We start from the raw sequence: 72,089 nt of genomic DNA, 5'->3' as shown, positions 1-72,089 counted from the left end.
ATCCTTTGGCCGATAAATGCTTTCTCGACAAATAATGTCTGCCAGCCTCTGGCCTGCCTGCCTATTCCTTTTCTTAAATGTCTTTTAAACAAAAGCGTTGCTTATCACCAAGTCATGAATCTGATCGTACAGCATTAGTAGGTTAGAATTATTCTTTAATTATTTTATCAGATCAGTCCCTTTGCTCCTTGCTTTCAATTCCAGCAGTTCTTTTCCACCTTATAACCAGGTAAGTCTCTTAGGACATTTTCCAAGAACCCAGCAAAAAAGACACTAATTTCTTAATCAAAAAGAACAGCAACTAAACCCCTATGAGGCCCCTAGGATAGCTGGTCTCTTTCTAATTTTTCATAACAGCTTTATTGAGATATAATTCACATACCATACCATTTACCCACTTAAAGTGTACATTTCGATGGCTCTTAGTTTATTCACAGTATTGTGCGGCCATCACCATGATCCATTTTAGAACATTTTCATCACTACACTTTCAAAAAGAAACCCTACGCCCGTTAGCAGTCACCCCTCATTCTCCCATGCCCTGCAGCCCCAGACAACCCCTAATCCCCTTTCTACTTGCCTATTCTGGATATTTCATAGAAATGAATCATACATTATGTGGCCTTCTGTGTCTGGCTTCTTTTACTTAGCCTAATATTTTCAAGGTTCACCCATATTGCAGCAGGTATCAGAACTTCATTCCTTTCTATGGTCGAATGATATTCCACTGTGTGGATAGACCACATTGCATTTATCTGTTCATCAGCTGGTGGACATTTGGGGGGTTTCCACTTTGTGACTTATTGTGAGTAATGCTGCAATGAACATGGTATGGTGTACGAGTTGTTTAGACATCCAGTACATTCTCAATTCTCTTGGGTATGTATGTCTGGGAGTGGAATTGCTGGGTCATATGCCTCTTTATACTTTTCAATGGAATTATGTATCAATTATCTATTCTTGCATAGAAAAGTACCCTAAAGCTTCATGGCTTAAAATAATAATCACTTATTACCTCTCACAGTTTTTTGTGGGTCAGGAATTTGGGAGCACCATGAATAGGAGGTTCTGCCCCCAGGTCTCTCATGAGTTTGCAGTCAGATGCCGGTCAACGTGGCAGTCACCAAAGGCTTGGCTGGAACGAGAAGACTCATTTCTAAGATGGCTCACTCATACCTGGCAAGTTAGTGTTGGCTCTTGGCTGGGGGGCCTCAGCTCTCCCCATGGGCTTCCCACAGGGATCCTGAGTGTCCTCAAAGTAGTTGGCGTCTTCTAAAAAACACCAGCCAAGAGACCAAAGTGGAAGCTGCATTATCTTCTATGACTTAGGCTCAGAGGTCAGACACTATCACCTTCACCCTATTCTACTGTCCACCGGGCCAGCCCTAATTCACGTGGGAGGAGACTAACGGGGAAGATACAGGAGAGGCAAGGTCGGAGATCATCTCATCCTGGAGGCCGGCTACCACGGACAGGCTGACATCAAAGCTCTATTCTCTGTGGCTCCTGTAGAGACGGTTCAAATTTACAGACCCCAGGCAGGAGGTCAAAAAACACATGTCAGAGTTTGGAGGATCCTGACAGCACTGTGATTCTCTCCCTGACTTGGGGGACTTAACAACTAGCAGTGGAGCTTCCTGACTCTCCTGCTAGGGAATTTGAGAAGGAGGACTACGCAACAGAAATCTGTTCAAGAAGTCCAAGCCCGCCTCTTGTTCTTGGAAAAATTCTCCTGGTATTCACCTCTGGAGGAGCCAACCCTTTGTCTCTCTATTGACATCAGCAAAACCTTTCTGGAATGTCACCTGGGTTATTTAACCAGGTCATTAATCCACTTTCTCTCCTGGCAAATCAGCAAGTGCTTATTAAGCATCCATTGTGGACCCACGAGCTAATCCCAGAATCATCTGAGGAGACTAGTGTAGATGGGTAAGCCAGAAATACCCAGGCAGGACCAAAATAGATTATTGTCAAACGCACCTGTCTTGAGGCTTCAAAGGCAAGGAACTGAAAAGGACTTTTTTTTTTTTGAGTTAGCCTTTAGAGAAGTCACAGCCATGAGAATGCTTTCAGATTTGTTTTCATTTAGAAAACTCCCAAGGACACAAAAGACAAAGATTGAAAAATAATTCGAGATTAAAGAAGACTAAAGACACTTGGCAACAACATGTGATGCTGATCCTGGATTAGATCCTAGATGGGGGGAAAGTAGCTATAAAATACATTATTGAAAACTGGTGAAACTGAAATAGGAACTGCAGATTAGATAATAGTATTGGATTGACCTTAACCTTCCTGAATTTTAGAATTATGGTGTGGTTATGTAGTCAAACGTATTTGTTCTTAGAAAATACACACTGCAGTATTAGGGGTAAATGTGCCTACAACTCACTTTCAAGCAGTTCAGATATACACACACACACACACACACACATATATATACACACACACACATATACGGGGTGGGGCAAAAGTAGGTTTACAGTTGTGATACAAATATATACAATAATTAATCAATAATAATACAACAATAAACTCTGTGTTTTGTGTACTCAGAACTATAAGTCTACTTTTGCTCCACCCTGTATATACATATATATACACATACTTTGAAGGCAGTGTTTATTAAAATACATTTCATTTTCCAGATTGAGCTATCAGCTGTTGAAGTCTGTATACATTTTTGGAGGACACCCTGTACATAGAAAAAGAGAGAACAAATGCAGCAAAATGTGAAGAGTGAACTAGGTGAGGGTATTCTGGAATTTTTTTGTACTATGTTTGCAGCTTTTCTGTAAATTTGAAATTATTTCAAAGTAAAAGTTTTTTTAAAATAAAAGAGAACTCCTGAGGGTCTTCGCGAACAGACTGTGATGCCACTGCCCCTCACGGAATGTGAAATGGTAAATAGGAGGAATGGAGGTCAGATGGTGTTGATCACTCACATGACCAAGCTGACACTGCGTCTAAGGTGCTAGAGGTGACAACTGCCAGAGCTGACACCATCTCCTGGCAGCTGTTAGGAACCCCAACATTACTAAAACTTTGCACTATCCTTGTGACCCCCAGTCAGCCCCTAAAAGTGGCCGTCTCACCGTTCCACCCCCTGCCCTCTGGCGACCATCTCAGTGGCTCCTCCCTGAGATCCCAGCTGGACAGTGGCACCGCTTGCCCCTCGCTCCCTGAGACTGAGTGGATCCTTCTGCTGAGCTGAGCCCTGGGCCTGAAAACAGGAACCTGTCCTGTTCCCTCCAGATCAGAGACAGCCTGTCCAGAAAGCCGCGCTGCAAAAATCCCCCAAGTTTCTATGAACATCTCAGAGCCTCAGAATTAGAGAAATGCCTTTGAGCTGGCCTCAAGTAAGAAACCCCAGCCCATGGCACTGCTCAGTCCCAGGCGGCGAGGTGCACTTGCTGGTTCCTGTCGCACTAGATGGCTCAGAGGAGGCTGGGAGCTCTGCTGATTTCCCAGAGACAGACCCGGTCAGGGCCCTGAGGATGCCCAAGTTCAACACATTGGCCCTCCGGCCTTCAGAACTCACTCAGTATGAACTCTACAGCATAGTTTCAATGTCAGCCAAGCCTGGGTATCACCATCTGCCCGCCAGAGCCAACACACTGGCTTCCAATTAGCAGTGAGAGGAAGTGGAAAGGCCACCAGCCCCAGGGGCTTCAAAGAGGAGGAGGTCGGGGAGATCCCGAACAAGAGAATCAGTCACAGTCCTGAATGGGAACAGCAGGAGGCGGGACTTTCTAGTTCGCCTGAAAGTGGTTACTAGACTGTGATGGCCCCAGGCAAGCCCATGCCCCAGAGGCCTCCTGCTGAGGACAAAGACACTTCTCCTCCAGCTCCAAGGGCTCTCTGATGGGTGTGTGATTAAGATCAGCCTCCTGCTGTTGCCATTCACGGAGGACGTTCTCTGTGACTGCCGGAGACCAGACAAGTGACACGAGCCCTGCACATGCAAGTTCTCAGGAAAGCAAACACTTTCATCGCAATCACCGAGCGCCAGGCACGGTCCCAGGCACCCTACAGGTAACACCTGTAACGCCCCCAGTCATCCTGTGAACATGGTACTATTATCATCCCCATTTGGTAGATGTGGAAACTGAGGCACAGAGAGGTAGAGTAACATGGCCACTGACCTAGTAAATAATAAAGCCAGGATTTGAACCTCAGTGTCGGGCTTGAGTCTGTGCTTTTAACCACTTCCTTGTGCGAGGCCTCCCTATGCACCGCTTCTAAAAAACCCATAAATGAGGAAATAAACTCATTTCAAAACTCATATAGACAAGAAGAGATGGATAAGGGAGTATGCAAAGCGGGTTGGGCGATGGTAGGAAAAAAGAGCAAGCCTCACGGTGGCCGCATTGACTTGCAATCTGTGCTGTATCATTCATTCACTGATGCACTCATTCATTCATTCATCCTACCAAAGTTAGAAATCGGTGTTGGAGGGGGAGGAAATGAGAGGAGCGCAAGTTAGTTACTAAAATGAAACCTGAGCACACACATAATCAGAGAAGGGAGACTTTAGGCCAAGCGAATGGTGCTGACCTCAGGAGCATCCGAATCACCCCAGGATCTTGTGAAAATGCAAACCCTGCCTCAGTAGGTGCCTGTAGTGACCTAACGGTCTTCATTTCCAACAAGCCTGCTGGTGATGATGCCGGTCCCTGGGCTCCACTTCTTTGATCCCTGGCCCTTCCTCGCCCCAAGAGAGCCTCAGTCCATGCCAGAACCCTCTTCCTTCCTCTGCCCACGTGCTCCCCGAATGCCCTTCATGTCGCCTTAAGCACAGGTTCCATTGACCTCCTTCCCAAACCCAGGCGTGAATACCATCTACCAAATCCATGCAGTTCCCACAGAGTATGGTCCACTAGTCCCGAGGGAGACGGGTGAGGGGCGCTCCTGGGGTCAAGGACATCTCCCAGATCATGTCACATCTCCTACAACTCAGGGCCACAGCACGTTAGCATCCCTGAGGCTCCAGGAGTCCTGCCATGATAAAGCTTCGCTCAGGAGCTGAAGGGGTGGCTGGGATGACAGAGACTTAATGCCCCATAATCTCCATCAGCACCACCTCTAGCTTCTCAGATCTAAGTACAGTAAAGCCCTGGTGTTGGCTCCACATCGGTGGCTCACCACTGGAAACAGGCCAGGTTTGTCGCTATTGCAGGGGAGGGTGGTGCCAGTCAGTGGTGCCCCTCTTTTCTAACTCTTCAGGACCCTGATTCCCAGTCTCCTTTTTCTCTCCTCTTCTTAAACGATCTGTTGCCTTTACACCGAATTGTACGTCACTGAGAAGACTCTATGTCCCCTCTGCAGGCTCAGTCTCAGTTTGCTCTTCTACCCCCAGTCCAGATCCATTTTTTAGCTCTCTGTTCCCGGGAGGCTGACCCCTGAGGATCACACCACCAGGCCCCTTCATCCTCTGGCTTCCTGCTGGGTTTGGCCAGTGGGGGACCCTGCCAGGCGACCGGAGGGCAAGAGGAGGGAGCATGGAAATATTTCATCCCCGCTGCAGCCTCACCCCACGGGGCTGTGGCTGCATCTCTACAGCCTCTGTGCCCCTCAGGGAGGCTCCTCCACAGCTCAGCTCCCTTTGGCCCTTCCACCCTAGGGTGCTGCTACCAGCTGCCTGCTGTCCAGGCAAGTCCCAGGGTGCCTCGCCATCCTGCTGGCTCCTTCCATCCTGCCCACTCCACGGTAGATAGTCCTGTCCCTAATTGCCTTATTTTATTTTTCAGTTAAATCCTTTTGAGTGTCCTTCTGTTTCCTGCAAGGACTCTGACTGATACAGAATGTTGCATTTTTATTAGCTACAAGGTCTGATTTGACTTAGTACAAGCTCTAATCATAGAATGTGGGGCTAGAAGGAGTCCAGAGAAAGGAGGCATTTTTGAAGGGGAAAGTGGGCCAGGGTTTCACAGCACCTTGACATCCAACTACATCGAAGCCCGGAGGTTAGCTTCAGCTTCTCAATAATTGTATTCTGAGCAGCAGCCACGGACTAAGAAGCTGCGTGTTCCAGACACAGTGCTCAGGATTGTGGGAACTAAGGACGACAGAGACCAGGCCCCACATCCCAGAACCTCACAGTCAGGGACACTCAGGGCAGGATGAAAGCCCTGGACTGGAATTGAATGTGACAGGCAGCCAAGCAGGGCAAAGCCACGGAGATAAGGGCCTAATCAGAGCTCAGACAGAGAACAGTGGCAGAACAGCAGACTGGGGCTTTGTTCCAAAGCTGGAGACCTGGGAGGACCTCACAGGGTGGAGGAGCAGGTCATACAGGACCTTGGGGCCCCTCAGCAGCCTCCGCCCAGAAGCGGGAGCAGGCCCCTCTCTGCAGCCTCCTTGGCCTCCCAGGCAGCTTTATCTGCTCCTCCCACGGACTCTTCCTAAATGTCCACTTTCCTCCGACAGCTCCCAGGGATGATCAAGTGCTTGCCCTGGGCAGACACCATGCTCATTCAATCTTCCCAACCACCCTTCTGGGTGGGTATTAATCATCCTATTTTACAGTTATGGAAACTGAGGCTCATTCCAAGTCACTGGCCGGCAACTAGAAATAGATGCTAGAGGAACCAGAGTTTGAATCCAGTCTGCCTGGCTCTGAAATGCACGCTCTCAACCACTGTCTTATCTGCCTTGATTTCTAACCCTTAGAGGAAGAGCAGTATCTGCAACCGGTCCCGGTGGTACTGAGCACTTTGCATGGTATGTCTAATCTAGTCTTCACAGCACCCCCGTGAGGCAGGCGCCGTGAAGAAACTGTTCCTAAAGAAGAAACTGTCCCTCCAAGAGGTTATGTCGCTCCCTCAAGGGCCCACTGCCAGGTCATGGCGGAACCAGGGTTTGAACCCAGTTGACCAACTCAGAGTTCATGCTCCCAGCCACCACATTCCTTGAGGACAGGGCCTAGGCTACTTTTTTTAATAGGCTTTGTTTTGTAGAATGTTTTTAGATTTATAGAAAAATGATGAAGAAATTATAGTGTTTTTAATTGCTCTGGTGAGGACAGATAATACAATGTTGGATAAAAGTGGAAAGATGACTATATCTTATTCCTGATCCTAGAGGAAAAGCTTTGTTAGCTTCTACCATAGAGTAGGATGTTGGCTATGGACTTGTCATATGTGGTCCTTATCATGTTGAGGTACACTCCTTCTACACCACTTCGTTGAGAGTTTTTATCATAAATGGATGTCGAATTTTGTAAAATGCTTTTTCTGCTTGTTTTGAGATGATCACCTGACTTATTCAGTTCATTATGTGATGCAGCACGTTGATTGATTTGCATATGTTGACCCATCCTTGCATCCCTGGAATAAATCCCATTTGATCACGATGTATGATCCTTTTAATGTATCGTTGAATTCGGTTTGCTAATATTTTGTTTGCTAATATCTATGTTCATCAGGGATACTGACCTGGAATTTTCTTTTCTCGTGGTGTCCTTGTCTGGTTTTGATATCAGGGTAATGCTGGCCTCATAAAATGTTTTTGGAAGTGTTCTCTCCTCTTCTATTTTTTGGAAGAGTTTGAGAAAGAGTGGTATTAATTCTTTGAGTGTTTGGAAGAATTCACCAGTGAAGCCATCTGGTCCTGGGCTTTTGTTTGTAGGGAGGTTTTTGATTACTGATTTAATCTCCTTACTAGTAATCAGTCTGTTCAGATTTTCTATTTCTTCATGAATGCGGAAAGACAATAACGTATGATCTCACTCATAAGTAGAATCTAAAAAGAAACAAACAAAGACCAAATTCATAGATATAGAGAAGAGATTGGTAGTTGCCAGAAGTGGAGGGTGGTGGGCAAAAGGAACAGTGACAACAACAACAAAAAGCACAGTGTTGCCATGTACCCCAAGCCCAGCTTCTCCTCTTAACATCGTATATTAGCGTAGGGTTTATGTTACAAGCAAGGCACCAGCGTTGACATGTCATCATTAACCACAGTCCATAGTCTATTCGGATTTCCTTGGTTTACCCAATGTCCTTTGTGTGTCCCAGGACCCCATCCAGGATAGGACATTACATGTAGTCATCAGGTCTCCTTAGGCTCCTCTGACTGTGACAGTTTCTCAGACTTTCCTTTTTGATGATCTTGACAGTTTTTGAAAATTGTGGTAAAATATGCTTAATGAAATTTACCATCTTAATCACTTTTAAGTTTACAGTCAGCCCGGCCGGGCGTGGCTCAGCGGTTGAGCGTCGACCTAGGATCCAGGCGATCGGGGTTCGATTCCCGGTCAGGGCACACGCCCGGGTTGCGGGCTCGATCAATGACTCTCTCATCATTGATGTTTCTATCTCCCTCCCTCCCTCTCCTTTCCTCTCTCTGAAATCAATAAAGATATATTAAAAAAAAGAAAAAAGTTTACAGTCAGTAGTGCTCTAAGCACACTGACATTATTGCGCAACAATCCTCCAGAACATTTTCATCTTGCAAAACTGAAACTCTACACTCATTAAAAAAACTCCTCTTTTCCCCCCTCTCCCAAGCCCCTGGTAACCACCGTTCTCCTTTCTGTTTGTAAGTGGAATCATGCAGTATTTGCCTTTCTGTGACTGGCTTATTTCAATTAGCATAATGTCCTCAAGTTTCACCCATGTATATCGTATGTATATTCCACATTTTGTTCATCCATTCATCCACTGATAGACACTGGGGTTCCTTCCACCTTTTGGCTATTGTGAACATAAGTGTACAAATATTCTCTTAGAGACCCTTCTTTTAATTCTTTTGGATATATGCCCAGGAATGGAATTGCTGGGTCATATGGTAATTAAGGAACCACCATACTGTTTTCCACAGCAGCTGTACCATTTTATATTTCCATCGACAGTGCGTAAGGGTTCCAATTTATCCACATCTTTCTCAACATCTGTTATTTTTTAAATAGGAACCATCCTAATGGGTACGCAGTTATGTCTTATTGTGGTTTTGATTTGCATTTCTCTGATGATTAGTGATGTTGCCTTTCCACGCACTTACTGGCCATTTGCATACTTTCTTTGGAGAAATCTCTATTCAAGTCTTTTGTTTATATTTTAATCACGTTTTTGTTGTTGTTGAGGCATAAGAATTCTTTATATATTCTATATATTAACCCCTTATCAGAGCTATGATTTGTACATATTCTCTCCCAGTCTGTAGGTGGCCTTTTCACTCTGTTGATTGTGTCCTTTGACACACAACCTTGACAGCCCTGGGGACTGGTCAGGTACTCTGCGGGACACCCTCTACTGAAACTTGTCTGATGTTTTTCTCATGATGAGACTGAGGTTATGGGTTGTGGGGAGAAGGATCAGAGTTCAAGTGCCATTTTCATCACATCATATCAAGGATACATACTATCACCATGATTTAGGACTGTTGATGTTGACCTCAGTCACCTGGCTGAGCAGTATCCGATTCCCCAATGTAGAGTTACTCTCCCCAGCACCCCTCGCTCACATTTTCCACACACAGTACTCCTCTTTGGAAGGAAATCATCATGTAAAACCTTTGTGGTTTCTCTGCACTAAACAGACCTTCATAAATAGTCCCTTTATTAGACACTCCTCAAATTAAGGGCTGGGACCCTGGCTACAACACAGACAGATAACAGGTTTGATTTTTTTGTTTTTAAAAACTTTGATTGTGGAACATTTTAAACACACACAAAGTAAATTGAATAATGTACCTCCCTCCCGCTTTCAACAGTCATGAACATTCTGTCATTCTTGTCTCATTTCTACCTGTACCCACGTCCCACCCCTACTCTGTGTCATTACTATTTTCTTACGGCACCCCCTTTCTTTAGGTTGATTTGTGCTGTTCTAAAACTTCACATAAATGCCATCGCACAGTTCGCACTCCTTTTTCTTTTCCTGGCGCCTTTGAGTCCAATGCCTTTGAGGTTCACCCACGCTGCTGCGGCCTATCAGTATTTCGCTGTGACTTTTTATTGCCGAGTGGTATGCCACTGAATGCACGTGTCACAACTTGCTCGCCCGGCCTGTTGGTGGGCACTTGGGTTGCTACCAGTGGGGACTACTGTGACGAAAGCTGCAGTGAACATCTTTGCACAAGTCCAGGCTTTTTTTTCTCATTTCTCTTGCGTAAATACTTTTTTGTACGTTTCTGGATCCACCGGTGCACAGGGTCAGCACTCAGAAACAAACATGATCAAATGAACCGAGTCACCGAACTAAGAGCTATGAGGGGGCGACAACCATGTCATATACTCAAGTTCCAGTGTGAACACGAACACCAGCAGCAAAGGCAAATAGAAAGAAAGGACAGCTAAGGTGGCGGCTTAGGGATTCCGTTAAGAATTCTGAAAACGAACAGGCTTTGAAGAAGAGCCAAAAATGGGGACAACCAGGAGACTTGCCCCTGCAAGGGACAGAGACTTCTCCCGCACCCGCTGGCTGGACAGGGAGTCCTGGAGGGTGTTCCTGCTGGAATCACAACCGAGGGCAATTAGGGGGAGCCAGGCCCAGCTAGAGCAAAGGTTACGATGCCCATAGATTGTCAGTGAGATTTTTCACGATGTTTTGTGTCCTGTTGAGGAGCATTAATCCCCTTTGTTTTTTCCTCTCTAAATGCGCTCCTGAATCGCCACACTGAGAGCCTTTGTCCTGGCCAGGGATAATCCAGAACAGGAGACAATCCAGCAATTTTTTCTCTTTGGCTCGGGAAGATGTTTGTGTGTAGTTGGGAAATCTGGATTTCTGCCACTAACTAGCCATGTGTGCCTTTGTCTGCAAAGTTTCCTCCAGCTCTGAAGTAGTATGACCCAGCAACTATACTGCTCTTTCCAATACATGGTTTTTTTCTTATTACAAAGGGATATGTGTTCACCTTAGAAAGTTAGAAAATACAAGCAAGGGAGCAGAAGAGAATGTAAAATCGCTCATAATTTCACCACCCAAAGCTGTTATTAGCATTCACTCATTCACTGAACACATATTTGTGGAGCACCTGCCATGTACCGAGCTGTTTGAAATATATCGTTTTAGACGATTTATGTTGTAATGAAATGTTTTAATGAAATTTTCCTGCTTTGTAACCTGGCTTTCGCTTAAGAGACAGTTGTGAGCATATTCCCATGTCAGTAAATATTTCCCTACGACGTTCCAGTTTTTCATGTTAATAAACACTCAGAGCTACATTCTGAGCAAATTTGTAACCGTTTCTTTAGGATAACTCCTAGAAGTAGAATCCCCAGGCTAATTAGTAATCACATTTATGAGGCTTTGGGCAGGCAAGGCCCAAATGGCCTATATCCCCAGCATTTCTCTGCATCCTTCCACTCATACATATGCATTAAAAAGGGGGTAGAAGTTAGAGAAAGACAAATAGCACATAATCTCACTTACAAATCTAAAGAACAAAATAAACCGACCAAAAAAATAGGCCAGAGGTACGGATGCATGGAACAGAAGAACAGACCTCAGTGGGACTGCCCCCAGGGGGTACAGGGGAGGGGACAGGAAGAGATTAAGCAAAGAACATATATGCATATATGCATAACCCCAGGACACAGCAAGGGGAAGACCTGGGTGGGGCGGGGTTGGGTGGAGGGGGCAAAAGGGGAGAAAATGGGAGACATCTGTAATACTGTCAACAATAAATTTAAAAAAGAAGAAAAAGCCCTGGCTGGTTTGGCTCAGTAGTTAAAGCATCGTCCTGTGCACTGAAGGGTCCCAGGTTCGATTCTGGCCAAGGGCAGGTACCTGGGTTGCAGGCTCGATCCCCAGCCCGGTCGGGGTGCGTGCGAGGGGCAACCAGTTGATGTATTTCTCTCATATTGCTGCTCCCGCCCCCGTCCCCTCCACTCTCTCTAATAATCAATGGGAAAATATCCTCAGGTGAAGATTAACAGAACCAGACAGAACTGAAAGTCCTCACTGAAACACCACGTGCCAGCCAAGGCACCGGCGGCGGCCGTCGGGGTGTCCCGGCTCACCCCAGGGCTCTGAGCGCCGCGTCCCTCCCTGGGGCCCGCGGCCAGCTGCCTTCCCCGGAGGCGGGCTGCGCTCTCCTCTGGACGCCGGACCTACCTGGTTCCAAAACGTGGTGCTCCCAGTGCCCCGGTTTCCTCCGCGTGGGCTTCTAATGCCACCTGAAACGTCAAGCCCTGGAGGACACGGGCAGTGTCTACCAGTCCATCTCAGTGAGTGTATTCAAGCACAGCAAAAATGGTAAGGAGAAAACAGAAGACGCAGTCCTCCCCGCGGGGAGCTTGCAGTCCGGTGGCGGGTGCGCACACCCACCAGGTCGCTAAAAGCGCCAGAGAAACACAATGTCAGGCTCCTCGTTGTAACCCTGGGTGTAACCTCGAGTGTGATGGGCTGGCTTTTCCTATGTGCCGTCACTGGGACTGCTGCTGAGACCGTCCGGGGCAGTCAGGACAGGTGGACCCTGCAAGGCCCACTCCCTTCTGGGTTGCTCTGAAAGGCCCGAGACCTGGAGTCATGGGAGACACAGACCGTTCTGAGGCTGCTGGCGGGACAGGCCAGGGGTTTTGCTGGAAACAGCAACTAAGCAACTAAGAGCAACTAAGCAACCAAGCAACTAAGAGCAAAATTTACAGCACAGAATTTCTTTGTCATCAGGGTCTCCGTGCACCTCCGTGGTACATTGGTGGCCACCATCAGTCTCTCAGTTCAGAAGAGGCAAAACAGATGGCATAGATTCCATCTCCCCCGTAGCCCTAATTGCTTTCACCCTAACTGATTCTCGCTAATGAGCCTGTTTATCTCGAGACCCAAACAACTTTCTCCGTTAGATTTTCTGGGATCATTAAGTCTTCTGACCATTAAGGAATGTGTTCAATCATTATTCTTGAACATCAATGCCCTCAGCACCCTCCCCCCCCATGGTCTGGAAAAGGCAGTGGACCCCCAGTGGAAACCAGTTTTCACCCAAGGAGGCGCTACAACCCGGGGAGCCTTGGGGCCCTTAAGGCCCCCTCAATGCGCTCACCTGGGCTCCCCAGCCAGGGACGATGGGGAAAGAATTGGAATTAGAATTGAATTTGGATCCCAGCTCTGCCACTTGCTAGCTATGTGACCTTCGGCAATTTACCGAACCTCTCTGAAGGTCAGTTTCCTCATCTTACAAGAAGAAAAAGAAAGAAAAAAGGGCGATAGAACATTCCCATGAGCCCTGCAGGGTTACTGAGATCGAGGTATGCAGTTGGCACTTAATACATATCAGCCCTTCCTCCCTCCTCCCGCCTGCCAAGCAGAGTAACATCCTGCAGACAAGAACAGCCAAGCAACTTTCTCTTAGAAGGATTTGTGTCTTGGTTATTGTTTTTTTTCCTGGAAGGGCACAATCAGAAACCCGGGGACTGGCAGGGACACAGTCACTGTGGCCCTTCCAAAGAGTAGTAAACGCAAGTTTCCACAGGGTCTTAACCGCGGCTCATTCTAACATATTATGCACTAAATGGTCCTCGTCGCCCCATCTGTACCACCACCAAGAGGTGCTGCCCACCGTCACCCACTCACCTGGCCCACGACCCAGCCTGGCACCAGCTCTTGCTCTCCCAGAAGACGCTTCTCCCCACGGAGGCCACTTCTCACTGCAAATCAGACCCGCCAGGCAGGCACCTGCTCTCTGCAGCTCCGCTCTTTCCTGCGACGCCCAACCCTGTCTTGCCGACCCCTCCCATCCCATCTCCCACCTCCCCCACTCCTGACTCTGCGCCAGACACACAGGTTTTTCTTTTCCTCAGACAGGCCAATTTGTTCCAGCCTCAGGGCCTTTGTGGCTGTTCCCTCCACCTGGAGCTCTCCTCCCTCAAATGGATGCTTCCTTTTCAATGTTCAGTCTTCAGCCCCAGTGCCACCTTCTCAGAGATACCTTTTCTGATCATGTCCCCACCATCACATCTATCGCTTCACCCAGTTTTACCTTCATCCTTGCACTTGTCTCCACCTAAAATTCTCTGCCACTTTGTCTGTCTTCTTGGCCATGGACCCCCAAGACCTAGAACACAGCCCAGCCCACAGCAGGCACACAATATGTGTTGGTTAAATAAATGAACCTTTGTGGCCACGTTTAAGCATAAATCAGTGATCTTCAAGATGGTCTCTTTTGGTTGTAGAGCTTCTAATATGTAAGTGTCTAGACAGTCCTTTTATTTTTGGCAGTTTTGGCAAAGTGACTTGCTTCTGGAATTTAACAAAACCAGACAACGCCTGTCGCCCTAGTCTCATCCAAAGCTGTGCCACCTCTTCTAGAATCTGCCTAGACTCTAGCTGCCCAGCCTCTTCGTAATAACGAGGCACAGATGAGCCCAAGCTTTTACAAATCCCACTGGAATATTCTGCTGCCTGAAAAATTGGAGTGTCACTGGATTGGAGCCTTCAAGCCAGAGGCAGCCCGAATCCAGCCAGGGCCCCTGCTCCTCAGCGGGTTGGACACGTGGGATTAATTCCGGCAGACACGCTGGCCCCTGAGAAGCACTAAAAAAAAGGGAAATTTAAGATTCAGACTGAAAAGAAAGCAGGAGAGGGGAGGGAGAAAGTGGGTGGAGGGGTAGAAAGAACTCACCCTACTTAACCCAGGGGATCTTAACCTGCTAGGATTGATATTACATGTTACTTTTGATGTGTATATGTGTTTAGGGAGAGGGCCTATAGTTTTTAATCAGGATTTCAATAGAATTTGTGCCCCGAAAGGTTAAGAACCACGGGGCTGGAAGGCATGCAATTAGATTAGCGAATCATCTCCATCCTAAACATGACCTGAACTGAAACAATCACGAGAAAGGAAAAGTGCTTCGTGCTCCAAAGAAAACAAAAGCCATTTCCAACAGGAATTGGTTGTCACATTCTCTGCACTAGGAAAAAAAAAAATCAACAGAGCATCCGCCCAGCCTGCCCAGGGCCCATCCCTTAAGCCCAGGTCTCCAGGGAAGGCAGTGAGCCTTTGTTTTCCAGTCTGTGGGCAACTGGCTGGGCAGGGAGCCAGAGGGGAGAGACCTCGATGGAAGAAAATACCGAGATGTGCCAAGTTGTGCGGGCTAGAAGCTCCTAGAGGTGGGCCCTGGCCGATGCCACAAGACCTACCGGATAAGAAGGAGTGTGCTGGTCACAGACTCTGTGCTCTCTTGGGCTTTTTGATTTGTCACCAGCCAGGCTGTTGGGCCAGCTTCTCCCTCTGGGTGCTTTGGGGCCTGAGTGCTTTTCTAAGTAGATTTGGACCCTTCATGGTTGGCAAGCCCATGTTTCTCCTTGTGGCCACCCCAGCTATCAGATGGGAGCTCCTGCCTATTTAAGGCTATGTGTCACATCTGGTGTTCAGAAAGGACACTCCCTTCCCCTGGCCCTTCTTGCCTTTGTAAGGGGAGGACCTGGGACGTGGCAGAAGTCCCAATAAATTCTGGAAGGAGACGCGTGAGCAGGCGGGCAGGCCCGGAGCCAGCGCGTTGTGCCAGCACTTGGTATAACCTCCAGGGAGGGCGCAGTCCACACACGTCCTGGCTTCCGAGAGGCAGGCCCTGGGTGTGAGCCCACAGCCATCTCCTCTCCATGAGCCCCACAGATTCTCACTCAGCCTTGTTACTTTGCAACGTTTGTGTATGTTCCATCTTTACGAAATCCCAGAGGGGATTTTTTTTTTTTTTTTTAATATGTCTTTATTGATTTCAGAGAGAGGAAAGGAGAGGGAGAGAGAAACATCAATGATGAGAGTCATTGATCGGCTGCCTCCTGCAGGCCCCCTGCTGGGGATCGAGCCTGCAACCCGGGCATGTGCCCTGACCGGGAATCGAACCCTGATCGCCTGGATCCTAGGTCGATGCTCAACCGCTGAGCCACGCTCAGAGGGGATTCTTGATTTCCTCTCTCAGAACTGATTCTCCTCCAAGCTTCCCCTTCTCAATAAACGGCACCTTCATCACCAAGAAGAGGCTCATCCTTCGGGACCCAGCTAAACAGTGCCTCCTCCTTGGAAGGACCCTCCCAGACACCAAATCTCACTGCTCCCCCAGCCACCCACACACCAAGGTGTCCCCTCTTCCATCTCAGCCTGTTTGTTGACCACGTTCTGAAATTCTTTTAGTTTTCTGCGTCTCCCCACGTACAGCCCATGAGGAGAGACAGTCTCCGTTTGCATCTCCAGGGTCTCCCCAGCCCCCTCCCTGTCCTCTCGGCCTGAGGAGGCCGACATGCGGGGAGAGCGGACGGGGAGCGGGGCTCCGTCCCCGCAGCGCCAGCGCACCAGCCTCTGCGGCTCTTGCCGGGCTCTGGTCGTGCCCTTCTCCCCTTGCCCTCCGAGGCCCGGCGGGAATGGCTGCCCTCTGCTGCCAGCCCAGAAGTGCCTCACCACCCCTTCCCCAGGGCCCTCCTTACCCTGCGCTTCTGCAAACAGGCCCTTCATTCAGCTCTCCTCAGCCACCCTCTTGAATGGGCTGCTTGTTACCTGACGGCGGTTCTGGCCAACCGTCTAAGTCACTGACCACTGTTTCCCAACAATGAACGGCCCGCGCGTCTCAGGTGCTTAATACACGTGTTTTGAATAAATAAATGAATGATAAGGATATTGTGTTTTTGTTTACATCTTTATAAAGATGTATGTAATTCACATACCATAAAATTCACCCTTCTAAGGTATTATAATTCGTTGGGTTTTAGTATATTTGCAAACTTATGACACTACCATCACTATCTAATTCCAGAACATTTTTATCACCTCACAAAGGAGTCTTGTAGAAGGGAGGTGGGAGGGGATGAAGGGGGTCAAATATATGGTAAGAGGAGAACAGACTTTAGGTGGTGAGCACAGAACGCAATGAACAAATGATATGTTATGAAATTGTACAGCTGAAACATATGTTATCAACCAATGTTACCCCAATAAATTGAATTTAAAAAAAGTAATTGTGGATTAAGGTCACTGTATTTTTTTAAAAAAGGGACCCTGTAGAGAATTAACATTGTTACAGATTTAATGCAATCCCCATCAAAAGTCTAATGGTATTTTTCACAGAAATAGAACCAAAAAAATCCTCAAATTTGTATGGAACCACAAAAGACCCCAAGTAGCCAAAACAATCCTGAGGGAAAAAAACAAAGCTGAAGGTATCACACTTCCTGACATCAAATCATACTATAGAGCAAAAATAAGAAAAACAGCATGGTATTGTCAGAAAAACAGACACACAGACGAATGGAACAGAACTGAGAGCCCAGAAATAAACCTACACATATATGGGCAACAAATATTTTACAAAGGAGGTAAAAACATACAATGGAGAAAGGAGGGCCTCTTCAATAAATGGTGTTGAGAAAATTGGAAAGCCGCATGCAAAAAAAAAAAAAAAAAAAAAGAAAGAAAGAAAGAAAGAATGAATGAATGAAATTAGACTGCTATCTGACACCATACACAAAAATTAATCCAAAATGGATTCAAGACTTAACTATAAGACCTGAAACAATTAAAACATAGAAGAAAACACAGGTACTAAACTTAAAGACCCTGGTCTCAGATGGGTCCTTGTGAACTTGATCCCAAAGGCAAGAGCAGTAGAAGCAGAAATAAATGAACAGGACTCCATCAAACTAAAAATCTTCTATACAGCAAAAACAAACAAACAAACAAAAAACCATCAACAAAACAAAAAGGCAACCAACTGAGAGGAAAAGATAGTTACAGATGATACTTCCAGTAAGAGACTAATATCCAAAATACATAAAGAACTCGTTATATAACTCAACAACAACAAAAACCAAACAATCTGCCCCAGCCAGATACATTTCCCAAGAAGACATACAGATAGCCAACAGATATATAAAAAGATGCTCAACATGACTTGTTTTAAGGGAAATGCAAATCAAAACCACAATGAGATACCACCTCACACCTGTTAGAATGGGTATTATCAGCAAGACAAGAAACAACAAGTGCTGGGGAGGCTGTGGAGGAAAAGGGACCCTCAGTCACTGCCGGTGGGGATGCAAGTTGCGGCAGCCTCCATGGAAGGTAATATGGAAGTTCCACTCTCTCTAAAAAATTGATGGGAAAAAGTATCCTCGGGTAAGGATTAAAGAAGAGATTCACTTTGAATTATCTTCAGCTGTACCTAGGTGCTTACCCACTCATGCACCATTCCAAAATTCTATTTCACAATCCAAAGTATAAACAGAACAGAACTCAGGTCTAGGTGTCAGGAGGCCTGGATTCCAGGTCAGGTTGACTATTAAAGAGCTGTGTGACACAGGCAAATTATTTAATCTCTCTGCCTCAACTTTTTTTATCTCTAATATGGGGATGATGATAACAACTGTCACTTATTCCAGGCCTACTATTTCGAGGCACCATGCTAAGTGCTCTTACATATCGGTAGTCATTATGTGTGTCCCTTGGGCACAAGAAACACATAACTGAAGGCAGTTTAAGCAAAAAGCGTTACAAAGATGCAGAAACGTGTTGGGGGACAGACGGGAACTCTGCCTCTTTGCGTTTCCTTCCCTGAACGTTACGTTCTTCTCTTTTGCTATAAACTGGCTGCCTTTGTTCCCCTGTCCACGTGCGAGAAAATGACCACCCACAACTCTCAGGTTTGTATCTTCCGCATTCAAGACACCAGCCAGACTGAGCTGGAATTTCTCAACACAAATTAGAAAGTTCCCTGGAGAAAGAATTCTTACTGCTTCAGTTAGGATCCAGTGTCCATCCCTGATCCACTCAACCGTGGCAAAGGGACAGAATCGCACCATGCAAAATGCTGCGTGCTAGGGACAAACATCATGAAACTCAGTGGGGACTGTGGATGGCTGGCGGTCAGCCCATGGAAATCTAGTTCTGGAGACGTGTACAGTCCTAAGCTGCCTTCAGCTCCTAGAGAAGAGAGTGGACAGACAACCCAATACCAACTGCTATTTAATCTGCTCTTTATAATAACCTAATGAGGTGACGTTGATATCCCCATTTTACAGATGAAGAGACAGAACCAGATAGGACCCAGGGATTCTCCACAGCAGCACCATTAACATTTTGGGCTGAATAATTCTTTGGGGGGGGGGGGCTTTCTGTGCATTGTAGGATGTTTAGCAGCATTCCTGGCCTCTCCCCACTAGATACTAATGGCACTTCTCCAGTTGTGACACTCAGAATGTCTCCATATTGTGAAATGTCCTCACACAGGCTAAGTAAATGGCACAACACCACTCTACCAGTAGGCAGGCCGGTATTCAAGCCCAGTTCTGACCCTAAAACCTGTCTCTCATGATCATATCTAACTTACCGACTTCCCAAGGTTGTAATGAGAGTATAATTATGTGAAAGGACCTTGAAGGGTTAAGTGGAACATAAACGTCTCCACATCCTTCTTAGGAGCACCCTTCCAGTTCTGTGGATCTATACGGCTACTCAAACAGCACAGGGCTCTACATCTCTAGAAAGTTTAAGTCCATGGTTCTGACCACCAACCCATTTAGTTTCATGATGTGATTCCTCTCCAAATCCTCTCCCTCCTGAAGACTGATATTTCCCATTCTTGCTGCCGTATGTCCAATTCCACTCTCCAACCTGACTTACAGTAACTTTCCTTAGCTGGCTTTCCTGGAGCCAAGTCTTTCTCCTGATAATTTGGTCCCCGAAGCCCACAAATTCTTTCACAAACTGACTAAACATGTTACAACTCTTCCTCCATGAACTAGGTCTCAGTAACCTAGCCTGTGTGAGGTTCATGGTTACATTTTTCCAAACCCAGTGTTTCCCTCGGAGTGGATCCTCACGTAGGTAAAATGCATCTGAGAATGTTGCTTGACAAAGCCCTACATGGAGAGACTCCAATCTGTTAGTTTTGGTTCTGGTGTTTAATATTCGTTGTGACTGAATTATAAAAATGATAACGTCCTTCATTTGCAAGGCTTTGAGGCCCTCCCAGTCAAACCATAAGGGGAAACATGTTGGCTGAGATTTAGAGGGGGTTGGCCATACACTAGTGACAGGAGGTCTTGACAATGAGCTTCTGGAACTTTCTCAAAGAAAGCATATCCTTACAGTTTAATTTGGCTGCCTCGTAAAATGACCATGATATGTCATTCATATCCTTCCAGTCAAGATATGAACAGCTTGTTTGGAAGCCTGGTTACAATATAATATTTTAAATAAACTTTTTTATTGAAGTATAGCTTACGTACAGAAAAGTACACAAATCATAAGTATACAGCTCAGTGAATTTCTCCCTAAGTAAACACACCCGTATAACCACCACCCAGATCAAGAAATTACAAGCATTCCAGAAGCCCCTCTCAGGCCCCCTCCCAGTCACTAGCCCCACCCTCTCCCTAAATGTAACCATTATAATTTTAATCTTATGACCTCCCTATTTTTTATGTATCTGATGGCCCAGATAATTATCTCTGGAGGCCAGAGTTAATCAGAAGCTGGGAGGATTGTTTTCCCATGAGTCATTTCTCTTAAGAATAGCTTATCAGTGAGGATGCTTCCAGCTGCAAGTAATAGAAACCCCAATGCGGATGGCTTAAACAATAAGAAAATTTATGATTTCCATAAATGCAAGTCCTGCTGTACTCGTGATTCAGGATTGATTGAATCAGCAGCTTGAGTCAACAAAGTCCCATGGTCTCTCATCTCGCCACTCAGCCATCTTGGTGTTTGTTTCATTGTAAGGCTGGTAGCAGGGTGGCCACAGTTCTTTCTGTGACTCTCTCTTTGGAGAGGAAACTTCTTCCAGAAGTCTCATCCCACTGGTGAGAATTGGGCCACTCGTGCAACCACTCAGTCCAGGGGTATGGGATTGCCCCAAGTGTCTTAGACTTATAGTCGGGGTGGGGGGTGAGGGGGTTTGAGAAGCCCACTCCAATGCTCCCTACAGAAAACCACATAATAAAAATGGGAAATGTCTAGCTCAACTCATTTACAAAAATGCGTGATATTGCCAAATGGTAACAAGGGTTATAGTGGAGATCTGTGGCTGAACATACTGTTGGAGATTCAAGGTTAGAGGTAAGTAAGTCTCTGTGAGGAAAGAATAAATTGACCGTGACAAAATAAACACAGCAGCTCTTGCCCTCTCTCTCCTCTCCGAATTGCCTGTTTGGGCACTGAGTCATAAATAAATTTTTTAAAGTTATTGGAATAGTGTCTGTTGCCAGTTATGTTAAGCACAGGACATAGCGTTTCAGTATACACCTAGGACAAATCTTACCTTTTCACAAATCACATGATGGCAGGCCATTAAATGCTACACGGTGTGTGCGTCATGGCTCCTCGACGGATTCCAGTTCTTTCAGTTACCGTGATAAGCCCCGACAGCCATTCAGTCCCCCTAGATATTTGAATATTCTCCACATTAAAATCCCGAATTTTAAAGAAATAATATTATAAATGAGAGCCATATATATACATATGTATGTATCAATATTTATTTGCTTAAGGTAGTCGGGAATGTAACTTGTTTACATCCCTCTATCAATGTGCTGGTCACGAATTAGAACACTGGTGGGTACCTGGTGGAGGATCTATCATCGAAGAACATCTCGGCAGGTAAGGTTGATCCATCAGTGAAAGCAGTGATATTCTCGTGTTAAATGGTAAAATGTACATGTCTGTAAGTGATAAGACAAATAGACAGGTTTTAAAGATAAGGTATTACATTGTACATGTATATAAATTTTACATATATGTATATGTGTACCACTAACTATATTTTGTTTAAAAAAAGAAAAAAGTCTTTAAATAATTATCTATACTGGATAAATACATAACTAATACTATTCTCAGCATCAATAAGAAAGGGTGAGTATAAAGGCATTTCCAATTGAGGAGTAAAAAATTCAGCATATCCTTCAGAAAAACATTTATCACAAAGCTAACATTTCTGAGGAAATTTTTTCTCATGACTGTTTCTAATTTTAATTGCTATTATATTTATAAGGTAACTATCAGCACAAATATTACATCTAATATGTATGGTTCTAATATGAGAAAGTACATCAATAACCCATCAATCTCAATAAGCCCAAACCCCTCAAGTTCCAAAAAGTTTCTTTTTAACTAAAGTGAAAACACAGTATCCTGTGATCAATCATTTTAGTTGCATTTTTTATATCCAACAGCCATCAAGTATCCTCTGGAAATTTGAATGTTTGTTCTAGTTCTTTCTCAAGAACAACATGTGAGGTGTATATATTTTCCTATATATTCTTATGTCCACTGAGAATGTATCTTTTATTTATAATCCAATACTTCCCCCCTCTCCTTTTTTGGTATAGGTTAGGCCTTTTTAAAAGAAGTTGGATATTTCACAATGCCAAGGCCCAATCCAGTTAAGGATATTCTAATAAGTGCTCTAAATGTCATGAAGAAGCCTCTGTTAATTTGCTCTATAAAGGTCAGATGGAGGTTATAGATTTTAAGAGAAATGCTCTTTTCTGCCATACCAGCAGAGGGCACATTTCCCACTTCACTGTAACTACTCCAACCTATCAAATCCAATGGGTGGCATTGGGTAAAATCTTAGAGGAATCTGAAAACTAGGTAATTCTTTTTAAAAAATTTTTGATTGATTTGAGAGAGAGAGCAAGGGAGAGAGAAACATCGATTTGTTGTTCTTCTTATTTATACATTCATTGGTTAAGTCTTGTATGTGCTCTGAGCAGGAATTGAACCTAAGACCATGGTGTACGGGGACAGCACTCTAACCAACTGAGTTGTCGGGCCAGGGAGGCAATTCTTGAATAAAGAATGTGTTTAAGAAAGAATAGCTTGGAAGGAATATGCATAGCAAATATGGAAAATCTCATTTAGAAAAAGCCCAAACCTTTTAAGAATTACTACCAAATTATGCGTGGTAATTCTTAATTCATATGAACAACAGATTTCTTAAATGTCCTGAATTCTAGGTTAAAAACATTTTCCTTCAGAAGGCATTGTTCCACTGAGTTCTTGTTTACAGCGCTGCTGTTGAGAAGTTTTGATATCTGTTTCCTGATTCTTTGTAAGTGAACTATTTTTTTTCTCTTTGGACGCTTTTAGGACAGTGGTTCTCAAGCCTCACCATGCACCAGATTCCTCTGATTCAGAGATTGTTTCAATTGTACTGTCAGGGACAAATATTGGTGTGGTGTTTTTTTTAACATTCCAAGGTAATTTCAAGGTGATTCAAAGTGTGGCCATGGTTGATAGTTTTGGATTTTGGTCTTATCGCTCCTGTTCTGAAATTCCACAATGACAGGCTTTGTTTGGTGTAAGTTATTTTTCATCATTGTGCTGAGCACACGAGATCCTTTCAGCCTCAAAAAATCATAATCATTAGTTCTGGGATGTTTTCTTGTATTATTTCTATAATTATTTCTTCCTCTTTTTTCACTTCTAGATCTATTGAGATAGGGTATCTCATGGTATGAACCTCTAATTTTCCATCTTTTCCCTTTTTTTCTACTTCGTGGGAGATTTTCTTATTTTTATTTTCCATACTTTCTCTGGCTTTCATTTTTAAGACCTTTGTTTTGAAATACTTTTAGGCTTACAAAGTCTTGCAAAGAGAGTAGAGTTCCCATGTATTCTTCACCCAACTTCCCCTAATGCTAATGTCTTATGTACCTAAGTGCAATTGCTGCAGACTTCCTTGGTCTCCTCCAGTCTGCAACAGTTCTTCAGTCTCCCCTTGTCTTCCGTGACCTGATACTTTTGAATACTGGAGAGTGGTTTTTTAGAATGCCCATCAATTTGGGTCTGTCTTGATGTGTTCTCATGACTAGATTGGGGTTAGGAATTTGGGGGAATACAACAGAAATGATGTGACCGTCTCAATGTGTCAAGGGTACATGATATGGATATGTTATTACTGGTGATGTTAAACTTGATCACTTGGCTAATGTGATGTCTGCCAGCTTTCTTCAATATAAAATTACTGCTTTTCTCTTTGTAATTAGTAAATACCTTGGGGGGATATTTTGAGGCTATGTAAATATTCTGTTTCTTCTTAAGCTTTTGCCCACTAATTTTAGCATTCATTGGTAGCCTCCAACTTGTAATTGCTAGACTTATTCTCTGAATGTTCCTTTTTAAATACCATTATATGTTTGTATTCATGGATACAATATCATCTCTCAGAAGTTACTGGGCTTTTTTTTCTTTTCTTCTACATTATCTCTTCCTCTGACTTTTTCTGCTATTTGTCTTGGTCACTATCTTTCATGTTAAGGCTTTCCAAATAATGGCTGATAGTCTAGTCCACTAAAAGCCTTTTGGGATGCTTTGTATCAGCGGAGCTTATTGAAGGATTTCACTGCGGGGTGAGCATGTGGAAGCTGCCAAACATCAGCATCTGTAGATCTTTTCTCTTGGACTGGTGAGCTTCTCCAGAGAGGAATCTTCCTATGCCCTGCCTGGGGTTATAAACTTGGCCGTTGGGATTCTAGAATGGGGGTGGGTGTCAGCAATTAGGATGAACTTCCTCTGAATCCCCACTCTCAGCTCCATGCTCACCAGTGCCCTCAGCTTTGCCTGGTAATCTCATGTTCAAGATCCTCTCAGGTTCTGGCCGAGAACCTGTCCTTTCAGTGCACAGGACGCCCCTCAACTAACTGCGCCACTCCGGCCGGGCTATCCCCTTCTACCTTCGCCGGCCTTCCATCTTCCAAGTTTCTTGAGGTCCTTCAACAATGGAGGTGTACCCTCTCCTTCACTGTGTCTTTCTGGACTTTTGTTTATTCCTTACTCTCATCATTTATGTGGCTTTTGGAAGGGAGCAGAGATAAACAAGTTTGTTCAAACTACTATGTTCAATCAGGAACCCTGTATTGTTATTTTTAGGGTAGTCAAAACACAATGAAATGTTAATCAAGTATAAAATTCTATGACCCACTATCCTATGCAGAATTCCAAATAATCTGTGTAGATACTTCACCCTTAAGGAGGTAAAGCACAGCTCCTTACTCCTTAGGTGTGGGCTGCCCATAGTGGCTTCCTTCAGATATGGAGCAGTAGGAAAGTTCCTCCTGAAGGATAACTTTCTCGTAGAGAAACCTAATAAACACCACCTCAGCCCGGTGGTCAAGGTCAATATCAACAATCGTAAGGCATACTGATGGCATATACCCGTGATATGATGCGATAAAAATGGCAATTTACCTCTATAACTTCTGTGGCCTCCCCGCAAACCTATAACCTCAGTCTAATTATAAGGAAAACCCAAATTCCAATACAGGGCATCCTACTATGTGTCTGACCAATACTCCTTAAAACTGTCAAGGTCACAAAAAACAAAAGTCCAAGGAACTGTCAGAGTCAAGAGGCGCCTAAGAAAAAACATCACAACTGAATGTAACATGCGATACAGGAACAGAAAAAAAGGCATTAGGTGAAAACTGAGGAAATAGGAATAATGTATGGACTTTAATTTTGGAGGGCTTTAATAACGTATCGATACTGGTTAATTGTAACAAATGTAACATACTAATGTAAGATGTTAACAGGGGAAACCGGGTGCTGAGTTTATAGAAACTCTGTACTATCTCCACAATTTTCCTGTAAGTTGTAAAAAATTGTTCTAAAAAATAAAGTTTACTTAAAATATTTTTATGAAACCAATCAATGCTGGCAGCTGAATCTATTTACAGAGAAAACAGGATTGGCTTGTAGGTATGCCGGAGTGAATGGGGTTTTTGGTTGTTAGTGATGTGGGTAACGCTGGGATTCATCTCAAAACTCTACTTGGGAGTCCTAGATAGTTATTCAGCAAATTTGGCTACGGTTCAAACACAGCACGATAAACCATCCTGGATCACTCAGCCTTCACTGTGGTCCCGCATGATATAAGACACCCCGAAGAATGCAGAAGGCCCTTCCGTCAGAGGTTATACAGTCCATTAATGAAGACTTAAAATACACACACACACACACCAAGTTTGTGATTACAGTATCTGCCTTGGGTTTTAACCTCAGAGACATTTCTGTATCTTATTCTACAATAATAATTAATCTGAGTGTGTGTATATCTTTTTTAACGTGAGGAATATTTCTTCTTCCCGAAGACATCTAGACTTGGCACAATAAAAATGAGTTTCTGCCTAAGTATACTTGAAGAGGCAGAACCTTTACTAAGACATCACCGAGGCAGGCGTTTTAAGGTCAGAAAAATTGCAGAGGCCATAGCAGTCAGGATATGTGTGTCTCGGACACCCACTTCGAACCAGTTTACACAAAAAGCAAAGTTACTGACGCACACATGAAAGGTCCAGAGGTAGAATTTAGCCTTAAATGAAGGTCAGCAGAGATGTTCAAACAGAGCTGCACTAGTTTATATAAATGGTCCAAATTCTAAACAAATCAGCTTTATTTCTTCCAAATGTTCTCTATGGGGTACATTTTTGTACCACAATACTTAAAAATGAAGAGAAGCATGGCCAAAGAGCTCCCTTGTCATTTACTGGGTAAAACAAAAGGCAAAATAGTTCAAAGTAAAACATAAAACAAAGGGGCAAGGCAGGGGTTAGGATGGGAGGTAAGGAAAAAATCCCCCCCAAAAAAGTAAAAAGCATCCAGAAGAAAAGCAGGTCATTGAAAGTCTTGGAAAGCTCAGTTTCCTGTGCTGCTCCTGGTTTAGCTTCTCCCAACTTCTATTTCTATTCGCTCCTGATAGATTTCTTGGGTAATTAAATCAAAATGGGCAGATTTGGGAGGCCTGTTTTTATTGTGGACACCACGCTGTAAGGTAATGCGACACTCATTTCTGAAAAACTTACATGAAGAAACTAGAAAAAAGGATCTCCAAAATAAGCTTTTTTAAAGGAAAAATGAAATTCAAGCCCCTGGGTCTTTTTGTTTCACCTTCCAGGTCCATGTGGTTCTAAAGTTAATGTTGTTTCAGTCAGAGATTAGGATCCAGAGGAAACAATAGGAAACTGCTTTGAGACTGGCACTGACAGATCAAAAATGACATTTGTCACACTTGTAACAAATGGCACTTGTATTTGCATTATGTTGTGCTTTCTCCAATGAACTTCAATCATCTTTTCATGATACAGTATAACAATTTTGAAAGCTGGAAATGACAAGTTTCCAAATCTTATGCCACATGCTCAGGGTAGATTTCCATGATTCAGAGAGGTCAGTCCAGATGAGGCCAAGGTCAAGCCAACCAATTAACAATTACTTCTCATTAAAAACAATATACATATATAGGTTCGGGTTAAATCTCAATCCAAGATCGCAGGCTGGGTGATGGGATGGGAAAAGTTATGAAGGGACTTCTCATCTGTGCTGCTTAAAGATTTCCTCAACTCTCTATTCTGTACAGGCTACCTTTTATCAAAAGTTGTTTCTAATAACATAGTTCAAATCTAAATTCTCACTAATTGGCTTCAGGAAACTGTTTTGCAAGGGATGCGAGGATCATTTTAAATAAGTTGTTTCTACTGAATCAATATGATTCTCTTCAACAACTAAGACCTCTAAACACTAGCTATTTTGTAGTATCTACTACTTAAGAAAATGATAACATTATTGGTCCCGTTTTATTCATCATACACAGAAACATCTATATGGGAATCATTAGTAGATATACTGGGCATATTATTTATTTTGGCACAGTTTGAGCTTGGTTTTTATATGGAACCACCAACAGTAGAAACCGAGTCTTAGGGCTAGATTTGGGTTTAAATTGTAGCTCTCCTGTTAGCTGTGTGGCCTCAGGCAAGTCAAGCAAGCGGCTCTCTGAGCAAGCCACTGGTAAAACTGGGATTATTCCTCTCCCCAATCTATCATGTAAGGATCCTATCGTGGAAGGGGCAGAAATGTTTGTAAACTATCCAAGACACTGCATGGCACATGGTAAGTGTCATATAAATGACAGTATTACAACTGAGTCCTCATGTTTCATCTGAAAGCAACTCCAGTCTCTCCATAATGTTTCATAAAAGAATTAAGTATTTAAAATGCTGGTAATATATGCAATTAAGCTGAGTGGGCGCTGAAATACATAGTATAGACTTCTATTTAGCTAATTAAAGTTAGGTTACTGACATTTCCTACAATTACCAACAATTTAGTAGACAATTTCTTACCTTTAAATTTACATAACTGGAATCATACTCTTCTACCCTGGGTTTTCAGGAATCAGCCAGGATTTGTCAAGCACCTGCCAAATACTCAGGATCAGGAAGAATGCAGTGATATTAATTATTATGACTGAAGATTACACATTAGATTCAAATGCTAGCAATAAGAATGGACTATCCTTTCCTGTTAGTAATCCTCAGTTCATGTGATAGTGAAATAACGAAGCCCTCATGAACTATGTCTCATTAGTAATGTTAGAAGGCTATCAGTAGGTTTTAAAAGTAATGAGAAAAATGGTTTATTTCCCTTGCTTTATTAAACAATCACTAGAACTTCAATCTGGGTGTTTAATTTTCCCCAACAGTTTAGCTATTTCCAAGAAAAACAATCATTTTGAAGACTGGCATTGCAGATAACAAAATATTATTACCTTGTACTGGCTTCTCTTTCGCAGATGGTTTCAGTAAAAACAGAACTCCCAATGTGTCTACCTGATGGCCCCTTCATATCCATCAATACAGCAAGTATTGATTTTTGCCTCTCATGATTATCAAACGAGCCACTCCCTTCAAGGAGAGAGCTGCAAGAATCCTGAACCGCAGGACTGCCTACCACGTTACACTAAACACAGTATTAGCACAAAAACAGGTGACTTTAATGCTTCTCCAATGCTTTTCTTCTAGAACACCTGAAGATCACAAAGGCAACACTTCTACTTTTAAAAAACAGTTTGTGTGTGTGTGTGCGTTTTAATAATTGTAGTCAGGGCAAGAAAAGGCAAACAGTGTCTTTATTGTGTTTAGTTCTAACAAACATTCACTGTGTGCACATTCCAGCAGAAAGAGACAAAGATCTTTGTTCAAAATATGTTGAAATAAAATAGGTAAACAAACTCCATTATTAAATACACAAAAGGAATGTTAATATTACTTGTTCACAGTTGAGGGTGAAGTAGAAAGAAGTCAAATGATCGTAATAATATTTTGTCAAAATAGCAAGTGTAGAATATAGATGCAGGCGAGTGCAGTTCCTAAAACTCAGGAGTGAGAGGCTAGATGTAGGGTAGGTAACTTACATACCGCTCTGCTTCTGGAACCTCCCTCTGAGATCACCCCAAATTCCAACCTGGGCTTTCAGCGCACAACAACCCAATGTGACCAAGCTCCCCATTACTTTTGTGATATTTGGAAACCGAATGAGATGGCTTAAAAAGAATCAATTTCTTGTTGAGACAAGACATGTCTGAACCTATTTCTCCTGGGGAAGGAAGTAATAAACATTAACATTCTGCATTTTAATCTCCTAAAACGGAATTTAACCAGATAGCTATCGCTTGAGATTTTAGGCATGAGATACCACGGGTAATGATATACCTGGCCTGTAAAAAGCAGTTTTCATTGCTCCACATTAGAACTAAATGGCTATAAACCCAGCAACGCTCTCATTTCCCAACATATGCATTTATGACAACTGCTCAGAGAATTTTATAGACTCAAATGAGGAGTTCTAATGGATTTTTGTGTTTCTGCTTAAGCAGTCACAGAAGAACTAAACACAGTATGTCTTGTCTTTACAAATGTTGAAGTTATGTGGAAAACAAAATTCTTAAGAGAGAGGGGGCCAGGAAATTTTGGAAACCTGGCACATCTCTCTTTCGGAGGCACAAATGTTCCCTCACCTGCTCTTTGCGACGCCCAGCCCTTATGTGTACAGCGTGGTGCGCAGCAGCAGCTAATCGCCACTCGGGAATTAACCAGCAAACACCCCAGGCCAGTTCCAGGGGGCCCGGGCAGCCAACAGGGGCAGGCCCCACGTGTTCCAGAGGGGTTTTCAAGACCTACCAGTGTTGAGACTGTTTTGGGAATTCGAGTCTACCTCTTAAAACAAAAGCCCTTTTTGATGGATTTGGCTAACGTACTGTATTACTTTATTGTTTAGAAAAACCTCTGCAAACTCCCACACAAGTTCTACCTTTCACCTGGCTGTTTATGTAGGCAGCAGAATAACAGTAAATGAACCCAAAAGTGGTTTTTTATAATGTAAAGTGACATCACATTAGCAGATCAAAAGAAGCCCTGGGTATTGGATGAATTTCATAGATGGCAGAGACAAAGTCTGAAAATCTTTTCCTCTGGCTCTCAGTCCAGATATAAACAGGAAAAGACAACCAATATGAAATAGAAAAACATACCTTTTGCATTAATGTTTACCCTAAAAATATCAAAAACACCAATTTTACTTAAGGCTATCATTCTTCAATGTTTTTCATGAGCCAGATGTTTTTCATTCAATTTTGGAGACTGCCAAGACATTTTTGATCGATCCAAATTATCTTCCGGCTTAGTTTTAGCTTGAATGTTCCCTTTCCAGCTCCTCAATACTCCTTTGTTCTCTACTTCTACCCCAATGTGGTCCCATGTAATCATGCAACTTATAGCAATTATATGCCAATTCTTATTCAAGGAAACCCTTCCTTGCCTTCAAATAAAGGAGCATCCATAGTCACACCACTTTTGCTACATAATAACCAAAGATTATTTTTTTCAAGGAATTGTCTTAAAGTGGCATCTTATAATACATACAAAATTTTCTCTAATGATAGAAGTTTGACTATAGCATATCCCTGATACATAAAAGTCCACCAGAAATCCCAAAACATTACTCCATAGTGTCATATGCAAGTGTGCAGAAATGGGTAATATTATTTTGATGAATTCTGAATTTAGTCAACTGCTAAATCACAGGATACAAGACCTGGGTTGAACTTTTTCTTAAATAGTTTTCATGGGCAGAAACTGGTTTGCTGGGCAGTTTCCGGTCTCGCCAAGTCCCTGGCAAGCAGGAAGCAGGAGGAGGTACTAAGCAGCGCCCACGACCCTTCTTGAACCATGCTGCTCCCTGCTGCCTGTGACAATGGCTCAGAAGCAGACGGGTGATCCTCAAAAGATGGGGAGAAAAATCCCCACAAACAGTGGTTGGCAGAAAACAGCCAGAGTGCTGTCTCCTCAGGTGCTTTCACATGGGGGGAAAAAAAAGTAAAGGCAAATATGCCAAAGAAATTCCTGAACCAAGAAGAAACAGTAACATAATTCTAAATAATAACCGACTCTTCAATGAAACACTCATCCGAGAAAACACACACACACACACACACACACACACACACACAACTACCAGTTTTTAAATTCTCAATGGAAAAATAACAAAACCACAAATTAAAGCCATGGAGGTAAAATACAGATGAAATGGAAAATATTTTTTTGTCACCATCTCCCCCCTTCCAAATGCCACTCGACTATGGAATTTGCTTAATTGGGCAAACAGAAGATCAAATACTGCACCTTTGATCAATTTGGAGTCTCTTACGTTCATTAAAACAGAGAATAAAAATTTTGCTACTCAATAAACAAAAAAGCAGCAAAAATCCCTGGTAAAGCTCTACAGACATAATTACAAATTTTTATTTTACCAATAAAGATGGTTAAGGGAAAGGAAAAATAAGAAAGCGGGCAGCTAGAAACCGGTGCCAAACCAAAGGAAAGGATGAAGTCTTTGGCGCTTTTTCTAAACTCCCATCCTATAGCAGTGTTTCTCAGTATTTTCCAGAAGAACTCGCCCTATCACTCCAGTTCATCTCTCCCTTTCCGTTTCTCTCCCCCCAGAAACGAAAGGGAAGCACAGTTGCGTCCAGCACACGGTGGCCGCGGGGGGCTGGAGCCGCCTGCTGCCTGCCGCCTGCCGCGCCGGCCCCGAGGGAGGGGATCCGCGGCTCTTCCCGGCTTTAGCGAACAGAAACAAGGAACAAGATCACCTGGCAGGTGTGTTTTTAGTTACAGGCGTACAACTTAGTTCATGAATTAAACCCCTTATGACAAACAATAAAATTAAGTCAGAATTTAAAAATAATAATGTTTACTTAAAAGAAAAACGGGAAAAGGAAAGCTTCAAACCCAGAGTGTGCTGCTGTGTTAAGGATGTCTACTGTGCAAGGTACTGGAAAGCATCTGACCAAAGGAGGTGTCACTAGGGCACATGGATTGCAGTTATTAACAGAAAAGTTTGTAACATAAAGGTGCTCATGAAAACCAGTGAAGACAGGAAACCTCGGCAAGGACACCGAACAATGAGCGGGTGCTTTGGGAGTAAGGCTCTGAGAGAGGGACACGGCCCCCAGGTCTGAGGTGGGTGCGCAGCCAACCAACTAGGCTCCAAGGGAGAAGGAAACGACGGGAAGGGTCTGAGAACAGGGCACCGCTGCGGCCTCCAACCAGTCTCTAGTTTTCACTCCCAAGTGGGCGTGCTTTCCAGACGTCAGCAAGGCCTCCTCAGGAGGATCTGCTTTCCGACGAGTAGTAGTAACGGTACAGGAAACCTAAGAGAATAGCGCCTATGATGGGGAAAATCCAGTATGTCCAGCAGCTGGAAGTTGGGGGAAAAACAGTAACATCATGAACATTTTATACCAAACGTTCGCTATCTTTCAACATTCACATTTTAATATTTTTATGAGCAAAGAGTTCTGATCTACTTTGGAAATTTTAACTGCTTTTATCACACAACAGTTGGAGTAGAACATATATCTGGATTGGAATGACAATATTAAATAATAATATTAAAAACAATGTACAGTATGTTACCGAAAAAATATACACATATATGTATATATGCATACATACATGCATATATATGTATACATGTATACACACACACAGCTTCATGTGTGCTTTTACAGAGTCATATAACGGTTCTTTCTCGGTTATGAAATTATGGACCGTTTAAATTTTTCTTCTTTGTGTTTTACACATTTAATATTTTTAACATTTTAAACAATTAACATTTTGAAACAGAAAAAAAAGCCACCATTTTATATATATATAATTATAAATTTAGAGGCATTAACATCTAATACAACTATTGGCAATAACTGCCTCACATGTATTTTTAAAATTTAATCCTCACAACAACCCTATAAAATAGGTTCTACTGTTATTCTCATTTTCTGCTTAGGAAATATAAGCTTTGCACCTGAAATCACAAAGCAAAGTTAGTGAGTCTGACTCTAAACTCACCCGCTTAATCTCTAGTTAAGTTTGGACACTAATAAGCACAGACGGACACACACACACACACACAACATATTAACTGTTCTAATAAAGTTAGAGAAATGGCTTTAAAATCCTGTAAGAGATTTTTCTTATATATTCAGAAAAGTCACCATTCTCCTTAAAACAATTCTCCTTCTCTAATAGAGCTTACTAGCACTACTAGTTTGAAGGTGTAATTCATGATCCAAATGACCCGGCTGGCCCTCTACTTAAGACATGTGCAATTTTGGTATTAAAAGGTTTTGAAGCCAATAAACCCAGCTTAGGTTCAATAACAAAAATGACTCTCTGCCTAAACATGTTTAGCACTTGTACATTTAAGTATGGCAAAAGCTGCTCTGGACAAGTTTAGCATATTTAGCCAGGAAGCTTTGTTTAAAAATAAAAAGCAAGTTGGCATGTACAACAACAGTATGACACGGGGGAGCTTTGAAGTAATGTCCCCATAAGAGTCATGAATTCGGGTGTCTTGGAGAGGAACCGCAAGAGGCAGAAGAGCTAAAGAGCAGGATCCTTGACAAAGTAATGAAAAGGAATCCTTCAGCACAAAAGACCGAAGATAGTTGACCACCAATCCTCACATAATCCTTGGCAATACTTAACTGCCGCTGAGACTAGAACCAGAGAAAATGCATTTATATCGCACCAAAGGAGACTTAGGTTCAACAAGAACTTCCTGGCCACCACACCGAACTCTCTTCTTAGCGATTCATTCAGGTTATTGCATGTAGTTGTGATTCATTTATTTTTATTGCTTTGTAGCATTCCACTGTGTGACTATACCACAATGAATTCATTCATTTTATTAATGAATGGTTATTTGGGTTATTTCCCTATTTTAAGATCTTGAATAACGATGTTATGAACATTCCTGTACGTGTGTCCTGGTATACCTGTGCATAACATTTCTCTTGAATACATGCCTAGAAATAGAATTGCTGGGTCAAAAGATGTTCATATTATGCCCCGGCCAGTTTGGCTCAGTGGTTAGAGCGTCGGCCTGCAGACCGAAGGGTTGGAGGTTTGAGTTCTGGTCAAGGGCATGTACCTCGGTTGCAGGTTCGAGGTAACCAATTGTCTCTCTCACGCCCCCTCCCTCCCTTCCACTCTCTCTAAAATCAATGGAAAAATAACCTTGGGTGAGGATTAAAAAACCCAATCAAACAAAAAGATATTCATACTGTCGAGTTTAACAGATGATGCTAAACTATTTTCCAAAGTGATAGTCCCCTAAGAGGGCCTAAGGATCTTGGCGATCTACTTCCTAAACAACTCCTCTAATTTCAAATCTAAAGATTTGAAATTTTTGCCCATCTGGTAAGTATGAAATATACCTAATGATTTTAGTTAGCACCTCTCCGATGACAAATGAAATTAAACCTTTCTTTCATACTTATAGTTGTGTTTTCCTCTTCAGTAAGGTGCTTAAACCTTTTCCTCATATTCTACTAAGTTATTTTTTAATTGATTTATAGGAATTCTTTAAGTATTCTGCATAATAATTCTTACTCAGTTTTATCTGTAGCATAAGTCTATTGCAAGTTTATGGCTTGTATTTTTGAATTCTTTATTAAGCATAAGCCCTTAACGTTAAGGAAGCTGAATTTACTGTTTCCTTCAGGTTAGCACTTTTCTAATACTCTATCACCTCAAATAAAAAAGACATGACCCTTTTATGGGAGAAGAAGACACATTCTCTCTCTCTCTCTTTGAAATGCTTTAAGTGGGACCTCAGAAAGACAAAACAGATAGCTCTAGGTAATCTCTATAAAAGTTTTTTACAAGCCAAGGATTCCACAATCATCTCAAGTAGAACCACTTAAGGAATGGTAAATTTATACCTCTCAGAGCTTTATTATTGCTATTACTGCAAAGTAAGTACACTTTTGAGAAAACCAAAATTCCTGAATATAATTTCAATACATAATTTTTTTATTCTGTAAATGTAGTAACAGTACCTACCTTATAGAGTGATTGTGAGGATTAAATGACATTAAGTTTTAAGTGGATGTTGCACAGCTGAGCTGAGCTGCAGAGACTGGGCTTGACTCAATAGTAGTTACTTGTCCACGCATACCAGCCTTTTACTGAGTGTGATTCCAACCTGATTTAAAAATTACTACAGGCATGAACTTTTGAGATTACTCAAAATGATTAAAACTGTAAAAATTAATTTTGCTAATGCTAAGAAACTTCTGAATTTGCAATAATTTTGGCCAAAAAGGAATTTGCTGTCACACTGTACTCTGAGGTTACGTCATACATGTAGATTTCTGGAAGAACCTCTTGCCAGACGTTACGTTGAGCATAATGAAGCGCATTAAGGGGATACTAACCTTTTGCATGTGTTATTTTTCGAAGGGTCCTGAAGAAGATGCATATTCAAATATGACAAACAAAGAGAATGAAGATTAACACAGAGTACATAAATCTTCTTGAATACCTGTATAAACACTGTAGCTAATAACAGAACTTTATCAATCATGCAATTTGATATCTACAAATCTATATGCGTTGGGAGTACCAGGAATTCTATTTCTGATAATATACTGGTATTCCCTAGTGAACAACCATTAATGAAAGCATAAAGAAATGACCTAAACATTTTTTAGACATTAAAAAATGCTACTGATACAAACTGTATTGAAATGGAACAACTTGTAGTCACAATAATATGACTGGTTCAGTAGGGCTTGCCACTGGCAGTAGCTAAGATCACATATTCTGAAAACATATTTTAAAAATAAAGTCTAGTCTTATAATATATACATTAGCTGTGAAATGCTCTAGAGCATGGAGATGATTGTTTTACGGCTTACAGAAATGAACTGGCTTACTCTCTGAAATCATACTAATTATGATTAGAAGCCTCAGGGATTATTTCACAATGAAAAGGGGAAAAATGGAGTTACAGGGGAAAAAGTACCAAAATAACCTTAAAAACGAAATTTTGGCAATAAAAAGAAATCATGCTACAGCATGGATGAACTTTGAAAACATTATGTTAAATGAAAGAAGCCAGATACAAAAGACCACATCTTATATAAGTCCATTTGTATGAAATGTTCAAAATAAACAAATTTAGAAGCAGAAAGCAGATTGCTGGTTTCCTAGGGCTCAGGGGAAGAAGAGCTGGAGGAAAATTGAAAATGACTGCTAATGGTTTAGAGTTTCTTTTTGGAATGATGAAAATGTTCCAAAATAGACTGTGATTATGGTCGCACAGCTCTGTGGATATACTAAAAATCCTTAACAACAAAATTTTGGTATAAATAGGTAAACTGGATGGGATCTGAATTCTATCTTAATAAAGCTGTTACTAAATTTTTAAAATTCAATTTAAGTAAATATCAAATGAAGTTACTGATTCTATCAATAAACTGTGTAGTACAAAAGACCTGCTAACTTACTGCCAGAGGGCAATAACCCACTAGTGTAGGCTACTGCTGCCCAAAATATCATCTTTGCCAATATGTAGAAATACTCCAGGGTGTGAACACAGAACATTAACTGTTTAACAACCATTACAGTAACCTCCCAGAATTTTCAAAAACCCTACATACTGGCCTAGATACTTTAGAGCAGACTGTGAAATGAGTTTCAATCTCATATATCCAAAACACTGTCATGCAAATGAATACATGCCCCAAACCTGAAAGAAATTAGTCTATAGGCAAGTAAAACTTCTAATAAAAATTTTTAGATAAACCATATTAACATACTACTACACTTCATTGAGACCTTGATGATTACTCCTATCTGGGTCATATCTACTAGAATAGCACGAATTGGGCTAATTAAAACATGTCGCAGGTCAATCTTTAAGAAATACAATAGATGTTTTACAGATTTGGAAGGTGGTGGCAGTGATGATGATGTGCATCAAGTTAATTTATAATGTTGCCTTTTAAAATATTAACAATCGTAGCCAAGAAGTAATTGAATTCCATCAAGAAAATGTCCATGGTTTTTTATGCTTTATCCACATATATACCAATGATTTAAAAAAAACAAAAGATACAGAATTAGTACTGATTTTCAATGGGATGATTTGAAAGATTTACATGACAGCACTGTGGAGTGATGTATGTATTATGATGTTGAATCTGCATCATTAAAGGCCATACATATAGTTCATATAAATGGATTCTCTAGATTTCGAAGCTTTTATAACCTGGATGTGTGCTAACTAGAGTGAGTCTTAGACAACGTAGTGAACTGAGAGAAGAAAGAGGAGAGACAAGAGAGAACCAAACCATAGGATGCTGAAATTGTAATAGTTTCTAATAAGCAATAAAAAATTAAAATGTATGTTTTTAAACTAAATTCTTCAACCCCTGTTTTAAGAGCAATACATCCCTGGAGTCAAAAAGACCGACTTCCTAATGCCGGAGGAAAGAGGAGAGAAAGAAGCATACCTTCTCTTTAAGATACTGACAGCCAAGGAAATGCCAAGCTACAGTGACTCCACTTTTAATCAACTATAATGAAAGAGTTATTTAAGACACTGCTCTTAGTAGCCAAGTACCTCAGCCAACTTTGGAAAGAAGCCAAATAAGTTATTTTTAAATTTACAAAATTAAAAAGAAAAAGGTTCTATTAACACAAAACCTTCCCTCATCTCCGCCCTTCTGTACTCTCTCTCGTTTCCCAATTCTCATTTCCATTCCAAAGCTCTGTGCTGGATCTAACGGATGTTTAAGTGAAATTCCTACAGTTTATGACTGATTTTAACTTATCCCTTTGGGTGTTCAGGCATACTGGCTGGTTATGTTCTTGCACACATTTTAATTTACATGCAAGATTTTTGGTCGAGAGAACAGTGACTGCTCTCGATTTCTGGCATGGAAAGTAGTAATTGCGGTACTATATGATTTTAGTTACAAGAGAGCAGATCAAATCTAGAATTCTAGCAAAAGCCTTACCAGGTAATTAATATGCATGCTTCTTTATTCTCCAAGGAGTCTGGAATACACTTCCAAACAACCACAAGTCTACTCTGATTTTAGTTCAAAATGAACAGAAATTAACTGTTTAACTATATTGGTTCCTAAAGTTCGAGATTCATTAGGGGCTTCATTTCCTCGTAAAATAAATATACACATTAATATACATATAAAATTCAAACCTGAACTTTGCAGAATAAAGGAAATTTCATAATATCTGAGTAACCTTTTTATAAAGCTGCTCGTAAGTAAAATTATGTCTCAGATCTTCAAGCTCAACACTAAATCAATTCCCTCACTTGTAAAATTGAAGGCTCAGACCAGATGAACCTGAATTCTAAAGTCACATTCAATTACCTCAACACTATTTTCTAACCCAAGGGCATTTTAGCAAAACCTACAAAAGCAGCTTTCTGAAGGTTAGAGAAGGAAACACCATTCCCCCATGTCTAGGAAGACTGAAGGAGCACTACATGTACATTTTTCTACCTTACATCAGGTTTATAAAGGCGTGTTCTAGCCCTGGCTGGTGTGGCTCAGTGGCTTGGACACTGTCCTGTGCACCAGAAGGCTGCCAGTTCAGTTCCCAGCCAGGGCACATGCCCGGGCTGCGGGCTCCATCCCCAGTAGGGGCGTGCAGGAGGCAGCCGATCAATGACTCTCTCATCAGTGATGTTTCTCTTTCTCTCTCTCTCTCTCTGCCCCCCTCCTTTCCTCCTTCCTCTCTAAAAAAAAAAATCAATTAAAAAAATATATATATATTTTAAAAAGGTGTGTTCTTCTAGACAGTCTTTCGAGAGGCACTGCGCCATTAAGTTCTGACTCTCTTTGAAAAGAATAAGGAAATGTCATAATTGACAAATATATGAGATGGGACTTGGGGGTCAGCAGGGGTGGTTTCACTATGGAACCCTGTTTATGAGAAACCCTGTTTACACACCTAAAAAATGGTGTACTCTGTCATCAGGACATAAACATAGGAAACAATGTGCCAGAATTATGATTATAATGCATTAAAATATACAGAAGGGGCATTATAAGTGTACCTTCAACCTAAATCATTTATATTTAGATTTCAAGGGTTTAAATAAAAGAGAAATACATTATAAGGTATATAAGTAACTTATGTTTTAATTCCTCACTTGGGTGTCTGCTCTTACAAGAGGGTTCTAAATATTTAAAATTAGAAGTGGATTTTAAGCCACAGGACACCTTCAGCAAATTTAATGAGTATTTGGGTGGTCTGGTAGTTTTTACAGCTTTTTATTTAGAACACATTTGTACCTATGTGGCCAGTACTTATGAAAAACAACTTGGAAAATTTTGGCTTCAAATACTACTAGAGAGGATTTTCCCCCCATAATACAATGGACTCTAGCATGAGCTATCACTGTATGAATTTTAGTATTAGGTTCATCTTATGACCTAAGAAGTTTAAGTACTGAAAGTACATGATTTCAACATTTTATAGTCCCAACGATGACACAGTCACGTGGTATGGATCTTGAGGACAACCTTCTCATGTCCTAACATTTCTTTCTGGATGAGAATACTGTTTAACAATTACTGTCTTGCAAAAAGCATATATCACTAGAGTCAACCCAGTCACAGGAAAAATATTTCCCTGTAGATAAGGGCAAAATTCAAGGATTAAAAACATCCTCTAAAATAAATTTCTACACAACTCTTTCAAGAAACCACTGTGATACAATATATAAGACATTACTGAAGAAAAAAAAATTAAAACACTCATAGGATGATTCCTACAGGGACCTAAGAAATAAAAAAATTGCTATAACATTGGCATGCTGATTTAAAATGGATGTTACCTTGTCTTCTGACACCTTGTTTTGCAAAACTATGTATCATTTCTAAATAGAATGTTACAGAAGACATTAATCCTTGAGAGAATCCTTGAGATCCTTCGGCAAAGAGTATTTTGTATTTCAGGAGTGATTTTGCCATTATATTCTATGATTTATTTTAAAAGATTATATTACAAAATACAAACATGAGACAAAAACAGGAAACAAAGTAACTTGAAAAAATTCCTTGGTAAATGGCAATCACTACTCATCTAAAGGGCATCTACCTCCTCATTCCAAATTTTAATAGATTAGGGTGTACGTATGATAGGAATATTAAAGAATTCTTCAAAGGAAATCTTCGGTATAATGCAACCAACTAACTATATTACATGAAAAACGTATCCTTCTCTCCTGTAAGAGAAGGTAAACTGAATGTTATGTATGGATAATATGTTATGTGTAATAGAAAACTGTATGTATAACAAAAGAAAGTAGCATGTGGGAGAAAAAAAGTATATGCCTTTAAATGCAATGTATGGATTGCTTCTAATATGTGAAATTTACTAGATTTCAAAAGTTAAACTTAAGTTAAAAATGAATTTAAAAAGTGTTTAAGCCTTTATGGAGACAACCTTATTTGTTTTTCAAAAACAGGTCAAATTCTGTTACAGCAAATGTCATCTCATTAAAACTTCTGTCTATGAAATACTAGATATATATTTAAAAGAATGAGGAAGATCTTCATGACCTGATATGGGACAATCATGAATATAACATTTTTAAGTAAAAAGAAGCAAAGTGCAGAATAGTATTATGAGATTTATTTTTTAAGGAATAGCTGCTCTGCCTATCTATCAAATAATCTATTTATCCACCCATCCATCTATCTATTTATATTTATGTATGCACAGAATCTCTTTGGAAAAGTAAACAAGAAAATGGTAGCTGGCTACCTCTGAGTAAGGGGAACTAGGAGACAGAACTGGGGATCGGAGGGATTCATTTTTTATACTACACTGTCTTCTTTTTTTTAACCATGTACATTACATACTACCCATTCAAAAAAACATAAATAAGGAATGGTCAAGTTATTGGGTCTAGTCATTGTAATGAGATTTGACTAGTGAAGAAGCTGAACTGTCACCTAGGTGATATCTGTTGGACAAATGAATGAGAGGGTGCCCACCTTTTTGGTCAGGATATGTGTGTATATTATCTCCTGAATCGACAGCAGTGATAAAACAGCTAATTGGGAAGTAAATGCATGCAGTACAGTAGGCAGGCAGGCAAACTGGCACAGAAAACACTAAGTCTGCTTCCAAGGCGAGTTTCCATAACCAAAAGCAGATCAAAAAAGTGTTAAGTCAAGTCTGAAGAAAAGGTCGATGGCTCTCAGCATGGGGACTAATCCAGCAAGGGAGACTGACAGAGACAAAGAGGTTTTTTAACTAGTTAGTTATCTTTGACTGAAGCAGGTAAGAAAAACATCACATACTCATAGAGGTTCAGAAACCCTTAACCAAAAGAAAGTATTAATAAAATTAACATTACATCCATTTCAAGGTGAGTATTTAAACTAGGACAGTAAAATTTTTAAAAGAGACCTATTTAAAATCTCTGTAAGAAACAAATCTGAGGGACCAAGAATTTCTTCCTGGGCCTGAAATCAGGTTAAACTACAGGTCTATGACAGCCTATGTAGGTGGTCTTGAAAATTTTCCAAAAGGCTTTGCTTGCCTGATCTGCCCGAGTACAGCAGTGTGACTGAAAACACTCAATTGCCAGACTCTCTACTTAATGGAGACTGTCCTCTGGATACAACATTCATGACAAAAACAGATACTTGAAAACACTGCCTTTAATCACTGTTTAATCCAGACAGGAGCCGAACTACATTTGGAGACTTCTAAATTATTACAGAATTTGGTCAGCTGAAAGAGTTTCTTTTTCTATATTTATTACAAGAAGTCCAAGGCTCAAGAGTTAATTTAACTGAGACATCTCTAATTAATTCTTTGGCCTATAGAAGGCAGACAGTGCTTTTTACGGAAGAGAATTAATTAAAGTTCCCTAAGTTTCCCAATGAAAGACCAACATATCATTCAGCAAAAAATCTGGTGCTTGGCTACCTAGATTACTTTAAGTGCAAATTCCCAAGTCCTATCTCCAAAGATGATGAATCAGTAGTAATGGAAGCCAAGAAGTACACATTTCAGAAAACATGCCAAAGGATTCCAATAGAGGTGGCACAAGCAGAATTTGAAAATCACCACTCTCCATTCCTATTAACTACATACTGTACTACCAAGGAAGGAAAACAGCAACAAGAAGCAATTTGTAGACTTTTAGACATTATAATTCCAAAAATATTTTTTCCATTATTTTTAAAAATTTATTTATTGGAGGGAAGGGGGAGAGAGAGAGAAACATCGATTTGTTGTTCCACTTATTTATGCATTCATTGGTTGATTCTTATATGTGCCCTGACCAGGGATGGAACCTGCAATCTTGGCGTATTGGGATGATGCTTTAACCAACTGAGCATCTCTTGTACAAATGGGACTACCCCTCGAACCAAATGTTGACCTCGAAGGGCAATGTTTTCCAGACATTTCAATAAACAAGATCAAGCTTAGTTCAAATTTTCTCTCTCTCTCTTTTTTTAATCTTACCCAGATATGTTTTTATTGATGAGAGAGAGAGAGAGAGAGACATTTATCAGTTGCCTCCCAAACGTGCCCTGACTAGAGATTGAACCTGCAACCTTTTTGGTTTACAGGATAACACTCCAACAAAGCCACCAGCCAGGGTCAAATTTTCTCTTAATTACACAAGTGAGGATTCAAGAATGAATAGTACATGTGCTAGGAGGGGAGGACAGACAAACCAATAGTGCTCACAAAGCATTTAAAGAACCATGTCATCTCCTTCATAAACAATGTAGCAGTTAAGAGGAGCAGAGTATAGCAAGACAGTAGAGTTAATTTACCCACTCTGGGCTGCAGGGTAACCGACGGCAGACACTGTCAAGCAATCTCGGGTTGAAAGAATTCTTGTGTCTAGGCCAGCTTTAGCTGCTGTGTCAAATGTGTTCAATAATTCCAGCTCAGTGAGGGGAGGGAAGCAAGAAGCTAGGAGGAAAAGGGGAAGGGGCATCACTTCCTTGGTGTTCTAGGCAGTTACTGAACTGTGGTGCCTTTAAATCAGAGGGTAGCGTAGGAGCTGATGGACAGAAATCAAGGAAAATTGTGAGGGAATTGGGAGATGAACCACCCAGCTTGTGGGAAGCAAAAAAAGCTTCCATATTTTCTTCTAAGATTTGTAAGAGAAAAATCAACTTTCCAATTCTTTGTCCAATACAGGAGCAATTATCATCACCTGTACTATTTAGTGTAGGAATAATAAATATTTTTCTACAACTGAACCCATAAACTAATTTCTTTCAAAACCATATAGGGCATGGCTTTAGAATTTCAATTTTTTTTAAAAAAGTAAATAGAAACATGAACAAATGTTTCCTACTGTTCAAGACTCAGCTATTCTTTTTTCCTGAGATGGCACTGAGTCCAAATTCCTGAAAAACAGGATTTTTGCTCGAGGGATAAATAAACACTTCTCTTGTTAAGATAATTTCTTAAAATTCTATATGAGTAAATAGAAATATAAACACTTGAAACACACAAGAAAAACAGATGACTTCTTACCTTGCTACCACTTTCAGGTTTAAGGTCATTCTGTGAAAAGAAGAAAACACGTAATATTTTAAGACATATCCAAATGAACACTCACTATGTGCTTGTTTCTAACCTTGGAACATGAGACTACATTCTGACAGAAGTGAATTCCCTGACAGACATCAGGGTCTGCAGAAGGGTACTGCTCCCCACCTCTACGCCATACCCGACTCTGGGCACATCAAGGTCTCTTGTTAGAATGGTACGGTTTAAAAAGTCCTTTAGAAAGGAATCTGCAAGAGCAACCAAACCACTATTTTAAGCAGAGATGTTAACTGCATTACAAAAATGAACCCATTAAACAAAAACATCCAAAATCAGTTTCCTTAACTTTTCAGAGATACATGTGTTGCTTTACAAATGAGATGCTATATCGTAGCAAAGTAAGGCAGGTGATTTTGGAGAAAATTTAGCCGGATGGCTAGGCCAAATGAATTTCCACTGTTCTGTGACTGCTAGGGCACTTTCCTCTCCATAAACACTCCTAGCCCAGTTGTTTCTTACCGGATGCACATCACCAATATAGTATTGCTTTAGCATTTCTCTGGCATCAGAGGAGTGGCCTACATCTTCGAAGCTTTCACTTGCATCTGCCCCAGCCTGTTCCAGCAGAACCTCTTCTCCGCCAGGATGCTACAAGGGAAAGGTATTTACTGAATAAAAGGCTCTCTGAAAAGCGAACCAATAAAAGTTACTTTCCCTCCCCCTCTCTTTTCTCTTCTCTCCCTTTAATGGGAGTAATGAAACCAATAGGCATTGTATGCCACCTGATAAGACGCAATGGGAAGAACACAACATAACTTCGTGATATTCTGGCCAAAAATGCACAATGTGGGTATAATTGTGAGGAAACCTAGAACAATTACCAATTGATAGTCTACAAAACCATGGACCTTTGATCTCCAAAAATATCAAGGTCATGAAAACTAAGGGAAGACTGAAGAACTGCTCCAGGCTGAAGGAGCTACAGAGAGACAAAACTGGGAACAGCGTGTGCTCCTGGGCCGATTCCTTTGCCAGCATTATTGAGATGGCCACAGAAACCCAAACAGAGCTCTGGGCAAAGAATAGATGAAGTCCTTTATTCTATTCTTGCAACTTTTCTATAAGTTTGAAATGGTTTCAAAACAAACAAATAAATAAGTAGTGCCAAAATTACTACCTCTATACCTAGAAAGTAGATTCTATCTATAACTTACAAGCTATATCACCCAGGACAAATTAAGAAATCTTTGTTTCCTTATTTATAAAATGGAGATAATGAGTACCGATCTTAACTACTGTATTGAAGGAGATAAGGATATGAAATACTTTGTACTCAAGAAGAGAGAGGTACAGTTTGTATAATATACTATCATCTGTGATTTTAGAAAACAGATACGCATATGTGTGCATATGCACAGGATCTCCCTGGAAACAGTGATGACAACATGGCAGCTCGGAGACAGGATGGGAGAAAGACTTCAAACTACATATCCTTTTGAAATTGTTTTACCTAGTAAAGTATTACCTACTCAGAAAATAATTTTTAAAAATATGTTTTCATTGATTTTTTTTAGAGAGAGGAAGGGGGAGAGAGAGAGAAACATCAATCAGCTGCTTCCTGCTCGCTCCCTACCGGGAATCAAGCCCATGACCTGGGTATGTGCCCTGACTGGTAATCAAACTGGTGACCTTTTGGTGCATGGGACAACATGCAACTTACTGAGCCACACTGGCCAGGACCAGAAAATAAATCATTTTTTAAAAGTGACATTTGGCACAGTCCTTGATCTAAAGTAAACAATAAACATTTACTTACACCTAGCAAATTTAGAATTTACATTATTTGACATATCTAAATTTGATTTTTGAACTATCAAGTAATGCTTTTAAGTAGTTTCTTTTTATAATAACCTTTTAAGCAGGACTAATATGATCATCCCTCTCTTAAAAATGAATTCAACTGAAGCATAAATGTAAGTGTAACCTCCCAGTCATACCACTTGCCTATGAGCTCCCTAAGGATAATTACTTCTACTTTGTCTCCTAAAAGGTCTCCAGCCAGTGGGTGGGTCTCCCATCCCAGTATTTAAGCATGCTGTTCTAAAGCAAGAGTAAGATAGTCACCACTCATCTGCTATTACATCTGAAACCTCTCAGCTCTATTAAGCCATTAGTTTTGAAATGTCCCAATTTGCTCTATGTACCTAAACTATGAAAGATACGTTTCTTTATGACATATCACAACTATTATGTTGCTTTTCAGAGTAAAAGGATAACAAAAAGTCTTAATAACTTGAAATATTTCAGGGAATGGTTAAATTTATGACTTCCTACACAGCTCTTTCTATGACAAAATATTTCAACGATCTCTCACCACTCATAAATAAATACTACAACAGAAATAACTACAATTAACATTTTTAGTGTGTAATATTCCAGTTTTTCCTATATATCCAATCATTTCAAACATTAGTCCATAAATTTTATTTGTAGTTACTATTTTACGTAATAGGCAGTGATAAATAAAAGGTTTTTGTGTTTTTACAAAAGTGAATGCATATAGTATATACTGTTCTCAGCCTACTGGGGTGAGGGGTCATAGTAGTAAAAAAAACCCTTATACTTAGTAGCTCCAAAATGTGGTTCTGATACAGATGGTTCAGAACATGCAAAGAAGATTTCAAGGAATCCTTGGTTTCTGTTTCAGAATTCTATAACCTTTAGATACTCTTGTTTAAAATGAAATGGCATCCCACCTGGAGTCAGTGCGCTATGCCTGAGGCCCAGGCCTGTCCTGGGCCAAGATAATACCCAGGCTAAGGGGTAGGAGGCGGCCCTGAGAAGAATACGGGGGGGGGGGGGGGGGGGGGCAGCTCACCAGGGAGGAGAAGCCCTGGGGCCCTGGCTTAGCTAGCTCTCAGTGAAGATGGTGGGCATGAGCTGCTGCTCTACGCCAACATCAGGTGGCCCTGTCCATCTTTATGGTAATGATCCACCACTATGCGTTCATCCTGCTGCAGAACAACAAGAAGCTTAACCAGAAGCAGGGATCGGACAGTTAAGTCCTAATTCGAAGCACAATCAGGTAAAATGGAAATTATATTCCCAGCCAGTCCTTGACATGAAAATTACTTTAACAACCCAGAGGATAGATTTAAAAAAAAAAATCCTATGAGTGATCCCACTATGCTCACTGACATAATGAAAGGGAATTAACAGATGTCCTCCCCATGAGTCTTATATTGTTAAATGAATCAACATTCTCAGGCTTTGTCACAACCAAAGTTGTATTTCCACTGACCCTGTTTTAAGCCTATGCTATAGCAAGGAATCAAATGACTCACATTAACTGCATCCTGGTACTTATGCTATCTATTTGGGCTTCAAAGCATTTACTGTCTCTGATTCTGGGCCAATATAATGCCAATGACCAATCAAAAATTATGCAGGAGCAATGGCTGGAGCAGCCCTGGCCATGCCTGCAGACACCAACAAAGCTTTCAGACAAAGTGGGAAATTTTGGAGCTAATGGATCACCAGTGGGCACTAAATGATGTCAATGAGGAGCTCATAGCCAAAGACCTCCATTTTGAAAGCATGTTCAAAAAGGAATTACAGATCTCTATCTTTTTTTGAAGACCAAGCAGGGATTAGCTCTACTGGAAACTTGGAGTAGCCCTTAATCTTGTAACTTTTGCTTGAAGTGAAACCTCATAATAAAAAAGAGAATGCATGAGCTGACAGGCATGCAGCAAGGATCCTTCCTGTCTAAGCTGGGCTCCCCTTTGTGTTTGAAACTAACATATTATGTGCTGGGTGGCATAAGAGAAAGGGTTATTTTTTAAATGCTTTAAACTTTCTTTCTGGTGACTGTAGAAACGAAAGGCAGACAAAGAGGAAAACTCAAGCTAATATATAAAAACTTAGCAAAAATTCAGTCTTTGGAAGAAATACTGTCAATTATAATTATCATGTGTAATCAGCCTGAGTTCTAACCACAGTAAACTCTTATTTTCTTGAGATACAAACCCCCTGTAAAATTTATGTAGCTGGTATTTTATAACTTACAAAAGTAATAATTTTATAACTCTACAAAAGTAATAATTTTCATTAATGAAAATTTAGAAACAATGGACGAGCAAAACAAATCTCCCTGTATTGTTCATTTTGAGTCTATAGAATGACATAAAGAACAAATGTGTCAAAACTTTATTCAAATAAACTATTTTTCAGAGTGGCTACTCAGAGGCCTGGGACAGACTTTGCAAACCTTCCATATCTCTTAATACTGTCCAGGGGAAATCAGTGACCTTGAGACACTGCTGGATTCTCCAGGACTTTCAGGATGACCAAAGATGGGTTAAACAATGAGAGGTCCTTGATCTGAAATTCAGACTATATCTAATCCACTGGGGGGGAAAAAAATCAATGGTTCTGTACTGTATATGGCCACTCAACTGAACTAAAGACCCAGTTATTCTGGATAAGAGAGTTTATGTATCATTATAAGAAGGGAGAAAGGGCAATTCGTGGTAAATGCATAAATAAGGGTTGCTCATGAATAATTCTGTCTGGATTAAATGTTCCAGGGAAGCGGCAGGGTGTCATTTCTACAGCAAGAGGTAGGTGTAATTTGCATGTTGAGAACTATAATAAAAAACAAATAACTCTAAACTCTACAAATTAAACCATCCTGTTTTCTCTGTAAAAGAAAAATCAAATGTAAAAAGTAAAGCTGGAAATCAGAATAAGATTTGTCAATTATAAAAATAAAATAAAAAGATTATATCAATGCTAATATCACGGTTGTGATACTGTACTAACTTTGCAAAATGTTACCACTGGGGGAAAATGGATAAAAGGTACAAGGGATCTCGCTATTATTTCTTAGAACTGCATGTGAATCTATAATTACCTCAATACATTTTAAATTTTAAAAAATCAAATGGAATTTATAAGTATATAACCAAGAAAAATGTATATAGATACATGTACTTATACACACGCACGCACACAAATGCTCACAGCAGCATTATCATTATGACCCTAAACTTGAAATAGCCCAATGTCTACAGCAGAGTATGAAGACATTGAGGGCAGTGAGGAAATACTGTTTAACGGGAACAGAGTTTCAGTTTGGGGTGATGAAAAGTCCTGGAGATGGATGGTGCTGATGGTTGCACAACAATGTGATTGTACTTAATGCCGCTAAAATGTACACAAAAATGGTTAAAATAGTGAAATTTATGTTATGTATATTTTACCACAAAAAAACTTGGAACAAATATCATGCTAAGTGAAGAAAGCCAAACACAAAAGGACAAATATTGTATGATTCCACTTACATGTGGTTCCTAGAATAGGCAAATTCATAAAGAGGCAAAATAGAAGTCACCAGGGGACTTGGGGAGAACAATAAAGGGGGAGTTGTTCCTTAGTAGTTTCAGAGTTTTTGGTTTGGGATGATGAAGTTTCAAAACTAGATAGTGGTGCTAGTTATACAACATTGTGAATGTAATTAATGCCACTGAAATTCTACAGTTAATAATTAAAATGGTAAATTTTACATTACAAATATAAAAAAAGAATAAAGCTATGTTTACCTACCTATAATTAAAATAAGTCAAAAATTTGCTTTTGTCTGAATCACAGCAAAACAAAACAAGTAAGGCCGAAGGAATTTGGGGGTTATCCTCAGTAACCTAGATTGGCTGCCTACACTATTCAAATCTACTGAACAATCATAAATTCCTCATTTTTATTAAATAAACCTAATATAAGGCAGTGCATATTTCCCATTTTTTATTAATATAATTCATTATGAATTTGCAAAAAAAGATGATTTGACCTTTGTGTTTTAAGACTAATGGACCTTGCCTCAGCTTATATAATGCAAGCAATTATACAATATTACAAATTAAAATTTTTCCAAATTAACTATACTGCAACCAAGATCATAAACTGTCAGAAAAGATGAAACAATGACTGTGATCAATTCATTTCTATCTCAGTCAAGCAATAATCAAGTGAAATATTTTACAGAACAAAGGAAATCTTGTAATATATCCCCTTTTGAAGGATTTTAGTTAGTTCAACTGTCCAAAGAACATGTGGAACGGAGCTGGGGAAGCATTCTGGCATTTTTCTTTTCATTTACTTTACTAACTATTATTGAAAAGAGGGAAAATTTACATTTTAACATAGAAAAGAAAGGGGACAGGTTACTAACAGAAAACACTACTTCATTACTAATTCTGCAGAAAGAACAGGGGGCAGATGGGCAGGAAAGAGAAGGTGAAGAATGACAAACGGTTACAGAATAAAAACCTTGCTGCGGGAAAAATCACACAAATTCTCTGTGGGTGGAAATGCCATACTGATGTAATAAAAATGTAACAACAGGGAACCTAAAGACCACCTGACTTGGAAAACGTAACCTAGAAACATTAAGCAGGATTGCGGAAGCTGCGAAATTAGGCCAGGCGATGAGAAGGCCTGTCAGCCAGGTTCGCAGACGCCGCATCGAAATAAGCAATGGAGGCTGACGCTCTTTGAAGAGGGAAAACCCCTTCCTACAAAGTCTGACAGGGCAGAGAACGATGATAAGCCTGGGTGGGGAACTAGAAGAAATGGGGCAGTTCATAGGTATTTGCCTTTGGATTAGAAAGAGCCAGGGGTGTCACCTATACAAAGTCACCACTGCCCAGGGTCTGAAGTTCAGGTCTGCAGGTCCAAACATAACTTGACACCCTTATCCCCACCAGATCAGGTCCCCCTGCCATAGGTTTTCATAATTCCTTACACACCTTCATGGTATTTATTTATCACAATTACAATTATTTATTTAATGGCTTTCTTCCCTCACTAGACTATAAGCTCTTAAGAACAGGGACCACCGTTCTCTTACCAATGGCTGTGTTCCAGAACGCAGCACAGCACCTGAAACAGCGAGACCTAGGGAGCACTCTGCCCAGCTTCCCTCACACCTGCCCTCTCTCCGTCCCTGGCACGTGCTCACCCATGCTCACATACAAAAGAAATCAATTTATTTATTTATTTATAAGGAAAAATCAATTTGTTGAGCAGGGCCTCTCACCTGGAAAGTGCTGGAGGTTAAAGTTCACATCTTATTCCCAGCCTTCCTTAGGACTGGCCGCTTGAGACTGCTCAAAAGAAGATAGCACTCTTTCCATAGGTGTGTTAACTCCACAAGATAGGTAAAATTGCACTTTCTTTGGACCAATCTTGGAGAAATCCGGTAAGAAGTGTTATTAGTCAAACTCTGAAGCTTTCAGGAGTTATTCTAGGCTTGCACCAAAAGGAGCCTGCATTCTCAGTCTTACTGAAGGCAAGCCCACGCTCTACCTTCATCCGCCCTGCAAGTCCAAGGCAGCTAATTCATCTTTAAATCTTCTCAGCATCTGCTACTTAGTAAGCACTCAAAAGATGTTGCAGGAAAATACATTTTATCAATAATTAAAATAACCACTAACATTTACTGAGCTCTTTATACCAGGTACCATAAGTCGTTATATGCATTATCTAAATTAACTGTCCCAACAACAATCCTGTGGAGTAGGTACTATTACCTCCATTTTACAGAGCTTATTTGCCCAAGGTTACATAACTATTAAGTGGTAAAGTAGGAAACTGAACCGGACATAAATCCCAAAGCCAGCACCCAGCCTTTAGAATTCTATTTCATATACACAATTCCCCAAAATTCTCTTCAAAAGACACTGTTAAGAAAATGAAAAGGCAAAATACAAACTGGGAGAATATATTCGCAATAAATATATATACAAAAAGGACTCGCATCTAGAATATATAAAGAACACTTCCAAGTCAATAATAAGAAAATAAATGACCCAATTAAAAAATTGGGCAAGACTGAACAGACACCTTACAAAAAGGCATACAAATGGTGAATCAGCTCTTAAAGATACTTAGTATCATTAGTCATCAGTGAAATGCAAGTTAAAACAATAACTATATGAGAGTACACACCCACCAGAATCACTAGAATGGCTAAAAGTAAAATGACAAATACGGTGTGTGGATGATGTGGAGAAACTGGAAAACTCATGTATTGCTGGTGGGAATGTAAAATGATGTAGCCATTTTGGGGAGAGATCTGGCAATTGCTTAAAAAGTTAAAAAAAAAAATATGACCCAACAATCTCACTCCTAGATATTTACCCAAGAGGAATGAAAACATATGTCCACACAAAGATCTGTACATGAAAGTTCATAGCAGCTTTATTCATAATAGCCAAAAAAATGGAAATAAGCCAAAGGTTAATCAAAAGGTTAATAAACAAATTTTAGAATATCGTACAATGAAATAAAAAGCAATAAGTAGGAACAAACTGCTGATACACAGAAAAAATATAGGTGAATCTCACAGATCTATTAAGCAAAAGACGCTAGATACAAAAGAGTGCAGTTTTCTAGCATTCGAAATCAAATCAATGGTTGTATGAGGGCAAAGGTTGTAGAGATATTCTATGTATTGATTGTGACGGTGATTACACAGGTGAGGTTTTTGTCAAAATTAAGTGAACTCTACATATAAAATCTATACATTTTATTTTATGTACACTGGCTCTCAACAGAGTTCACTTGAGGGGGGGGGGACCAAGCTCGCAAAATACTACTAACAATGCAAATGTTTATCAATAGAAGACCACTTAAATAAACAATGATCCATACAACAAATTCTCTGAAGAATAAGAAGTGTTCCAGGTACCGAAGTGGAAAGATTCCTGATATGTACGGTTAAGGGAACAAGCAAGGCACAGAGCAGTGTGTACAGCACACGACCTTCTAGAAAAAAAAAAAAAGTGGGAGGGACTGTGTTCACTTTTGCTTACATATGCAAAACAAAACCCTGGAAGGAAACACAAACAACAGTAGTTAACTTTAGGCAGATGGGAAGGCTTTCCACTGTATACCTGTATGACTTATTCAAAAATAAAAAATTAGCCTGAGTTCCAGAAAAAAGATACCCATTCTAATTTCCCTACATCACACTCCCAATCCTTCCAAATCATATTTAAAATGTGAAAGAACTTGGCTGTAAACAGGCCTAATTCCTTAAGTCTTTCCCATCTCATGTAATAGAAACCCTATGCTCCCAGACCTGCAAGCCAAAATCTTTGGTGTCATCCTTGACTCGTTTCTCTCACTCCTTAAATCCAATGCATCAAATCCTACTGGCTCTATCATCACAACACATCCAAAATCTGACACTTCTCACCACCCTGGACCAAGCCACCATCTCTTTGCCAGCCTCCTTACTAAACTGGGCTCCTCAATTCCACCCTTGCCCTCCTTCAATCTCAACAGTGCAGAGTGATACTATTAAACCATTAAGTCACATCATGTCACTCCATGTCATTCCTCTGCTCCACTGTTGTTTTCCTTCTCAAAATGAGTCAAAATCCTTTCTAAAAAATGCACAGTTTCTTTTAGAACTTGACATGCTACCCCCTGGTCGCAATGACTTCATCTACTACTATACAGCTACTATGACCTTGCACACTGTTTCTCAAACACACCACGCATGTTCTTACCTCAAGGCCTTTGAACTTGCTCCCTCTGCCAGGAATGCTCTTCCTGCAGACACCCACATGGCTGGCTCCCTTAACTTCTGCTGGCCTTTACTCAAGTCATCTTAATAAAGCCATCTCCAGCCAGGATGCCTAAAATTTCAACCCATCTTTCTCATACCCTCACCCCAATACACACCCATAGTCCTCTTCTATGCTTTACTTTTCTTCTTAGCACTTACCACTATCTAACATAGCATGTATTTTAGTTATTTACTCTGTCTACTTCCTACAGATTGTAATCTCCATAAGGGCATGTGTTTAATTACCCACTGTTGTATCTTCAGCACCTAGAACAGTACCTAGCACATAGCACACACTTGAACCAGCAAGTGAATGAACAGGCTTGGAATGAACAAGAAAACAGGAGCAGAGACTACAGAACAGGTAAGTAAAATGGCTAACTTGCAGGTTAATATCTGCAGCTCAAGTTTCAAGGGAAGATTTGGCAGACCTGTGATGTCTCTGGCTCCATCAGCATGTAGTAAACCAGGTTAGCAACCATTACTCAAGATTGAATTTATGTCCCTTACATGCACTGAGCGTTCCTGAGAAACTTGGGGAAAAATAAATCCATAAATGAAAAACATTATTACCTACCCATTATGAACTACGCTTTAACGTGCTGCAATCTACAACTGAAAATTATAAGGCATACACAAAAGGACATAGCTAAGGCTAGAATTCTGAAATACCATGTAGACAAGTTTAAATCTGAAGAAATCCATGTAGACAAGATATATTTAAACCAGACTCTGCCACCAATCACCTGTACAACCAAAATCTCTCTGAACCCGTTTCTTGTATCCCTGTTAAAAAAAGGATCACTACTATCCAAGGCACTCTCAAATAGTTATTTTGAGGTTGAAATAATGGGAAAGTACTTTTAAAAGCACAAAATGCCATACACCATACAAATTCAAAAAGTTACTAAACTTTATGATGTTAACTTATTGGCCACTAGAAAGATTTATTAAAAACAATGTCCTTTTGGGGAAATTTTATGTTTTAAAAGGTTTTATAGATTTATGAATCAGGATGTAGAGATTTTCCCCCAGATTAACAGAAAATATATTTTACTTGTATATTTGCTTCAGAGAAAGAATAGGAAGAAATTTTTTTCTCAATTACAGTAAGGTTACATTATGCAAAACTTTCCAAGGAAATAACCCAAAGGTTATTAATTTATTACTCAAAATGGTAGAAACCCATATGTAATATATAATAAATATTTATATGTATAAACACATCAAAGCCTCAGGATTGGGGATGGGGAAATAACTATTGCAAGTGAGCAAGAGGGAACTTTCTAGAGTGGTGGAAATGCTAGTAATTGAGGTTTTGATTACATGGGTGAACATACTGTCAAAACTCATCAAACTGTACATTTTAAGTGGGCACACTTCACTGAATGCAAATTACATCTCAATAAAGTTAGTTTAAACAAATTAAACGTCTCTTCTGTTCCCTTAAATTGAAAGAAAAAAAAGTCACTCAGTTGTATCCTGGTCTCAAAGAGAACTTGTGTAATATCTAATAAAACACCTGGCAGGATGACAGAACCTGAGTCGATAGCCAAAAAAAAAGGTCAACTCATGACCCTCTGGCCTCAAGATAAACTCAAATTAGAAAAAAATAAACGCAGATAATGGAATGGATGAATCTCAGCTTATAAAGAAAATGAAAAACAAAAATGGTATTAGTTCAGAAGGCAGTGTGGAAAGAATAGAGGTTTGGAGCCCTTCAAAACTAGGTTTGAACGGCCCTAGGCTGTTAAGTGTGTGACCCTGAGTCCTCAGACTCTCTGAGACTCAGTTGTCCTTTCTGTAAAATGGGGATCATTTTGGCCAAGTGTAGCCTAGCACACAGCAAGTGCTCGATACAGGATAAGTAATACCCAGGATATTATTCAAGGCACTAGAATTTAGCGCTGGCTGGAAATGCATGCACATATAATCCCCACCCACCCGCCCCCAGTTTCCCTCTCCGAGGGTTGCGGCCCCTTTTGTACGCTTTATCGCCCTCAACCTGAAGTCATTCCCCCCCCTACACACACCCCTAGCAGCCTTTCCGGGCCGGACCACCCCTCATCCCAGCAGCTGCAAGAGGCCGCCCATCGCCCGGGCCCCACCTCGTTAACGAAGCGGGTGATATCGTAGACTCGCCCGTGGATCACCAGCCATATCTCCTTCAAGGTGCTGCGCTTCGCTACCTCCTCCAAACGGTAATAGGTGACGGGGGTCTCCACCTCTTGCCCCTTCCTATCGCTGCTGCTTGCTCCCACACTCGCCATTAGGCCTGAGAGGTCTGCTACACCGCTACCCGGTTTCCACCGCTAATTTCCGTGAGCTAGACTCTTGCTTAGCCCTCCCCGGCTTCCGTAACCGAGACCCATAAGGCCTTCGGAGGGCTCCTGGCAACAGCCAATCACGCTTCCGAATAGTCTCTGGTTAGTTTTCTTTTTCCCAATGAAACGAGGGATTCAGTTTAAAGTCCCGCCCACCCCTCACCTGTTCCTCCGGACGTAGGCCTCGTTCGAGAGCCACCTAACCAATCAGAATCGTCCATCCCCTCCAATCTCGCCAATCGATACTGTGATTTTGGAAAAGCGCCTAGTGGAGCCGCATTGAACGGTGTCACCCAGAGAAGTTTGTCCTTTGCTCAGCACACAGGCCCGCAGAGTCCCGAAGGAAGGATCGAGTCTCCCTGTCCCCGTCTCCCTTCCCTTCCCCTCCCCTCCCCGTGGTCCCTCCTGAGCCGCGCTAAGCTCGTTTTCCCCACCGCCCGCGCGGCCCGTCTCCAGCCCCCGGTTTACGTCTTTGCTTCGCATTGAGACCTGGCAAATCCCTCGTAAGGCGCAGTTTCCTCACCAGTGGGCATGATAACTTACACCTCATAGAGAAGTGCGGCCGATTAAGTGAGAGAGTGCGTGTGCAGAGGCATTGGCACACAGCAATCGGAACTGAACCGGCGGCGTTGGACGAGGCGGAGCGGCTGGCCCGGAGCCTTGGACGGCGATAAGGGGTAGGGTGCGGAGCCGCCCAAGTTTCTGCCACTACTGAGAATCTGATTTTGTTATATGTCAATTATATCTCAATAAACCTGAGGGTTGGGTTGATTTTTAAATAAATCTGTGGTGATCAGAACAGACCTGCACTATTTTCGATTCTACGTGTTCTAAAATAGAGATTGCCTCGACTGGCATGGGATAGAGGCCGCCAGCGTTGTGGAATAACAAGGTTTGTGCAATTTTGTGAGCTAATCATTTTTAACTGCCATTACAACTGACAAATTGTGGTGAAATATTTCCATCAAGTCACTCTCCCAGGCTCTCCACAACCCGTCCCCAGTCCCTGTCTAATGTTTTACACCTTCCTCTTTTATAAGCCTTGTGCACCGGCCACTCACTCCTAAACCTGCTGGTAGTAAAGTCGCATCTGTGGTCATACCAGGCCCATCCCCTTAAGATACCCCTTTCCTTCCCACGCCTACTCACTTTTCAAGCTCCTCCACAAATTCCTCCTGTTTCACAAACTCTCCTACCGTCCTGAGCTCCAGTGATGCCCTCTCCTTAGAGCGCCTAAGCATATTAACTATTTCAGGAAACCCTCTGTATCTAAAATCTTAGCTTTCCACATTTACCTCCCTAACTAGATTGAAACTGTGAGAGCAAGCCCGAATGATTCTTAGGATATTCTACAAACTCTAGATTCAAATATTTTTTTCAGAGATATTTACTGAACATTTACCGGGTCACAAATACTGTCATTAACTCTAGGGATAGAAAGGTGACAACAAATAAGCCCTCTGAGATAAACAAAAGCATATACAGTATAGATGTTAAAGTGCTAGGAATAGAGATTTGTACCAAAGAATATGGGAAACAGCTCTGAACACATATTTGTTAAATAACACCCCTGGTGTGTATGGGTCACCTGAGGAGGCTACGTTAAAAGGGCAAATTCCCTCCCATCCAGGCATGGAGTGTCTTCCTCACCTTGAATCTTGGCTTGCCTTGTTACTTTGACCAATAGATTGTGGCATGAGTGGTGCCGAGCACATTATGAAGTCTAGACTTCAAGAGGCCTTCCTTGAAGTTTCCATCTCCACCATCTTAAAATATCACCCCAAGTTCATGATGGCGTGAAGAAGGCTGGGATTAAAGACCAGCCATTTAAATACTGTCTCAGCTGAGCCCACCCAATAATCAATCTGTCACTGAATGCAAACACATGAGTAAGGCTAAATCAGCAGAACTGATCAGTCAACCCACAGAATCATGAGAAACACTAAAGCACTGTTTAAAAAAAAAAAAAAGCAGATTCCCAGCCCCACCTCCAGAGGTTCAGGTCCAGTGAGTCTGGATATAGAACCACAAACCAACATTTTTACCAAGTATTTTGGATGACTCTGAGGCAAGTGATCTGTAGATAACTCTGGAAAACACTGAACTTAAAAAAAAAAAAAAAAGATATGTGTTTATCTCTCATACAATGAATTAGTAAAATTACACAGCATTTCCTTTTCTATCTCCATCTCTAGGCAGCTGAGTCCAGCAGTGTTTTTAAAAACCCTATGAGGATAGCCCGGAAGAACCTCTCAGCAATGCAAGGGGTTGAAGATATATATATTTGTAGTAACACAAAAGCAAAAGTAGGCTTTCTGAGAAAGTGGGTGGGATTCCTCCAGTAGTAGTGATGCCACAAGCTTCCTTAAAGGAACCTGAGTAGGTGACAGGACTGTGGAGGGGAAGGGCTATATGGTGCATGCAGGGAGATTGAACCCTCGGTGCCAGGGCTTCCAGCTAGCAAACATACTTGAGCCCTAGTGTGGAGGCTGTCAGCTCTGTAATAGATCTTTCAATGACCAATGTGGACTGAAAGCTAGAGGGCCCTTCCTGAATGTTTTGTACCATGTGAAACCCCGAGAGACAAGGAGAAGAACACCCCTATACATGACTGAGACTGGATTTGTCACCATCATGGCAAATGGAATTAGGATCAAATCAAAGTGTTTTTTAAATTAATATTTAAATTTCTGTTTTAGAATTTCAAACAGGTAAGTGGAAAGAATAATACAATGAACTCCCATATACTTCTAATTTAGATTCAGCGATTGTTAATACTTTTCCATATTTGATTTCTTCTACATAATGTTTATTGCTGTTGTTAATAATGTTAAGCCATTTCAGAATAACTTGCAGACATCATGACCCTTTACCTCCAAAGAATTCTGTATCTTCTAAGAATAAGAGAATACTCTTACATAATCCCAGTATGATTTTTAAATTCAGGGAATTTAACATTCATACAAAACATTATCTAACATGCTGCCCATGTTGTTTTCCAATTATTAGAATAATGTCCTTTGTGGAATTTTGGTGTGTCTGTGTGATCCGGGATCCAATCCAGATTCGTGGCATTCTTCCCCCAAACCCATAATCCCTGTCTAAGCATGAGAAAAACATGAGGCAAACCCAAACTGTGGGACATTTTACAAAACACTTGACCAGTATCCCTCAAAACAATCAAACTCATTTCAAACAAAACAAAGAAACAAGGAAACACTGAAAAATTGCCAATTCTCACAGCCTCAAGTGGACTAAGAAGACACAACCAAATGCAATGTGGTATTCTGGATTGGATCAAGATAAAGTAACAGTAATGTACCAGTGTTGACTTCTTAGTTTTGATAAATGTACAGTAGTATATGTAAGATGCTAACATCATGAAAAGCTCAGTGAGAGGTACACAAGAACTCTATACTATTTTTGCAATTTTTCTGTAGATTTAAAATTATCCCCAAATAAAAAGGTTATTTTTTAAAACCAGCCTGTTAATTTCTGTAAAAGCTTATAGATGAATTTATAGAGAATGAACATCTTAACAATCTTAAGTTTTACAATCCACAAATATGGTATACTGCTCCATTTATTTGAATCTTTTTAAATTTGTAGCTTTCAGTATAGAGGTCTTCTACATCTTTTGTTAAATGTATTTCTAAATATTTTATGGTTTTTAATACTATTGTAAGTGGAATTATTTCATTTTCCAGTTGTTTGCTGCTATCATAGATAAATATAATTGTCGTTGTACATTGACTTAGTATCTTATGACCTTGCTAAATTCACTTATAGTTCTAGTGGTTGTTTTTAGATTTCTTGGAATAAACTTAAATGTAGCAATCATGTTACCTGCTAATAGAAACAGTTTTGCTTCCTCCTTTCCAATTTGTGTGCCTCTTTTTTTTTTCTTGCCTTATTTCACTGGCTAGGACTTCTAACACAACATTTAATTAAAATGGTGAAATGAGCATCCCTGCATTGTTTCAAATCTCAGGAAGAGGAAGAAAGTATTCAGTCTTTCATGATTAAATATTATGCTTTCTGTAGATTTTTCAGTAAATGCCCTTTATCAGATAGAGGACAGAATTGCCCTATAGTCCTAGTTTCCTGAGCTATTTTTTTTAATCATAAAAGGATATTGAATTTTGTTTAAAATTTTTTCTGCATCTATTGGGGTGATTTATGATTTTTCTTTTTTATTCTGTTAATATGGTGAATTACTTTGAATGGTTTTCAAACAATCATCTTTTCATTCCTGGGATAAAACCCACTTGGTTATGATATTGGTCTTTTTTTATATATTGTTGGATTCAATTTGGTACTCATTCATAAGGATTTTTGCATCAATATTCATGAGAAATAATGGTTTGTAATTGTTTCTTCTTCAATGTCTTTAATAGTTTTTTTTTCTAAGCTCTTTGATAAATATTTACTAAGTAACTATAGCTAAGTATGCTGTCAACATGAGTAAATATTAAGTAAAACTTAGCAAAGTGCCTGCCACAGAGTGTTCTCAGTAAATGCTGGCTATTTTGGAGTTATTCTTTCTAGATACTATAAATGAGGCCCAGCTCTTAAGGAAACTTACTTTCTAGAAGGAAGATGGCACTTACTACATGAGACATTTTTAACATTAACAGCTTACTTTTGCTATTTTTACCTATTAGAAAATCCTCTCCCTGCTGCTGTCCAGGTGTGTGCTCTGAAATTTATCTCAAATAATAGCAGAATCAGTGTGTGAGATGCTGCTCCAGGGGAGTTCTTATTTACCTTGCAAGTTCCTTTTACTGCTTTTGTATAAACAGTAAAATTGGAACAGGAAGCCATTAAGGAAAACACTATGCCCACAACCTAGGTACGTGCCCTGACTGGGAATTGAACTGGCTACCTTTTGGTGCATGGGATGACGCTCAACCAACTGAGCCACACTGGCCAGAGTTGTGCAATTTTATCTATAAGATATATTCCCAAGAGTGGGAATAGCTGGCCCAAAGAGTATGTGCTTTTATATTGTGGTAGATATTAACAAATTACCCTTCATATAGGATGTACTGATTTACACACCTACCCACATTGTGTGAGGATGCCTGCTCTCATAAAATCTTACCAACAGTGTGTGGTCAATAGACAGAGCAATGAAACAAAACAGAAAGTCTTAAAATATACAATCAAGAATAGGAGATATGGTAAAAAATGTTTTTTCAAATCAGTGAGGAAAAGGGGGCCTTTTCTAGTTGAAACAAAATCATAATAATTAAAGCTTTTCCAGAAATTATTTTCTGGAAAGAAATAATTTGGCCATGTATCCATATACCAAGAGAAACCTCAGCTTGATCAAAGATTTAAACATAATAAATGAAAAAAATAGAGTCTTATTCCTCCTATTCAAAGCTCAAAAACAAAACAATTACAACAAAAGCAGGAGTGATGAAAGAATAAATAGAAGAACTGGACTTTATAAAAATTTAAAAGTTTTGTGCTGCAAACAGTACCATTAAAGACTGAAATGACAATCCACAGAATGGAAGAAAATATTTCCAAATCACATACATGCATACTTTGGGGATGTTGTGTGTTCGGATCCAGACCACTGCAATAAAGTTGAGTGTTGAAATAGAGTTGTAATCTTTTTGCTGATGGAGGGTCTTGTCTTCACTTTGTATAAAAACACAACACCTGTGAAACACAATAAAGTGAGGCACAATGAAAGGGGGTATGCCTGTGTCTCATAAGGGACTTGTATCCAGACTGTATAAAGAACCCTTACAACAATAAGAAGACAACTCCATTTAAAAATGCACAAAGGATTGCCCTAGCCGGTGTGCTCAGTGGTTAGAGTAACTAAATATAAAATATTTATGCTTAGTTTTATTCACTTTTAATTTAAAGAAAGATAGCAAACAATTCTGTTTTCTTTCTCTCCATAGAACTCATGGCTACGTGATATTTTTCTGATTTATGTGTTGAGGGATCTGCATGCGCAGCATTGTATCCCTGGTATCTGACATGGTGCTTGGCACACAGTAGGTGTTTAACAACTATCTGTTGAACAGATAAATGACCAACTTCTGGAACGAAGAAAAGGGGTTAAGTTTCTGAACAGGGTTTTGTGAAACTGGAGTGTGGGAAAGGAATTTGGCCTTGTTCCTGGGCTGAGAATGCCTACAGGCAGCCCCTAACCCAGAAACTTGACTCTTAAAGCATTTTAACTTTGTGCTAACTTTGAACATTGGACGTGAGACCCACCCTCGGTTAAGTTCAGGTTACGTTTGGGACACTGGGATATTTTCTTTCATCCATAATCACTGGATCAAGGCCTATAAATCAAATAGTTAAGACACAAAACACAAACAAGGTCGTAATTTGTTTCTTCCTGCCCTCTGTTTTTCTTGGCAAGGAAAAATTCGAGCTTTTCCTGACTGGGGATGGGTAATGACACTGGGGGGGTGATTCATTAAAAGTGGCCTGAGTAACTGGCCTTTTATTTCTTCTCATTCTTTCCCCTTATTGTCCCCTCATGTAAGGAAACACATTGAATAAAATAATTCTCCTGCTGATAAAGAACTTTCCCTTGACTCTTTGTTCACTTGAAGCTATATGTTCCCAGAATCAAAATCTTGGAGCTCGGAGGCCAGTGTGGCTAAGGGTGATGTGATGGGCATTTCTGATAGAGAACGAAGGCCAAGACCTCTGGCTTATGGAAGCCAATTCTTTTACCCCCCTTTTCTTAACAAAGCTGTCCATTTTGTTAGAAAATCTTTCCTGTGTGCACGAGTTGAGTGTGGCTGTGGGTAAGTCTGAGAACCTCAGTTCCCCATCTCTAAAATGGGTGTCACAATACCAGGACTTTCCTCTTAAATGTGGGACATTAATGTCAACCATTCCTGAGGCCTGGAGAGAGAAAACAAAGTGGCAACAATAAAAAATATTCAATTTAATAGTACGCACAGATCAAAATGTTAAGAGAAACAGCGGAATATACTGTTTTCATCTTTTACACTATATATACACTGCTATACTTATTTGAAATATTTTAATAATTTTTTAAAAGAGATAAATAATAAAAACATGCATAGAAAACAGGCTGCCCAATGACAGACCAAAACACCAACGGCTATCTCAGGGTGAGGGCTTGGAGCTGATTTTCGTTTTCATCTTTATCCTTTTGTGTATCTTTGTAGTTCTTTTCACAGGTTGTGTGTTACTTTTGTAATTAAAAAATAATACTACTACTAAATGTTATTTTATTTAAGCAGGTTTGTGGGCCCCAGCCTCCTGCACCTTTCTGTGGAAGTGGAACAATTTATTTTCCGAGAGGTGGGTGTAGAAGGACACAAGTGGGGCGGGAGAGGTGGGGGACAGATGTGACTGTGATGCGGGTCAGGGTGAGGCTGTGGAAAAATACCAGGGATGCCACACCCTCAGCATAGTTTGGGTGAAGGCCACTATTAAATCACCCCGCCATTGTTTTTGTTCCCCCCTCCATGTGAAATAATCCCAGTGCCTCTCACCCGCTGCTGTAAATCCAGCGTCCTCGCCTTCCCCTGAGCCTGCTGCGAGGGCACTGCACCATCTCCCTGGATTCCCGGGAAGGGGAGAGTGAGGGAAGAAACCTGTGGGTCCCCCATGATCGAAGTTGGGGGTCCGTGTTGACTTTCGAGAAGGGGCTCAATAAATAGCATGCCTCTCCCCTACTCAGGCTCTGAGTCAACTGACGGCCTGGGCAGTCAGGAGATGGATTACCTTCGGATAAGGGCCGAGGTTAGAGAATGGGGCTCAGGGTTTGCGCCCAATAGCCGTTCTTGTGCTCTAATTTTTTTTTTTTAAATATATCTTTATTGATTTCAGAGAGGAAAGGAGAGGGAGAGAAAGAGAGATAGAAACATCAATGATGAGAGTCATTGATGGAGCCCGCAACCCGGGCATGTGCCCTGACCGGGAATCGAACCCTGATCCCCTGGATCCTAGGTCGGCGCTTAACCGCTGAGCCACGCCCGGCCGGGCTTGTGCCCTAATTAAACAGACTTTCCCGCCAGCCCCGGGCAGCGGGGGCCAGGGGGGCCTTCCACTGCGGAGGGAGGGAACTGTGCTCCCTCCCAGGATCTTGATCCCAGGAGACCAGAAAGGGGAACTCACTGGGCAACTCATGTCCAGTTTTTTCTAATTGCTTTTCCTTCCCTAAGTGCAAAAGGTGAACGGCATGAGGAGGAGCCCGGAGCCTTAACTGAAGACCCGCCACAGGGAGGAAATACCTGGAGTGGGGAGAAAGCATTTTCCTCTCCAAAAGTTCCTACTATTTCTTGGATTACAGAACGTTAAGAACATAAAGCAAGCTGTAAACCACCACCTCAGAAGAGGGCACGCAAGGGCTGCGCTTCAGGGCTAACGGTTTACATCCGCCTGCCCTTTTCCCTTTCTTCTGGTGTCAGTACCTGTTCCTTCTCCGGTCTATGGTTAGCTAGTGGGGCTGTCAATCAATAAGCCCCGCCTCCCCTTGCTCGCAGGTGATCCAACCTGTCCAATCAGAGAAGCTCATTTCCAAGGCCCTATTGTTTCAGACGCCGGCATGGATTTAAGGCAGCCAATCAGAGACGAAGAGCTAAGGAGGGGGGTGGGGGAGACAGGCGCCTGCGCCTGGGTTTGAAGAGTACTAAACCGGAAACGGTAAGGCTCAGGGCGCTCCGCGGCTGTTTTGTCTGCCAAGTGGGAAGAGTCTGAAGAATGGAGCCCAGCAAAGCAGAAGGATGGCCTGGGGACACTGTTGAGCCCTTGAAGTTAGTCATAATTGAATCTAGACTTGTTCCGTGAGCTACTAAATTTGCCTTTTTCTTTGTTTCTCACGCTAGCGAGAGGTAGGTTTCTGTTCCTTGCAACGTACGAGCGCGTGCGCACAAAAGTTGGCCCCCACGGTCGCGGGTGCCCAGACTACGAAGCGCAGACCTCCCCCGGACGTCCAGAGGCTCTCTTTCTCTCAGCGGTGCCCAGTATAAATTTGAAAATTGACCAAGGGCTCTAAAAGATTCGGAGAGCACCGGCCACTGCGCCTGGGGCCGGTAAGACTTCGCGTCTGCATGTTGGCGCCATTTCTGCCTGCGGGCAACTGGGAGACCATCCTGAAAGCACAGGCCGGAGGACACGCAACTCGAGAGAAAACAAGAAACACGGGTGTGTTCGAACGCGGGAAATGCTAGGAGAAAGCGACTAGTCTTTTTCTTTATGCATCGAGAATGAGAGTTGGAGGTGGGAAGGAGACTCCCACCCAAACCAGAGAAGCTGTGTGAGCAAGTTCACCTGCAAAAGCACCAGGAACTTCATGCAGGAAGGTGTCGAAAAGGCTATGGGATAATAACAGCGAACATTTTAAGCATTGGCTCTAGGCTAGACATTACACTGAACACTTTACATGCATTATAATAATTCTAGGTGGTAGGTACTATTGTTATTTCCATTTTACAGATGGTAAAACAGACTGAGAGGGGCTAGGAACTTGGTGAGAGGGTCCCACAGCTCACAGAGTTCAGATTCCACATTGGGGCAGACTGATTCCTGAGATTCCTAACCACCATGTCCTTCCTGTCTGTCTAGAGACCTGGGTTGCAATCGTTAGCTTCTGTCACTTGCTGGTTGAGGGACCTAGAGCAAATCAGCCTCTCTGAGCTTGTCTCATCTGGAAAATTCAGATATTATACTAGATACCTTTTTTTTTTTTTTTTTTTTTAATCTCTTTCAACTCAGAAGTGCCCCCCCGGCAAAAAAAATTTCACAAAACTTAAAAAATCCGCAACTCATCAAACTAGGATTTGTATTCCTGCTTTGAGCTCTCCCCCTCAAGACCATATACATTGGTTTTCCCATGGATTTAGGATCAAAGGGTTTCTTCGGGTTATGTGTTCCTTTGAAATGGATTCAAAGGCATGGTTTTCAAAGTGCAGGGGGAACTGGAAGGCCTTCATCCTTGCTGAGTGAATCAGCATTCCGGAGCACAGGTGACAAGTCCTGACCCATCCCTTCACTGTCTGATAAGCCCAAAGGTCACAGCTCTGAATGACCCCACTTTTCCTTCTTCCTGGCCCTTTTGTGGTTCTTCTGATAAGGTGCCCTAAGTCAGCTGTGACAGTTTTTTCTCTCTGCAAACACAGTCCCCAGGGCATGCACTCAGTCTGTGAGCTCCCCAGCTGCTTCCAGCTCTCCCTCTGCTCACAGCCCTTTAATTGCTGCATTCCAACAAATTAGCCATGTGACAGAAGATTATTTTTAACTTCAATAGAGCAGCTCCTTCTCTTTTAATATATCATGGTTGGCCCACATTCCCTCGGTGAAAAGGGCACCATCGGCTACTTCTGAGAACTTTTAATTACTCTAATTGTTTGCAAAACTCTTAGAAGTTTGGGAAAAAATGCATTTCTTTCCCCTTTCCCAGTTTTCCCACTTGCTATTTAATAGACGCTGAGGCTGAGTCCAACCGGGGGACTTACCAACTTTAATGGGTCTCCCCCAAGTCCCCTCTGGACTTCTCCCACCTGTCCCTCTCCCACCTGTTCTCAACAGGAGGGTTTTCTAAAGTGCAAATCCACTGCGAGGATGAAGAGAGGGCAAATTCCAGTGACAGAGACGCCCACAGCCCCACACAGAGCCCAGAAGGTGGCAGAGTGGGGATGCTGATGGCCCCAGGAAGACAGCACTAAGCACCCTTTAGGTCTGAGAACCCTCCAAGAAAGTCCTGATGACTGAGCTTGACCCTGAGTCCCAGCCTTTCACCTTCCAGTAAACCACACAGAACAATGAGCATCTCAGTGACACGGTGCGAACCAAAGGCCTTTCTCTAACTTTTCTGAACTTCCTAAACTCCAGGTCTAATCTCAGGAGGCCAAGTGGGCAGCATGGCCAGAAATGACTGCAATTGTATCACCCCCCCACCACCTAGAAAGATGGAGTTGCATTTAAGTTTAAGTCTCTCAAAACTCAGAAAAGTACACTTTCTTATACCTGAGTTTTGCAAAGTAATACGGTATGTATATCATTCCAGCCATTTTGTATGCTAGATGTAGTTTGATACACAATGAATTATAAAAAGATAGCTGTTTCCCCTAGCTGGTTTTGCTCAGTGGTTAGAGCATTGGTCCGTGGACTACAGGGTCCCAGGTTCGATTCCAGCCAAGGGCACATACCTCAGTTGCAGGCTTGATCCCCTGCCGGGGTCTGGGTGCGTGTGGGAGGCAACCAATCGATGTGTCTCTCTCACCTCGATGTCCCTCTCTCTTTCTCTCTTCCTTCCACTCTCTGAAAAGCAATGGAAAAAATATCCTCAGGTGAGGATTAAAAAACAAGATAGCTGTTTGTGCATGTGTGTGTGTGTGTGTGTGTGTGTGTGTGAATGGATGTGCTTGTGTGTTGGTTAGAGGGAAGAAAGAGTATTCCAGGCATTGGGAACAGCATGTATGCAAGCAGTCAGACGAGGAGAAGCATGATGTGTTTGAGGAATTAAAGAAAGGCCAGTGGGACTGGAATGTACAGATAATAGCACATTATGCCCCCCCTTGCCCAGTTCTTCCAAGTTTTTTAAATTGAGGTATAATTTACATAAAATGAAATGTCTACATTTTAATGTACAGGTCAATGAGTTTTGACAATTACAAACACCACCCAAATCAGAAAGTTCCATAGCTCCCCTTTCCTGTCAATGCCCTTCCAACCACAGGCAGCCACTGTTCTGATTTCTAAAACTATAGATTTGTCTTATTCTTTTTTATCCTCACTTGAGGATACCTTTTCCATTGCTTTTCACGGAGAGAGAGAGAACATCGATATGAGAGAGACACATCGATTGGTTGCCTCCTGCATGTGCCCTGGAGCCGGGGATCGAGCCTGCAATTGAGGTACGTGCCCTTGGCTGGAATCGAACCCAGGACCCCTCAGTACACGGGCCAATGCACTAACCACTGAGCAAACCTGTTAGGGCTCATCTTACTTATTCTTGATTTACCAGCATATAAACGGGATGAGACAGTGTGCACTTCTGTGTGTCTACTTCTTTCTTTCTGTGTTAGGTGTTTGAGACTCATCTGTGTTGCTCCAACCTGCACGGTGTTTTTCTATTGGATTTGCAGGAATAAGTTGGAGGTAGTAAATTCAGGCTGAACCAGAAAAATGTCATCAATGACAGATTCCCCTAGAATGGGCTTAAGGCAACTGCCATAGACTGCGGTAGGCACAGCAAGGTGTTCTTATTTATTTATTTATTTAAAAAATTTATTTATTGAGTTTAGAGAGATGGAGAGGGAAAGAGAGAGAAACATCGATTTGTTGTTCCACTTATAATTTATGCATTCATTGGTTGCTTCTTTTATGTGACCTGACTAGAAATCTAACCCACAATCTCGGTACAGCAGGACGATGCTCTAACCAACTGAGCTACCTCGCCGGGGCTGTCATTTATTTTTTTAAATAAATCTTTGAAGTTAAATTTTAGAGAGAGAAACATCAATCTGTTGTTCCACTTATTTATACATTCATTGGTTGCTTCTTGTATGTGTCCTGACCAGAGATTTAACCCGCAACCGTGGTATATTGGTAAGATGCTCTAACCAGCTGAGCTCCCTGGCCAGAGCACAGCAAGATGCTTTTGATTAAAAAGAAGTTGGCACATGGCCAGTGTAGCTCAGTGGTTGAGCATCAGCCGGGATCTCTCAGGTCGCTTCCGGTCAGGTAACGTGCCCGGGTTGAGGGCTTGATCCCCAGCGGGGGCGTGCAGGAGGCAGCCGATCAATGTCTCTCTCATCATTGATGTTTCTCTCTCTCTCTCTCCCTCTCCCTTCCTCTCTTTGAAATCAATAAAGATATATTTAAAAAAAAAAGAAGTTGGCAAAATATGCCTCATAGCTCACCCTTTGACACAGCTATTTTGCATTTAAGAGTTTCTCTTGCAGATAGATATGCTCACACGTGTGACATGTTTGTACAAGAATACAAACAGCAGGATTATTTTTCATAGCCAAGGATTAGAAACAAACTAATATCCATTAGTAGGGATCTGATTAAATAAACTATAATGAATCTAGACAATGGAACACTTCACAGTCATAAAAAAATGAAGAGGCTTCTTATTAAATGAGGAAGCAAATGAGATGATCTCCAAATGAAGAAAGCAAGATACCAAACTGTGTGTTCACTAATTCATTCAACAAATGTTTATAGAGCAACTACAATGGGCCTGGCCCCACTCCACATACTGAGAATACAAGATTATGCAAAATAAAATCCCTTCCCTCATGGGGCTCCCATTCTAGTGGAGGAGTAAGAGAAAAAAACAAATGAAAAATGTATTTGTATAGTGTGCTATCATTACTGTAGAATAAAATAAAACGGGGTAAGATAACATAAATGTGTTCTTTTAAATATGCATAAAATGCCCTGGTCGGGTAGCTCAGTTGGTTAGAGTGTTGTCCCGATAGGCCAAGGTTGTGGGTTCAATCCCTAGTCAGGGCAATACAAGCATCAACCAATAAATGCATAAATAAGTGGAACAACAAATTGATGTCTCTCTCTCTCTCTCTCTCTCTCTCTCTCTCCCTCTTCTCTCTCAAGTCAATAAATTCGAAATAAAATTTAAAAACAAATATGCACAAATATCTATTTTGGAAAAGATACACCAGAAACTGGTAGCACTGGGAAAGGGAACTGGAGAGCTGGGGGACAGGGGTAGAAGAACAAATGTTACTTATGTTCTTTGTATCTTCTGAATTTTTAAGTTATTGAAATGTGTTACCTAATCCAAAATTAATGGATATAATTACAATTTTTTTTAAGTTGGAAGAAGCATTTGGCAGTGTTTCCAAGCACCTGGGCCCTCGAGTTATGGGAAACGCCCTACCATTTTTTAATCAGGGCAGGAGGAAAGGGCAAGCTCCCAGCTGTCACTCACTGCAGTCATGAACCGAAGTCCTAGCATCGCCCTGGTAAGATAAAAGAGGCACCGAGAGAACAGAAGGAAACCAAATCAGTCCTGAGTGGCATATGTTTCACGAGTATTTATAAAAGACTTAGGCAGCTTCTTCCTAAATTTGAATTAATGTCAAGAGAAAAATCATTTCAGGAAATGTGAGTTCCTCTCTGCAAACTTTTTGGGACCATACCACTCTGGTATGAATCACATAGAGCCAAGTTCATTCACAGGGAACATCTGTGTGGGGGGAGGTGGAGGGGTGGTTCCATCTGACACGGAACTTGGATACCTCTTGTCTTTTTCCCCAGCTTCCCTTTGTTGACCAGTTGCTGTGTTGTAGGGGAAGGTAGGTCTATAAAATATTTATGGTTTATTATTTGGGTTTATTCATACAACACATGAAAGTAGCAACGTGGCCCTGGCAGATGCGGCTCAGTTGCTTGGAGCATCATCCTGTGCACCGAAAGGTTGTGGGTTTGATTCCCGGTCAGGGCACATTCCTAGGTTGAGGGTTCAATCCCCGGATGAGGAGCCCACGGAAGTCAACCAATCGATGTTCTGTCTCACATCTATGTTTCTCTCTCTCCCTCTCAAATCAATAATCATATCCTTGGGTGAGAATTAAGAAAAAAACAGTGGCAATAGGGAAAAGGAGCCTGACTGAAATCGGCACTCTGTCAGTGTTTGGATTCCAGAAGCTTCCCAGAGTTGTTGGATGCTGTTCTGTGATTACTAGAAGTCTTCTTGTGGCCATTACTCAACAAAAATGGGGGGGGGGGGGTTGGCTTTGAATAACAAGTTTATTATCTTATTAACAAGTTTATAATTTTTATCTTATTAACGTTTAATTACTAGTTAATTATAGGAATACATTCTTCTTTTTTGAAAAATGGTGTTGCTGATAAAGTTTTGGTTCCCTTTAATCATTTCCCACAATGCTAATTCAGTTGGGCTGGAGTGTGGCTGACAATAAATTACTTTATTATAGTGATTTTAATATGCAGCAAAGTGTGAGAACCACTTGTCTAACTGACATAGGACCCCAATATTTTTGGAAACTCAATTCCTAGAAATGATGGGAAATATGTGTTTTTCAATACAAAAAAAAAAAGAAGATTTTCTTTAAGTGAAGGGTGAGAGTTGCCTTTTGAGACAGATTGCATTTCAGCAAAACACTTCAGTGAACTGTGCAAATAAAAAGCCAATATGGAATCCTAGAATGGAATCTGGAGACAGTGAGGCCCTAAACTTATTACATAAAAGTTGTCATTGTCGTGGGCGTGTTCCACTTCTGTAGATTTTTAGGATGTGGCCTGAGACTAGGGATTGAGGAAAAACTGATTGAAGAAGTTTCTTGCCCAGAGAGAGAGAGATGGCTGGAAAAAAACCCTGTGGAAGGGTAAGGCTCAGACACTCGAGGATTGTCCTGTCTAACACAGTAGCACCAACTGCATGTGATTATTTGATCTTAAATTTAAGTGAATTGCCTGGCCGGGCTCAGTGGCTGAGCATCGACCTTGGATCCAGGAGATCGCAGTTCGATTCTGGTCAGGGCACATGCCCGGGTTGTGGGCTCGATCCCAAGTCAGGGGCGTGCAGGAGGCAGCCGATCAATGACTCTCTCATCATTGATGTTTCTCTCTCTATCTCTCCCTCCCTTCCTCTCTCTGAAATCAATAAAGATATATATATTTTTAAAAAGAACATGTTACTAAATCACAAATTTAAAAAATAAACAAATTTAAGTGGATTAGAATTAAATCACATTAAAAATCCATGCCCTTGCTGGTGTGTTCAGTGGTTAGAGTGTCTGGCCGTGCACTGCTGCATGGAAGGGTCTCGGGTTCCCTTCCTGGTCAAGGGCACGTACCTGGGTAGCAGGTTCTATCCCTAGTCCCATTCGGGGCACATGTGGGAGGCAACGAATTGATGTGTATCTCTCACATGGATGTTTCTCTCTCTTGCTCTCTCCTGCCCTCCCTCTCTCTAAAAACAACAACAACATACACACACAAAATAAATTCACTTCCTCAGCCATAGCAGCCACATTTCAAGGGCTCAACAGCTACATTTTACGAGTGGCTACCACTGGGTGCAAAAACAGAACATTTCCATTATTAAAGAAAGCTCTATGTATAGGACAGTGCTGCTCTAAAAATTATCTAGTGGTTAGTTTTAAATTTTCTTTCCTGAAATGTAATAACTTGCTTTATTACCAAGACTTCGACAAAGTTTTAAAGGAAAATAACAGCTCACGTGTACTGATCGCTTATGTATTGGTCAGTTTTCTTGGTTGCAGACAACAGATTCCTCTCTTGCCAACTTAAGCACAAAGGGATTTATTAAAGGGTATGGATAGCTCACAGTATCATTAGGAAAGTTAAGAAATAGACTCTAGGTTAAACACCCAGCAATGAAATGACACTTCTAAAATTACACCGTGGAACTGGTTGACCAGCAAGCTGCAATCTCTGCCACCATCCAGAGATTTCAGAGCTGCTAAGCTGCCCCGCAGCTGCCACTCCGGAGTCACATTGCCTTTGCCGCAGTCGGCACCAGTGAAATGG

The 72,089-nt window shown here is 41.3% G+C and overlaps 1 protein-coding gene across 1 annotated transcript; it reads right to left on the bottom strand.

The window, feature by feature from the left end:
- Positions 1–28,819: 28,819 nt before the first annotated feature.
- CYB5B (cytochrome b5 type B) lies at positions 28,820–55,638 on the bottom strand. Its single transcript, XM_081120135.1, has 5 exons — positions 55,368–55,638; positions 44,145–44,273; positions 43,611–43,640; positions 35,489–35,517; positions 28,820–32,466 (listed from the first exon to the last, which is right to left on the bottom strand). Exons 1-5 carry the CDS (start codon positions 55,527–55,529, stop codon positions 32,373–32,375), a joined length of 444 nt encoding a protein of 147 aa, XP_080976261.1. The 5' UTR covers positions 55,530–55,638; the 3' UTR covers positions 28,820–32,372.
- Positions 55,639–72,089: the final 16,451 nt, after the last annotated feature.

The sequence above is a fragment of the Miniopterus schreibersii genome (assembly GCF_964146895.1).
Source record: "Miniopterus schreibersii genome assembly, chromosome: 18".
NCBI classification, from domain to species: Eukaryota; Metazoa; Chordata; class Mammalia; order Chiroptera; family Miniopteridae; genus Miniopterus; species Miniopterus schreibersii.
This window is presented reverse-complemented; position numbering and strand designations above follow the sequence as displayed.

Excerpts from the sequence above, each read along its gene's own strand:
- CYB5B (XM_081120135.1), bottom strand. The coding sequence starts at position 55,529 with ATGGCGAGTGTGGGAGCAAGCAGCAGCGATAGGAAGGGGCAAGAGGTG. Across the intron at positions 35,518-43,610 it reads AACCTGAAAGTGGTAGCAAG|GACCCTTCGAAAAATAACAC; the intron begins GTAAGAAGTCAT and ends CATCTTCTTCAG. Across the intron at positions 32,467-35,488 it reads AAAAATAACACATGCAAAAG|CTGCTGGACATACTGGATTT; the intron begins GTTAGTATCCCC and ends CCCAACTTCCAG.